The sequence below is a fragment of the Lonchura striata genome, chromosome 7 (assembly GCF_050655825.1).
Source record: "Lonchura striata isolate lonStrDom1 chromosome 7, ASM5065582v1, whole genome shotgun sequence".
Classification (NCBI taxonomy): domain Eukaryota; kingdom Metazoa; phylum Chordata; class Aves; order Passeriformes; family Estrildidae; genus Lonchura; species Lonchura striata.
Window position 1 is genome coordinate 14,705,870 of NC_140709.1, and position 70,430 is coordinate 14,776,299.

Consider the following 70,430-nt stretch of genomic DNA (forward strand, 5'->3'; position numbering starts at 1 on the left):
CTTGCAATGCCAGCTGCTGCTCCTAACCCCGGGGGCACACTCCATCCTCACTGCTGACAAGTGCCGCCACCCGTTCTCGCACACCAGCTCCACTGCCGGCTCCCCGCTCAGTCACCATTCAAAACAGCACACACCGGACTGCCAGCCCCACACACCGGGGCAGCCAGCGAGGGGGTCCGCCCGGCCGTACAGCGCTGGGTGCTGCCTGGGGCAAGGCTTCAGCCAGGGGCCGGCAGCAGAGTCCCCACACGCCGTACGGGGGGTGGCGAGGGCGGCCCCGGGGTCCCGGCTCCCTCCGCGGAACGCCGCAACACCAGCGGCCCGAGATGGCGCTGCCAGCGGAAGACTACATTTCCCAGCGCCCCGCGCCTCCCGCGCGCCGCTCTTATCTCCCGGCGTGCTGTGCACTCCCGGCCGCTCCGTGCCGTGCCGTGCCGCCGGGCGGGGGCGCAGGGCCTGCTGGGAGCTGTAGTCCCTCGACGGTGCTCCGGGCTGTGCCCGCCGGCGGTGAGCGGGCGGCGAGCGGGCGGCGGAGCCTCCGGGGCGGGCGGGGAACAAAGCCTGACCTCCGGGACACCGGGGCGGACGGGCGGGTGGCGGTGCGGGGGCCCGAGGGTCGGGGTGGGTCGGGACCTCCGTGGAGTTTGGAATGGGAGCCTGGTTTCTGGGAGAGGAGGGGGCAGAGTTTGAACGCCACCGGCCGCAGGAAGCTGAGGAACGGAGAGGGCGGGCGGGCATCCCGCAGGACGGGGGGCAGCGAGCGCATGGAGCGGGGCGGGCTGCCGGGAGAAGTCACGGGAGCCAGCGCCCCGCTTCTACTGCACTTGCGAACAGATGTGTCCCGGGAGGAGCTGGCTCTGCCCTGTGGGGTTCAGCATGTGTCTGCCACGCTCTCAGAGATACCCAGGAACCGAAGGTGAACAGGGAAAATGGGCATGGTCCCGTCTTTCATAAAAGGTGCCCGCAATAGGACACTTCCACCATAGGCTGTGCAGGGATGTAATCCTTTGCCTCCAGGTGCGTTTTCAGGGCTGGCTCTGCAGTGCAGGGTGTCCTCGTGCTTTGCTATTTTATTAGTTCTGCTGGGAATTGCAGAGAAGAGTACTCAGAACAGTAGTGGAATAGTTTTCTCTATTTCCGTATGTTTTATCCATGGAGGATTGGCATGCAAGGCCTCATCAGTGTCTGACACCATATACTTGCTGATAATGGCTCAGCACTGATGTGACAGCTTTGCTGTGCTACGAGATTCATGTAGGATTAGTTACAGTAATACTCAGCCACTAACAATACTAAGTTATCAATACAATAATAATTTGTTCTTTTTTTTTTTTCCTGTAGACTGGCCTCTCTTCCTCTAAAGAAGCAGTTGCCTCTGTGATTAATTCCCAATGTAGTTTTGGTACAGATTTGTTGTTGGAATTGTTGAAGATGTCATCGGGCCTTACAGAGGAGCAAAAGAGAAGGATTGAGGAGAACCGCCGGCTGGCTTTGGCTAGGAGAGCAGAGAGGCTGGCAGCCCAGGGAGCTGGGCACGTGGGCATCGCTGCGCCTCCGCAGAAAGGGCAGAGTCTGGGCAATCTGGGAAGCTCGAAGGAAGAAAACAATCATGTCGGGCTCACCGGCCAGCACCGACAGAATCCAAACACGCCTGTGGAGCAGAGGAGCTGTCTCCAGAAAGGCTACAACCATTACCCAGCAAACCAACAGATGGCTGGCTCACACAGAGAGCAGCAAAAGAGTTGTTCAGAGGACTCGGAACAAACAAGTGGCCTAAAGCAGTTCCCTGCTATGATCCCAAATTCTCTGAGTTATTCCCATAAACATTACTTGGATGTTGGTAGTCAGGAACATGAACAACACACTTCAATTAATCATGGAACATTCCAGCAGCCCAAATGCTGCCCAGCTTTCAAAAGCCCCACAGGACCACCTCATCCAAGAGTCACTGATAATGGGCACCCTGATGGCAGTAAAGATTTACAAACTCAGAACAAATCTGCCATTAAATATGTTTCACCACCAAGCAGTGCCACCCTGAGCAATTCAGAAATGCTGATAAACATAAACAGACCGACAGAAAGAACAGGGGGAGGTTTTGTCTCTCAGGCCAGTGGTGGCATGCAGAAGCTGACCAGCTCTGCTGGTGTGGCCTCTACCTTTGAAAGTCACAAGAAAGCAAATGTTACAAAAGGAAAATGTGTGAAATACGGGGAAGACCGATTCCAGGTTGAAATAGGCTACAATGCTGAACTTATTGCTGTGTTTAAGAAGGTACCAAGCAAAGCCTATGGTAAGAATTGTTTATTTTCTGTTATCTCTGTTTTAAATTGGGTTGAAGTTTTGGCATCTGCTGCTATTGTAGTTGCTACTTGATCTTACCAGTGCACCTATTGCTGGGGTGGAATATATGGCATTAATGGGGGATTAAAGAAGTAAATACAGATTAAATTGGAGAGACATTCTGGACATAAATAGCTTGAGCTTGGATTTAGAAAATAAGTCTGAAGCCTTGCTTTATAAGCAATGCTCTGAGAAGTTTAGTGGCAGCAGCTGGTCAGTTTGTTGGAAGTGAAGGAAACAAAGTTATTCATAAACTGGGATGTGAAAATGGGTCACTTCAGCTATAGTTCAGAGTTATGAGCTGATTGTTTCCTGGGTTACAGAGAGCAGTGGAATCTCTCCCTTTTGTCTTTCTTCTGATCTTTTGCCATTATCTTTATTTGTTATATTCTATTTTTATTTTCCATCATGTGTTGCTGATCCCTGTGAATGGCTTGTCTTAGTAGTCATAATCCTCATGGATTTTTCTGGTGTCATGTAGCTGTAAACTTGGGTATAATTGTTTTTCAGATGTGTGGCAAAAAGTTTGCCTGAGTAGATTGGATACTTTTAACTCGCATGAACATTTCACGTCACCACTTTTTTTCTGCCCCAAATGATTGATATTCTGCCCTATTACTCTTGCCCTACTTTAGATCCTGCTATGAAAAAATGGAATTTCAGCATGGAAGATTACAGCAGTGTCTGTAAGTAAATGTTGAATGATAAAAAACAAGCGGAATCTTGATACCCCCCCTCCTTCCCCTGCTTTCCTTAGTTGTTGTTGAGCTTTGTCAGTGTCTTGAGTAATAAAAGTAGTGCTACTTAAAGATAATGCCCATCTTTTAGGCATCTAGCTCATAACATTTTTCTGATACTTTGTAGTTGATTAGAAATAATTTAATTTTTCCTGTAATCTAAATACCAAGCACAGGTGGCACTTTCCCACCATTGAATTTTTCAGCAACCAACAAGATCATAGGAAAATTATCTGTTGTGCTGGTGCTTGTTTTGAATTTGTTTTGAAAACTCAGTGTGTTCCAGTGGCTAATGCTTAATTTCTGGGTCCATTCATGTATTTTCTTTTTAAATAGCTCTTCTATAAACACCTTCATTATTCATTTTGTGTGTCAGAAAAGGATAAAGGGTAGTTCTCCAGGGTTTTGAATGAGACTGAAAATGAATTTGCCTTTTTTTTTTTTTTTTTTTTTTTTTTTTGTTGGTATAACAAGGATAGGTTTATTTTTTTTTTTCGTCTCCTGTCATCTTGTTCTTGAAAGATTGAGAGATTATAGAGGCAAACACTTCAGGTAGGCTTTTCAGAAGCACACTGAACTGAAGTGAATGATAAATCACTATTGATTTCAGTGGGAACAGAATTAGGCCTGTGTTGAGCACTTTAAAAAACCACAGTTGAGTGCTGGTATTTTAGCTTCCCATGTGGGTTGCCACACATTTATAATTTAAATGCTGTTGGCTTCCTTGAAGTGTATCAAGTACAGATGAGAGCAGAGTTTCTGTACCAAGGAGCTTGCATATGAAGAGAATGGTTTTTAGGAATCAAGCATTTTTCTTTAAAGATATGAAATACCTGAATACTCTGTGGAAAGTTCTGTTTCCGAGTGAAGACAATATGTGACCAGCATTGGCCTATGAAATTGGGGAAAATAGCCTGAGAAAAGGGAACTAACTTAAAAGGGCCTTGAAAATGTAAAAGTGAAAACCAATTATTTTTAAAGTTCCCACTTGTAATTTAGTTTTTCTGAATAATGTGATCCTGTATCACATTTTTTTCTTTGTACTATAAATTAAACATTCAGTCAAGCCTAGAAACAAATGTTGAAATAAAGGAGTAAAATATGCTTCCCCCCCACAATTTCTTTCAATTTTAGTTGTAGTGGTGACCTCTAACAACACAATGCTAAACCAGTAGCATTTAAAATCTTTTGCTTGGTGCATTGGAGGAGAAGCTGTAAATTGGTGTTTTTCAAGCCCTCTAATTTAAAAATTACTTTCAGTTTACTCTTAACCTTTTTATTTTGAGTAGAAATCTCAAATGCTTGGATTTATTCAGGAAGTCACTTATTTTAAAATAAGGTTGGATGATACCCAAATAGTTTATTTATTGATTAGGAAGAAATTGTATGAGTTTTTTCCTCCATTTTCACATCCTGACCACTGAACTTAAAGTTTGTACTTTTTTGTTGCATATGATTTTTCTGGACTGCTTAAAAAGAAGCAGTGATGATCATGATGTGCAGCTCAGTGGTCAAAGTACTGGATTCATCTGGGCTTATTCTAAACATCTCCCAGAGAGGGGAAGTTGCCTTCCACAAGTACTTGAAGGCAGAGTGTGCTTAATAATCCCCTTCTTTTGAGTCTAATGGACTCTGGAGATGTTCATGAAGCTTTGTGTTACTGTAGTATCTGTGAGGTGGAGGCAGGCTTGGGCACAAACTTCACTACTTTAGTGCTGTAAAAAGTATAAGAAATAGTATTCCCATTCCTTAACCATCAGAGTTCAGTTATGATAATAAAGGCAACACATGGGTATAGGTTGGCAGAGAAACATAAGTGGATAAGTGGCATGTTTATTTCTGTGGATAGCTGTGTTCTCAGGCTAACATCTGTAAAATGCTGTGTCCCTCCTCTCTCCGTGCCCTGGCATTGTGTCAGAGGTGATGGCTGGTGATGGGTAAGACAGGAGTGCAGATGGCTGGGTAGAATTGCAAGTCTAACATTAAGACTCAGAATAAAGCGTAATGAACTTAAATTGTAACAAAAGAGATTTAGGAATTTGGACTAGATTCCTTTCTACAGCATTGTGAATACACAGCATTCCTCCTAGATGGATTGTCTACCAGCCATTGATGTGAGGCAGGAGGCAGATATTTTTAAATCCTTCTCCTTTGCTGTTTACAGAAACACCTTCCCATCTTTTCAGACACATACTATTGATCACCATGCCCCTGTCCCTGTGATTTTCTGAGTGAAAACACTGTAAGGCTGTGTGCAATTTACTGCTAAATGTGTTCCTGCAGATTGCTTGCCCTGGCCTAGGGAGCCACATTTTAGAATTGCTGACAGAGAGGGAGCTTAGTGCAATCGCAATGCTGGACAGGCCCTTGTTCATTTGCTATCACATGTTCCCTTTGCCCCTGTGGTATTCTCTGTGGAAAATCCCACCAACCTCCTCATCCAGGCCATTACTTTCTCTATTCTTTGTCCCTGTGAATGAAAGCAGGGAATCATCGTTCCTTTTAAACTTGTGTAGGTTCTTTGTTATTAATTCTTTTCTATATCTCTATTCTCCCTAGTGGAAGCAGCAAATCAACTTTCATCAGTAATTCTGGCACCACTGGAAGGAAAAAATATGGTTGGCTTGGCATCAGGCTCTCATTTTGTTGGCAGTGGGGTTGATGTGAAATCCCTCTTGAAGATGTGTAAGAACTGGAAGAAATCCTCAGCCCTTGTCAAAGGGAAGTGTGTGCTTATCTCTCGCTTGCGATTTGAGGTCGATATTGGGTATTCTGCAGAAGTGATTGGGGTTTTCAAAAAGATGGAGTCCAGAAATTATGGTGAGTCTCCTGCTGTGTCTGCTTTTTAATAATGGCCTTGCTGGGGCTATTCTTGCTTTACAGAAGAGAGGTTGTGAGAGTACATCCCTCTGAAAAGAGCATAAGAGAATGTGCTTTGGTGAAGATTTTAGAAGATCTTACAGTTCTAGTTTAGTGTTGTATCCATGTCCAGCACTTTACCCCATGGCAGAACATGTCCTTGGCCTGTTAGCTGAGGTGGTATTTCAGATCTCACTTACTGTAAATGAGGTGGGTTGCGCTGATAATTTGTGAATTTTGATAATATGGAGACCATGCGAAGTTCTTGTCTTTATTATCAAATGCAGCTGGATGTTCTCTTACTTCTGCTTTACTGTGGTGTATGGTGGCTTCAACTGCCTGAGCAGATTTAATGTACCAGGAGTTTTACCAATGTTTTCAAAGCAAGTGTAACTGTAGAATACTTTTTTTTCTGTTGTTGGCATTCAGATTTCAATGGTAAATATAATTTTTTTCCACTTGTAATTTGGGAAATGAGACACAGTGATGAGGTGACATGCACAGTGTCACAGAATGTCAGTGACAGCATGGAGAAGAAATTCTGGAGCTCTATATCTTGGGGCAGGGCTCATTGTGCCTTCACTTAACTCTGAATTCAGTCTTCTTTCCCTGGATGTTGCACACAGATGCTACCCAGGGTCTGGCATTGATGTTACATTTTGGATATTGAAGAATTTCCTCCTGTACCCTCCTGAGCACTTTGACTCTAGGGTACAGAGGCACAACTGAAAGTAATTGTTTTACTGACTGAAGTCAAGAGTTTGTTGGTTCACAAGTAGAAACTTTGCACACATTCTTCATCCCTTCTTGCAGTGAAGAGAAAGTAGTTGCCAAAATTCTTGAGCAGATGGGTTCATTAGGAGAGCTGATCTTGGCTTACTCTGGTGATACCACCATTTCTAGATGTGTGGTCATACTTTTAAATCTTCTCCAAACTACTTAACATGACAGCAAATAGAGAATTGGTTTTGATCAAGGTAATAGGTCTTCTAAAACTGTTCTGAAATGCAGAGGATATAGGTAGATAGACATGTTCTTATGGACACAGAATTCAGTCTTTTTTTTAAAAGAGACTTATGACAGTGTTTGTTGTAACTATTGCAGATATGAATACCAGAAAGTGGAATTTCCTGCTGGAGGATTACCCCAAACTAAGTGAGTAGCTGTGTTTCTCCAGTGAAGGAGAACTTCCTGTGCATCAGTTTGTCTGTTGCCTTTTGCCTTTATGTATCTGTGTAATGCTGCTGAAAATGTGACTTGACAAACTGAAATGTAGAACTGTGTTTTGATATGTTTGTTTTTTTTTTTTTTAATAGATGCAACTTTGCAGAATAATCCAGTCTCTGTAGCATGCTTCTAGCACATCTGCTTCTCAGGTTTTTGTGTTTAATTAGGTTTATGGAGTGCTTTGAGATGAATAGCATTACACAAGTCCTGTGTATTATAACTATTATTTATCATCCCAGTCAGCATGCTGTGTTTGCTTCAGTGCTCATGTCAGGGTTTGTGGCTGTGGAATTTGATTGGGGTAGGTTTCAGAAGGATAATAAGCCAGGTGCTCTGTGCACATCCTTAGGAAGTGTGAGTGTTTCAGAGCTGAAGTGCTGTTTCTCAGAGTATTTGTTCTCCAGCATGGGCTCCTGCTTCCATGGGATACCAGAGTGTGTTTAATAATTGACTAAGTGTCTGCTTCTATGATGCATGTCTTAATAACATTAGTAATGGTTGTAGGGCTGAAAGCCATGTGGTGGGGCTGTGTAGGAAGGCCAGGTCTTGAAAATAAGTGAGTGTGTCTTGGAAGAGACTGTTATGAAACTGCAGGGTTGAAATGTGGACATTCCTGATTTTGATGAGTGCAGATAATCGCTCACAATTTGGTCAAAAGGCCTTTTCTATCTGCAAAGGGCCTGATCCTGTAGCATGTGCCAGGCAGTCTGAGCAGACACATCACCTCCTAGTCTGTCATAGTCTCAGTCATGCTGGCTGGGAGTTGTACACATTACATGAGGTGTTCAGAATCCCACAGATTTGAGGAAAGGAAAATAATTCCATGAATCTTGCAGAGTGTAATTTGTGAGGGCATTTGAGGATTCCAGCACGTGCCTTTTAGAGGAACAGCATTTGCTTTGTTGCCTGTTCATTTGCCTACATCAAAATTAAAAAAAGAGAATTTAGGCTGGTTGCCATTTCCAGCAGAGAGATCTGGTAGCTGGGAACTGTTTGTAGAGGTTAATGTCTCTTTGCCTAGTTGCTCAGTCATCTTTATATAAAGGTCACTTCACTAAAAACTGTCTGTTGGATGAATCATGCTGGTGGCAGATATATCTTAATCACTCTCCCAGCTCATGTACAGAACAATAGCAACAGAATTATCAGTGAGCAAATTGTAGCAATTATACTAGCACATAGCTCAGTCTGTGAGTGTAATAACAAGCTTGTGTTGTTCTTTATATGGAGAGAGTTCCTGCTATTGAAGAAGTATAAATTAAACCAGAGAGTTTAAAAAGTTTGGTCATTACCCAACCACAAATGAAAATCTTTTCATATGTATATTTCTTGGAATTGCTTTTCCCCTTTATATGGCAGGGGTCCATCCTGCTGTTTTCCTCTTGGAGACGACTGAAACAAAAATACCTAACTGAATTCTAGAGCATTTACTGCTGGTATAGTGAGTTCTTATTTTAGTTGTTTTTCCAAGCAGGTTTTTTTTGTCTTCTGGACTTCATACACAGACTGACTACTAAAGAAAAAAATGGAAATTGCTTCCTGCAATAAAAATGTGTGCACCTGCATTTGTGTTCCTAGTGTAGAGGTGTCTTGGATTTCATAGTCACCAGACAAAAATTATTTAATAAGTTTTCTTGGTTGCAGCTCACTACGTGTTTAAAACTGGTGTTAATTTGCTTAGAAATTAACTGTTGGATTAAAAAGAAACACCTTTTGTTTTGGAGAGGATGGGATAGAGAGGCTGCTGGAGGGGACTAAAATAAGGTCATCCAGGAGGAGGACTGGCTAGATGCTCTGATTGTTATGATGTGTGGGTTGAAAAGATGAAGGCTCTGAGGTTTTGGCATAATGGATTCTGGGGATCTCTTTAGTTGAATGGGAGGGTGAAGTTGTGAGGCTTCATGGGTGAAGGAACACTAGTATTGAAGAACTGAAGTGGCTGCCTGTAAGCTGGTTCTGGCCTGTAAGCTGCTTCTGTCCAGGGGAAGAGCAGTGGCCACCAGCTGAGCAGGGAGGTGCTGTAGATCCTGAAGGATGGCTGTTGGAGTGCTGCTGCTGGCACAAGAGCTGTTTCTCTGAGTCTTGAGGTGCTTCCTGTTTTCTTACCCCATGTGGTAAATAAGCATGGTAAAGTGGAGGCAGAACCCCACTCTGTAAATTCAGGGAACAGGAGGAGAAGAGAGTTTTCAAAATTGAAGATGAATTATATTCTTGAAGTAACTGTCTTGGTAACTGTCTTCTGATGGTTTTGGTATGGTGGAAACTTCAGAGGTAGAGAATCCCAAGGTCAAGATAAAGATACCCCTGCTTTCTAGTTTTCAGGAGTTCTTTTTTTCAAATCTGTACTTCATTTCTGACTAAAGTGTGCCCTAAGCTGCCCTCCAACATGAAGAATCCAGCTCCAGCTGTATTAGTAGCAACTGTCTCTGAATGATGGCATCAGAGTTGCAGTTTTTTATAATCAAGTCTAAGTACGAGGGGAGGAGATGTGATTCATCATGTGGTTCTGAAATAGACTTCAGGGAACAGGCCAGGCTAACACCTGTGCATGATGCCATGATTCCTGTGAGCTGTTTCAGGATAGAAAATTATATTTTTGATGAGGTTGAGGGCTGTGTCCTGAGATCCATAATGGAAGTTGTGTGTATGTTGTCCCTTCAGATAATAAACTGATCTGTTCTTTGCAGTGGAAGTGTTACTGAGCCTCGTGTCTGTAGAAGTGGAGCCACTGCCTGAAGCAGTAATTAAGGCCTTTGCTCCTCAGCTGCAGAGATCTCCATCACTGACAGACATTCCTGATGCTGACCTTTCAGTAGTGGACTCCAAAATTGTGACAAGCCTCATGCCCTTTCAGCGGGAAGGTGTGAAGTATGTCGTTTTTGCATGCTGTTAAGCACTAGTCCTTATCTAGAATTGTGTAGTTTATATTGGTGCCCGGGTTGTCTTCTTGTCCATGGAGGGTTCTGCATTTCTCTAGAGTCTGGGTCTATTATACTCTGGCACTTTGGGCTTTTGATTGTTTGATATAATATGCTTTGTTTGGGATTTTTTTTAAAAAATTGTATTATTTTTTGAGTGACACATCTGTTTTATTTCTAGATAGAATTCATCATGAGTCAGGTGGAAAGTCGTATTTTGCTAGTCTAAAAAATTGATCAAATGATACACCTCTGATCTCCCTTTTGTGATTCAGTATGTACATATTTGTCATATGATTTTTTTCTTTTGTAAGGTATTTTTTTTCCTGAGTGCATCTCTTCTGTTGTTGTTTTCTCTGAATATTAAATACACATGGGAAGGGAGGAAATGAGACACAAGCCCTAAAACATTTTAAATTGCTATTTATATGTACAGATAAAACTTGAAATGTCCCTGTCCCCATCATATATGATCATTAGTTGTTGATTTCAATATGCAGTCCAGGACAGTCTGTACTTAATGGTCTTTAATTGCTACTGTTTTTAGTAATAATTTCTTAGCCAGAATGAACTCTGGAACACAATGTGAGTAATATCATGGAAAAACTGTGTTTTAAATAATTGTAAGCTCTTGAGACTACTTCTCATATGAAATCTAAATCTCTAAGAACTGAGCTGAACCACTCTGTTCAGGAGTTTCCAAGCTTTGAGAGATTTGTGAGAGTTGCTGTCTTGTATGAAGACTAAGGGAGAAAATCCAGGTTTACTGAAGAGCCCTGATCACTTCCAGGTGACCCACATTAGAGGCTCAGTCATGACTTGTGCTAGCTTGGTTGCCAGATATTAACCCATTTCTTGACTCTTCTTTCCCTCTCTGTTTTCCCCAGTTTTGCAATTTCCAGGAAGGGACGTTTGCTCCTTGCAGATGATATGGGCCTGGGCAAGACCATCCAGGCCATCTGCATTGCTGCCTATTACCAGCAGGAATGGCCCTTGCTGGTGGTCACTCCTTCTTCTGTGAGATTTACATGGGCAGAGGTACTGTGAGCTTGGCCATGTGCCCGGGGTCAGTGAAGAGCCTGTGTGATGGTCAGGCTGTATTGTGCTTTGCAAAAGTTAAACTTCTAAATGTGTTCAGGCAAAGAAACAAAAGAATGTACTGATTTAGAAACTTGATGGTGGGGGATTGCTTGGTGTTGACTATATGGTATATGCCTATTTTTTTTTTATTGGCTGATTTTCTTTTTGTAGTCCAGCTGATCTGTTGGGAAAAGGGACAGCTAGATAAAGTGTGTCCTCTGACCCTCTGTTAACTTTTTCCCTGCAAGTCAGTTGGCTCCAAGGGGGAATTTTACTCATCAGTGTCAAAGATAATAGTTTCATTCAAGCAGTTGTCTTGTATTCCAGCCCATATTTGCCAGTTCCTTGGCTGGAACAGAGGCCCAGATGCTGAGATTCTCCATTCTGTTCAAAAGGCTCCATTATCATCATCATCAAGTGTCTGTCATAATATGTCTTTTGGCCTGTCCAGTGTATGCTGCTGACTCTTCTGAGTCCTTTATTAATGTTGGGCAAAGCCCAAGAAAGCTTGTATGGTTGAGAAATGTGTCTTGAAATAAATCACTGCCATAGTTTGTACACTGAGGCTGTTGGGTTGCCATAGGCTAGTGAAATGTTCAGTGTGAGAGAAAAAGGTGAGCCAGAGCTCTTAGCTTGCTGAACAGTGAAGAGGAATGATTGTGGTAGGAGGATTTCAACAGGCAAAGCTCCTAGACACAGAGATGCCATTTCCCATCACCATTTGGGTACATTTCTATAGGGACCAGGTCCTTATGGGCCCAGACAGTTTTCTGCAGAGCAACATCAGCAGAACTCAAATGTTGCAGAGAGCTTGGTGTCACTGGGGGACAGAATTACAAGGGAAATGGTGGGAGGTCTGGCTAACAGATGGGTTTGGGGGAGGATATCTTGCTCTGGTGTGTGGAGCATTTCAAGATGTTGATTGAATGACAATTACCACATGAATTTCAGCTGCTGTCATAGAGCAGCTGGTGTGTTGTCAACTTGATCTTTTCATTTTGGTTTTGTTTTTTTGGTTTTGGGTTGGTTTTTTTTGGTGGAGTTTTTAAGAAGAGGAGGTAGTGGAAGAGTTTTGTTCATCTGGATGAGTTGTACTTCACCCTCACTGTGGAGTAAACATTGCTATATTCAATAGATGCTATTGCTATAGATCTTTACTGCTTAGAAGTAAACATCTACCAATTGCTACAGATGTTTACTGCTTAAAATTCTGTTTCAGAACTATAGGTATCCTATTGAGTGAGAAAACTAAATTTCCCTGTAAGCAGTGGTCACAGTATTCTCTGGCTCTGAGCATAGCAGGTACCTTTCTCAGGAGGTTATGTGCATTTCCGCTAAAGATCAGATTTTTGTTTGGTTTTTTGGGGTATTACTGGGGTTGGTTTGTTTTTATTTGTTTCTTGGTTTTTTTTTTTTTTGTTTGTTTGTTTGTTTTTCCCCAGTAAGAAGGAATAGGGTTTGAACTTTCCTTGCTGTATAAAATAGATATTGCCTTGTAGCCTGAGTTCTGTTCTTGATGTTCCCCTTACCAGGAGGTTGCTTACCATGGGAAGGCTGCTTACCCTTACTGTGCTCCAAAGTGATGTCTGATGGTGGATGGGGTGGGTCCATGTTCTAAGTATTTGTGAGGATGTTCTGTCTAGTGCTTTGGGATCTTGACAAAGAAGATAAGCACCTGAATGCAATTAATTTCTTTCCTCTTCCTCCAGGCATTCCACAAATGGCTTCCATCCTTGAGTCCAGGAAGCACCAATGTCATAGTGAGTGGGAAAGACAACCTAACAGGAAGCTTGATCAACATCATCAGTTTTGATCTCCTCAGCAGGATGGACAAGCAACTTAAGAGCACATTCCAAGTAGTTATTGTTGTAAGTGGTACATGAAAATTTTCGAGTCAATTGTATGCTGCAAATGGGGTAGCATTTGTACAGCAAAGAAGTGTGAAGTGAGCCTTATTTAGGACTGAAAGTATCTTGCAATTGTGGCTGTGATCACAGCTGTCTTCATAAGTACAAGCATGAGGTTTGTCTGAAACCCTTTGAAATAACTAGTAGAGTTGATTTCCTTTGTGATTCCTATGGCTGTATTTTCACTTTTACTGGGTATGGTGTCTCTCTGATTTCATTGTGCTTGGTCATGTCCTCTGCTGGAGGGAAAAGTGTTTAATGTGGTATGTCAATACAGTAGTCATGGAATTGTATCTTCTTAAGTCTTGGACTTCAGGGTGGTGTTAGTGTTTATCCAGTAAACCAGATAACGTTTCAACATCAAGTATATGGGTAAAGCATCAAAAAAATCTCCCTTAGCTTGTGCTCCACTGACAATCAGCATTAAGCCTTCTTTGATCATTTGCATCGTTTCTTTCATAAATTACTGCAAATTCCAGTTTTTATCTTTTTACAGAGCCACAGTAAATGGCATTTTTCTGGATTTCAGTTACTAAAAATTGAAAACATGTAGTGTTTCAAATCCAGCTTGGATCAATAGAGAGCAAAAGTGGTATATGTAGCTTACTATGAGTATTTGATGTTCTCAGTCTAGTTTTCAGCATACACACACCTGCCCAAAAGTCATGATAACTGGAACATATTAATCTTTCTGTTTCTCAGCATCAGATGGGAATGTGGTAATAGATGGAGTTCTTTGGAGACCATGCTACTCATAGGGGAACTGATAATTTTCATTTTTATATTTTGTCTCCTACACACACTCTGACTAAACATTCTGTCAAGGTGGAAATGCAGATTATTATATTTGTAGGCTTGAGACTACTGCCTTGGAACTTTCACCAGCCCTGAACTGGCCGATGTTTTTTCTTTGTGTTATATGTTCAAATTTGGACCCTTGGTAGGTTTTTTACAGATGAGAGTAGTCCTAGTGCTTGCTGAGCTTTCCTGGTTTTTCTTACACTCTTCTTCTGGTGACTGAAAATTAGTGTAGCTTATTTGTTATTTAGGAGGGAGAAGGCTGTGTCTGAGAGGCTAAGCAGTTACATTGTCTTTGCATGCTTGTTTCTTCACACATGGAAAGATGAGAATATACCCTTGGAGGTTGCCAACTGCTTTTTGTGCCTTAAATTCTACCTTTACTATAGCAGTAGAAGTGAAGCCCATTTGAGGGTCTGAAGTAGGAGACTGTTACCCACCTGGTGAGCCCTATCAGCAGAACAGTTGGATCTTAATTAGATTTCTTTTTTCCTAATCATTTGCATTAACCCCTTATTAAGGGAGATGGCACTGTATAGGCCTCCTATGTTTGCTGCATTTAAAAGACACATAAGGGCAAATGAGTATCAGTTATGGAAGTAATATTCCTCTTTCTCCTTCCCTCTCCAGCCCCCTCTGCTCATTTTTTTTTTTTGGTGTTCATTTATGATTCATGCCTACGATGTTTGATTTTTGTTCTGTTTGCTTGCAGCTGCAGGTTTGAGTGCAGGAAGCCTGCTACTCTGCATCCTGTCTTTTTGTTTAGAATTTGATGTGACTATCTCAATGCCTGAAATATCCTGTATCAACGGCCTATAATACTAGATAGCTGAGAATACTGGGAATTTGTTCTGTGACCTGCATTTGGACTATGGATCTGAGCTGACTTTGCTTTCATGCTTGTTTTGTTTCAGGATGAATCTCATTTCCTGAAGAACACAAAAACTGCACGCTGCCAAGCTGCCATGCCTCTACTCAAGGTGTGTAAGCTGGGTGCTAACATCAGGCTCCTGGGGCAGTGTTGCTCCACTTACCAGGTTTAGGAGCCAGCGGCTGAATTCTTTAGGTGTGTAAGGGGAAATTGAAGTAATAGTTTAGATCCAAGACTGAAATTTGGCTTTACCACTTGTTTCCTTACAAATATTAGATGGTAAAACCTAACAAAACAACTTCTAAAGCTCAGTATCATTGTGGTACTGCCACTGATGAGTTCTGTGATGACGGGGAAAAGGGAATGTCAGAACTTACTGAATGTATTCAGGGAGAGTAGACAGAATGTAGTGGTGTCAAAATAGCTTGTTAGATTAAAATAATCATTATCAGTTACTTCTTGGCACACAAATTGTTGCTGCATGTCAGAATGGCATTCCCTAGGGCCCTTCCCTGTTTTTAGGGTTCTAGATTGTTACTGCAGGTTTACAATATAGTTGTGTGGCTGGGGCTTAGGAACATTCCTGCTGGTTACATGTACAGAGCTACTGGGAAATGGCACAATGTGAGGTTAGTGGGACAAGTGGCCTACAGAAGGGAGGCAATAGTCAATGATAAGGGACCGGGAGAAATATAAATTCTAATGTTTGCCTGTTGTGCTGGGATCAAAGAATCAAATTCATCTCTAACAGATACAGATTAAAGTTATGGGTAGTTTCTAGACACTGCAGGGTCTGTACATTGGAAGAAGGTAGATGTAGTTCCTCTTCAGTTCACCAACAGTATATATAAAGAGAAGATCTGATCTGTGATGGCTTTATAGCAACCACCTTTAATACGCAAGATTCTTAATGGCTTGCTGGAGATGGTTGTCCTTGAATAACTTGGTTGTTCTCCTTAAAAGCCTGACTCGTGTCTTCTCTTGGTTTTCAAATCACTTCAGGCTTTTAATGTTCAGAAGCTTAAGTAGGAGGTCCAATTCTTTGAGCAGTTTGATATACAGTAATTGGGGTGTATGTCTGAAAATTGTGGAAAATAACAAATTCTCCCTCATTTTGAGCAAAATGCTCAAAAAACAGCCTCATCCTTTGCTACTTGAAGCTTTGTAAGGATCAGCTTGTCAAAATTATTTGCAGGCTGCAAGATAGGAGAGTGAAAGATGGTAGCTGTTAGGCAGAGGTTAATTGCCTGTATGCACTTCTTGAGAATTTACAGTTTTATGCTGTCACATCACTGGTCTTAACGAATCGAGAGCTGATGCTTCTGAAACTGAATTTCTGTCTTCTGAAAGCATTAAGAGTTTCATATTCATATTGTGCGTTATCTCACCTGCAATGAGCATGCAGTACCGGATGTTTTGTGTTAGATGTTCAGGTAAATTCTGTTTGCCTGGTTGCTGACTAAAATTTCTGAAGTATTTGCTGTAATAGCCATTTTTCTTCTCTCCTTGCTTTCCAACATAGGCATTTTGCTCTAAAACTATCCCCTTTGGCAGCTCTGTCTTCAGCTCCTAGTGAGTGATGCTCTGGTCACTCCTGGCACAACACATCACACCAATATTTTTGTATTTGAAAGAACTGCCAAAATATCAGGAGCTTTCATCACTTAAATACTATATCTAACAACTATGCTATGCGATACTTGCAGTAAGTAGCCAGTAGGGTAGAAATGGGAATATATTCATTATTTTACATGATACCCTGAAATTACTGAATAAGAGGTGTGGCTAAACATGCTGCTGAGGATAATGTTCTTGCCTTCTCTATGTTAAAAGGATTTGAGTAGCAGTGGGGCTCTTAGAAGAGAACAGAAAAAGGTCTAGCTGTAGGCAAGTCCTTGAGAGGTAAGCTGCTTCTAGTACCCCAGTCCCTACCTTAAGGTTACAGTGTGCAGCTGTGCCAGTGCTGTAACTGGAGCTAATGCATGCCTTGTTTGTCTACCTTCTGAGCAGTGCCACTTCTAACTGCTAGCATAATACTGCTTTAAACTATCTGAAATTGCCATAGATGGTGCTATTTCCTATGAGGATCTCAATGCCCTAAAGTATAAAAGCTTGAACTGAGATTTAGGGACCAAAAAAAAGAAACCTACTTAAGAAATATGATCCTTGGTCCTTTCATGCTACAAAGACTTATGAGTCCATACTGACACTGGACAGGTCTAAGTTAAGTTAAAATGTTTTGGAGACAGGAGTGTTTTTCAGTGCTATCCATACTTAATTTCTTTTATCCTGATAGAATCTGCTCTTTTGACTTCTCCATTTGAATAATAAATGAAATACATAAGTTGTTGCAAGTGTTTATACAGAACTGCACAATAATTGGATTAAATTGGTGCATTGATAATAAAGATGACATACCTTGGATTTTGGTTTCTAATTTGTCTTGTTAGATAGCCAAACTGAATCTCCACCTCTCAAATCTTTATCTCATTGTTACAGCATTTAAAGCCTTATTTTACTTTTAATGTCTGATATTGACCCGTTTTCAAAATGAAGTGGTGTTTTTAGCCACTCAGTCATAATTCATCTTTTGCTGCTCTCTTGTAGATATTGCAGAGTAAATGTGGTGTAGAATTGTCAAGCAAAGCCATGTATTAAACATGTCACCTAAGTTTGCCACTTGGGGATTTTTAGACATCTTTTTAATATTAACAAAAGCTGCAAATTTTGTGTGTGCAGCGTTCAGTATCTTTCCTGACGTACTTAGCTGCTACCCTTACAGAGATTCAGAAGAGTTTTACTTGAGACAGAGGAAGAAATTTTGAAATGGCTGCATGTATGCAGTTGTTGTGCCCGCTGCCTCATGGCTTACCCCAGGTTGTCATTAGTTTAAATATATAGACCTGTTATGCCAAATTTACTGTTAGGGGACAGAACTTTGAGAGGAGCTTATAACTGCATGAACAGAGTGAGATAGATATATGGCCTAAACATCTTGCTGCTGCTATTTCACTCTTATTCCCTTCATGTTCCAGTGGATGTGCAAACTTGTGGGTGTGCAGACTTGTAGATGGGGGAGAATGCTTTGTCTGCCTAAGTGAAAGGAGGTGGTAGAGTTTGCAAACAGTCTGTGTGCATCCCTGCAGAATTATGGAGAAGGATGGATTCAAGACTGTAGTAGAAAACAGTCCTTTGATGTTTGGTTGTGTGGCAAAGATGCTGCTTTCAAAGTCAGCCAGCTTTCACGCCAGCAGGTCTGTGCTGGCAGCTGCCTGAGATTTGTCCCCAGCTGCAGCAGCTCTCACTGTACTCAGGGGCTAGAGGTTGCTGTGTTCAAAGTGGTCTTTGTGTCTTGTTTCCATGCACATCAAAGTGAGAATAGCTTCATACTGTTGGGCTGTAGTTGAGTCACCAAAAGGCCTTGTTAGGCCTGGCATGTCTTTCCCCCTAATTCAAAGCTGTGTCAATTGGTTATAGGACCTAATTGCCATCTTGCTGTTTTCTGTAGTTTCATGTTTGGGACTAAGTTTTCCTAGGCATACTGACAATACTGGTTGTTCCCTTCACCTCTGCCCTGGATCTGCTTCCCTCAGAGGCAGAAAGTGTCAATAGTGTTACACTTCTTGTAAGCATTTTGTTTTTTTCTTCTAAGATTATACTGGCTCAGAGACACAAACATAGGAGAGGGAGTATACATACTTCCAATATCCTTAAACCAGCAAAGCCTCAAGGATGTGGATGGAGAAGAAACAAACAAACCAAAAGTTTTTCACTGATTTGTAGTGGGATCTCTTGGGTACCAAAGTAGAAAGAATTCTACTTTTTTTGACCTGCCAAGGTGCTGCATGGTCTTTATTCTGTAATTTCATGGAATACTGCAAGCCATGGAAACTAGGGAAGGTCCCAATGGAAAATGGATGAGTTATTTGGGAGCATGACAATAAGTAGTGAAGAACTGCACTGGAAACTGATAAGTAAAAGGAGCTATCTAATCAAAAATTCCAATAGCATTAAATGTTCTTATACTCTTTGTGGTCTCTATGAGCATTGCTCTCCAACGCATGGATAATTTTACTAATTTGATTGTTCTCATTGAGCTGCTGTTCCAGTTAATAGTCTGATACGTATCCTGATGTTTGCAGGGTTAAAGGTCTTTGGTTTTTTTATGGGAGTCCAAATACACTGTGGCTGGAATCTAAACCTTTTATTCTTGTTGCCATAGAGCAACTTCAGAATAGTGGAGAGAAACAGGTCCATGCTGAAGGTAGAAGGTGAGAAGGGAACACAAAAATTTCTATTTCTGTCGGGAAATAAACTGCAGCTGTCTTTAGGTGCTACAAATCTGTATAGGTTAAATAAATAAACCTTTCCTTATTGTCACCTGCTGAGAGAAGGAACTTCATCTTGAAACTGAAGAAGCTGTGGGCCCTCAGGGCTTCATCTTCAGATCTGCTCTTACCTTCCAATTTCTTTTCCTTCTTGTAATAGGAAGGCAGTTTAATTTGTTTCAGTCATAGCTTATCACTGCTGTTTGACACACATTGTCTGTCTAGATGTAGGTTAACAACAGGGAAAAGTATTTATATTTTTTTGGAATAATTTTATTTTATGAAATGTGGAACCCGATCCCTTGCCCAAATAGGGAAACAGACTCCTGAAAGCAGCTGCTACTCTTCCCCTTTACTACATCTTCTATTTCATCAGGTGATTATTTTATTATGGTCCCTCTCAGATTTTTCATTTTGCAGGATAAGCTATTCTTAAGCTAAGCAGTTTGAAATGACACAGTAAGCAAAAACTGGGGACACGAGTAAATGTACAGCCAGAACCAGCCACACTGATTTAAAAAAGTATGTCAGTCTGATAGCATATGGCAGAGCTCCTGCTGGGAAATCCATTTAACACAGAGACAGTCATTGTATGTTAATGAGGCTCTTTGTGTGGTCAATTATTTGTCTGTCACATAACCCCTCTGCCTTGCCTACTCCCCTTTGAATCGTTGGTTGCTGGGTCTTGACCTCTAGAGTAAGTGCCATCATTTCATAAATTATTCTTTGACTTTCCAAAGTGACTTTGTAAATGTTTTCACAGCTGTGGAATTAATTCTTGCTGGTGTGTTTTATAATGGTACAAAGCCACATTTGTCTTAGGCTGCTTAGTAAATGAAAGCTGCAGACCAGGTCTCCACCAGCTCTGTGAGCTTCATGCCTAGCAGCTGAGCAGCTAACGTTAGTTCAGCTGTGTGGAAATAAGTATCAATTGATTACAAGATCTGATTTTGCTGGAAAGTCCTTTCTGGCCCCTGCAATTGTATTTTCTGTGGTGTTGTTCCATATTATTGTTACAGACCTTTGAAGAAAGAGGCTACGTGCTCACTCTTGGCAGCACAGAAGGTTCAGCAGGAAACAAGAACTAAGCAGTGATCAGTAGAGATTTCTCTGCAGGAGCAAATCTTTATTGGCACCTATTCAAAATGAGTTGCCACTAGAAAAAGAAATGGGAATCAAAGCCATTTCTTTCATCCAGAATTTAAGTCAACCTTCAACACTTGGAAATTTGTCATCTTGGAGGCTTTTTTTTTCCTTCTGTTCTTTCTTGAGCTCCATCTGTCACAGGTTTTAAAACTGAAAGGGACCTTTGGGATAATGAGTTAGACCACCTATGTTCCATGAAATTTTCTGGAACTAATTTCTGAGGTTCTTCACAGCTCTTGTAGAGTTAGTGTCTTTTGGGGTTTGGTTGGTTGTGTTGTTGTTGTTTTTATTGTTTACTTTTCAGTTTGTTTTAAATGGTTAATTAGAAGACATGTCACAGCCATTGGCAAGAGCTTGCAGTGGTTGAATACCCTTTCTGTTTAGAAATAAGTTACACACAGCAAAGCAGCAGCTGGAAAAGTTTAGAATTTACATAACCTGTAACTTCATCATCCTCTCTTTTGACACCTATTTAGGAATTGGGGAAGGAGCCTGAATAATTTTGCCTACTGGGGAATTAGTTCCAACCTCATCCTGTACAGGTTCCAGGAAACACCCTGTGAGAAGAGAGAACCTTGAGAACAGCATAAACACTTCCAACACAGTTGAGTTTGTGTTGCATTTATTATGTCCCTGGTCTGTTTTGAGTGTGTTCTTGCTTTAGCTTGATCCAGAGTTTTCTTACATGAGATGTCTGTCATCCCATGCCTTCATGTTTCCTTTTTCTGTCAGTTACTTTCTGTTGGTCCACGAGGAACAAGTTTAATTTGGAGGCTTCTTGCACTTGTGGGACTTTCTTGTCTTGCTTTTTAGCAGATTTCTCAGGGTAGCATCAGTTTCTTCCTCAAAGGTTTCTGCTACGTATCGGATATTATCTGGGTTCTGTTCAGTTGTCCTCTAGTGTTACCTTAATTTGTAAACAGGAGCTAATTTCTGCTTGATCAGTTTCCTCATGGGATATGCTATCTCTTATCTCTGGTTTCTGTGACTCCTTCCTCTTTCGAGTAGCATCAGCACCTATGTGTTGTGCAAACTCGCACAGTTCTGACATGCTCAAAGGTTTGACCTCTCTTACTTAGTTCAGTAATATTCTGCTTTTTTAACTGTTCATGGGAATTGTCTGATCCTGGTGGTGATCACATTTCCCTCTGATCTGTTTAGTAGGGATTATTGGAGAAGGCAAGCCCCACCTTGATCACAGCCTATATATAAATAGCTGATAGAGTCTTGAATTAATTTCCGGAACTCTTTTTCCACAAGGTTTGGTTGGTAAGTGGATGAAACAGCTGAATAGATCTGGGTGACTTGTTGATCTCAGTGAAACGATAAAAGAATTTAATTTTCTTTTTCATTTAAATGTGAATGAGCTGTTGGTACAAATGTCACTCAACAATCTCTTTGTTATTTTAATGAACCTGCAATAAACCATGTAGGAAATTGCAAGGCACATGTAATTTAACTACAATATGTGAATTCACAGCAGTAGAAATTCATAGCTTTTGTCTAATAATAGAATTTGGTAATAGTGGCAGTATGAAGGTAGAAGTGTATCTTGGAGACTTTAATGTCTATAGTGTAATTTTTGCCCTTCTTCTTGGGAGCACCTACTTTAGATGCAGGCTTTCTGTCCTCTTCCTGTCTCCCCTACAACACATTTTACAACCTTCTTACATGATTTGTATTTATTCTCTCACATTCTAGCATCCAGCCAGATGTGCCTACATTCACCATTGGCTGTCAGATCTTCTTATCCTGCATCAGAGAGCTTCATTTTTTTCTCCTTGCTAATGTAATTTAAAAAAAAATGAACAAAGAAGTAAGAAAAAATCTTTCTTCTTTGTATCTCTTCTGCTTTTGTGAGAAAGACAGACTGCTTATGGTTTGCTGTGGCATGTTTACTATGAGAGAATTTATTTTGGAGGTGGGGGTGTACCTGTGAGGGTGTGTCATTTTCCTGTGATAGCGTATGCCATGTGAAAAGTTAACCCAAGCTAGTGGGTAAATGCTGATTCAGAAAGTAGTGTAGTAAAAATGGAAGTACCCTTCTCTTAGAGCATGTGGATGGGTATTAAGAAACTGTGTGGCTTGTCCTACTCCCTGGAAGTTTGAAGTACTGTGCTTGAATGTCTTCAGGCAGCGATAGCTGAAAGTACCTGTGAAGGTGAAGCACTCTTCTGTTTGGGGTACTTGAACAGGGGGTCTGGGATTTTCTTTCAGGACTGTGGTGACTTCCTAAGTTCTGCTCTGCTGTGAGCTGTATGGTAATGATGCCCTGCTTGTTTTTCCCAGGCTGCCAAGAGAGTGATCCTGCTTTCGGGAACGCCGGCCGTGTCGCGGCCCGCGGAGCTCTACACGCAGATCGCCGCTGTGCAGCCGACCTTCTTCCCACAGTTCCACTCCTTCGGGCTGCGCTACTGCGATGCCAGGAAGGTACTTCCCTGGGAAAGTGGCTGACTGGGACTCTGCAAACAGCACTGATTTCCTTCAAAATGGGGAGGCTTTTCCTTCCTTCTTCTTTCTGCATGATATTACATCTTTTTGGAGAAAGTTTCTCTGCAGAGTAACATTCTGAAAGTTCGTAAGCTGAGATGGAGGTACTGCAGTGGTGGGCCTAAGACATGAAGGTGGTAGTGTTTCTTGCCTTGAAAGCCATGGAAATAAAAATGGGGGGAAAAATCCCCAAACAAATGTGGCCATAACTGGTGAAAGGAGCCTGTTCTTATCAGATCTTCCCCCGCAAGTTTTTAAAAGGGTCAGAGTAACTAAGAGGCCTTTAAGCAGCTGTAGACTGGGGCTAATTGATTTTAGAAAAATAAAAAAGAGCAAGCAAAACAACCTAGTTCCCAGTCTTAGTCACTGTTTGATAAAGGACTGCAATAATTGCTTGGGATTTTGGATTTTATACCTCCAGGTAAGTAAAAAAAATTGAAAATTTACAGACTATATCTTAGTATTCCACCCTCTTCTAATTTAGGAAATGGGTGCAATCCTCAGCATATTTTGAAAATAACTCCTCTGCCAGCTGCTCAGCAGTTGTTTCCACAGAGTTACTGAGTCCAATCACTGCAAGAATTTGGCTTTGCACAAAGCCAGCATTTGTAGCCACAATAGCAAATGTCTGCCAAGGTATGGGCAACTCACCTGTACTTGGATTTGCCATCCCTAGGGCTGTTGTGTGTGTTGGAACACACACTGCGAAGAGAAGAGCTGTTGCTGCTGAAATGACCATTTCAGTCTTCAAAAATATATACTTAAGACCTGAATATTATCAGTGTATGCCATAAAAATAGTTACAGCTATTTGTAGGGCTCTTGTGTTTTCTTTTCTGTTTGGGGTAGGTAACATATTCCAAGTTTCCACCAAGAAGATTCTTACTGCAGTCTCATATAAAATTCTTGAATCCCCTTTTTCCTAGATCTGAATGCCCGTTTGGCTTTCATAGCCAGTGTAGTGCTGTTCTGTGTATGTCCAAGTGTGCAAGTCAGAGGAGCACTTAATTGGCTTTAGAAGTCAAGTACTAATGCCATTGATTAGAGAAAGGCTGTTAGCATACAGAATCACAGAGCTTCAGTCCTGGGTCTCCATCCATAGTAGGAATCATATGGAGGGAGAAGCCACATCTTCATTATCTTTAAAACTGAAAGATTCCTTTCTGAGCATTCCTTTCAGAATGGTTCCTAGAGGAAAATAGAGATACAGTTTAATCTTCTTGGTTTTCTGCAGTAAAAAGGAAAGTTCATTTGCAGCATGTGAGTCTAAGTAGGTTTGGAATTTGATAAGCCCTCTTAAGGGTAAAGTCCTGCACAATTAACTGTCATTTAAATTATGAGGCAGATGAACCTTGGATAAAAAAAATAAAATTGTTTTACAGGATCCAGGTTGTAACAGTGTAAATGACTTTTTAACCTTCAGTGAAACTCAGCATGGAGGTCACAATCCTCTATCAGCTTACCTTCAAAACCTTTCAGGATTTCTAGTACAATTTTCTTTCTATGTTTGACCTGCATCTCCTGGACAGTTGAACATTGTTGGGCTTCTCCATACTGATCTGGGACATTTTGTTACAGTTTATGTCAGTAAACGATAGCATGAACCTAGGAGGAATTTGGTTGTTTGGAGAAGTGGGGCTGCTGGAAGAGAAGAGACGTAGATAGAATAAAAGATGGGACTGCTGAATATGGGTTGCCATAGATCCACTTGGCAATGAGAAAATTTAAAAGGTGATTGTAGTTGGTTCCTTCATGACTGTAGAGTATCCCTGACTCTGTTAGGAGTTCCATCCTCTCTGAAGAACTGCTGTGGTACTTCTGCTGTCAGTACTCAAACAAGTTCTGCTGTCTGTCCTGAAATTGGAGGCATTTTGAGTGGAGGTAGAATTGCACAGAACCAAAGAGTCTTTGCAAGGCTTTTGAAGATGTCTAAGGATGAAGGGTGTTAGGTAAAAAATGTTTCAGTATTATAATAAATCCAATTGCACTATGAGATTAAAGAGAAATTGGCAAACCTGATCCATTCAATCTAAAACTAAAGTCTGACTAGTTTCTGTTTCAAGATTTTATGACACAAAATTGCAAATACCTGGCAGATCTGATTAGAAAAGTTACAGAAGTTTATAAATTTTTATTAATTCAACCTCCCAGCTTCTGTACTTTTAAAAATGCAGCAAGTGAAATGTCACCTGTTGTTTACAAGATGTCCCAAGACTGTTTCCCAAAATACATGCTGTGAATTCATTTTTCAAATTGGCTGACGTTGGCAAATATTAAGCAATTTCTATCTGAGCACATGCTCTGAATTTGTAAGAGTTTGGCAGCTTCTGCTAACACTGTAATAAGTTTACTGACTCATGTAAGATGCTGTAACACTTTGGTAAGAAAATCACAGTTGGAAACATGTGTTCTGGAATGTTATGGATCAAAGTCAGATGTGTATTTTGGCAAAATAAATGTCCCTCTCTTTTCTTTTCCACAATAGGGCATGCTAAAGTAAATTTTAATAATTCCAAAAGTAATTATTTCTTTATAACTAGCTAGGTGCAGCACAGACCTAGAAGGTTTCATTGTATGCAAATCTTTCCATCACTATAAGTAATATATAACCTAAACATGCTGTGGGGACTGTGCCTATATGTGCTTTTTAACATGACAGTAGATGGTATCTTGGCTCTGTTTGTGCCTTGTTCTTTGCCTTATGAGGATGCTGCTCTTCTGAAATCAGTTTGGCTATGTGGACACAGAGCATATGTATACTTGCTTGTTATGGAAGTGCAAAGTGGGAAAACATGGGCTTTTAAGTGGCAAGAGGTAGCCTGAGGACTATCCAGGCCCCACAGCAGGCCTTGCTGAGCAGCTTAATCATGTTGGTCCTTCCTACTCACCTATCAGTGCACTGGACAGTGTGGGCAGTGGGCACAGCACCAGGGGGTCCTTCTTGGTTCTGTCCATCTCCTCTGCTGGGCCCAGGGAGCCTGAGAAATGCAGAAGGGGAGCATAAAGACTGTGGCTCAGCAATGGCAGCTTTCATGCAGAATGCCTAAAGCTAATTAACCCAGGTAGACTTGAGCTAGCTTTCCGTGGGCCTGAGGGATGCATCTGTGTTGCACTCAGTTTCAGGGAAGCAGAGCAGTGATACTCATGCTGTTTTTTTAAGGGGTTGGCTGAGATCCAGCTGGGCTTATTAACTCTAGCCCTGCACCACTGGGCTGTTGTCAAAGTTTTAATTCTACAGAATTCAAACTGGCTGTGTGTCTAGGGTTTGGATTGTTTCCTGCTTTAATGAACCAACTGTAGCTAATCAGCTGATGCCATAATTATGTAGGAATAGATTAAGTCAGATGAGTTTAATGATAGCCATAAGTACCAGAATGTGAAGTCAGTTAATGGTTCACATCAGTACAATATGGCAATAGGATTGCAGATTGTTTTATCTCAGCCTGAAGTAGGAACATTCACTTTTGGATACCAGAGAGGTCTTACTTGCCTATAAGCTCTTTGATTCCTCCTCTTCCTGTCCCACATTGTGTTCTTATCCCTGTTCATCCAAGCACCAACCCATAATACAGTCAGTAGCCTAACTAGCCTTATGATTTATTTTTGTCTCTTGTGTTCTAGGAGAGGATGGAGGATGCAGTGAATCTTTCTCTTTTACTTCCATTTATGTGTTGTAGCAGTTTTCTCTTGGGGAAGACAAAATCAATAGAGATATTTAAGGTTAAGTCTATTTTATCAATTAATATAGCTGTCGAGGCGCTGAGGCTCCTCACATCTCCATTATATGCATTTCAGGAGGGTATATGTAGTGGTTTACTTTGGATTGTTACTCCAAGACCAGAGGTTGTATTTTTGGACACTCCCAATATTATTTAGAGCTAGAACTATGAGAAAGATTTCCCCTCTCTCCCCACCTTGGTCTTTGGTGTTCCTGTAGCTGTATTCTCTATACTTATTTGCAAAATTGCAGCAGAAAGGTTTCTTTTTTCCCTCTTACTTCAGCATTAAAACTGTATTGCTCTCTTCTCTGAAAGACAATTGTCTGAAAGATACTTCTTTTGAGGAATGTACCAATTTTGGTGCCACTGCTGTTCTTTCTCAGAGAACAAAAGATAGGCTGTGGGGTGCTGGTAGGAGAATTGATGAGCTGAGCTTAGTTGAACAGGTGTATATTGCTTGTATACAGCATCTTGAAAGATAGGCCAGGTTCAGAGGGATGTGCTTCAAGAAGGAGTAAATTAATGGCTTGTTCAGAGGAACTTTGAAGTGATGATGCTTTGAAGAGACAATGTTTGGAATAATGTCTTTTGGGCCACAGTTTATTTCTGGTTTGCTTGAGTCTGAGCCAAACACAGTAATGGCAGAAACTATGCCAGGAAGCAGAACAGGAGTCAGGTCACAGTGCAGAACAGGCAGTTCTGACCTAGCATGTTAGACAAGTGTAACAACTCTGTGAAGGCATCTGGGTTAAGGATGTTTGTCCTCATGCAGTTAGAGAATATTTTTGTGTGTCTCTCTGCTTAAAGCTGAGATAAATGTGCATACTGCAGTGAATTCTTTTGGCCTGCTCAAAGCTGCAAGTGGAGAGCAGCAACACCTTGCTGTGTGAGAGTGAATATCAGGGCACAGGGCTGGAGAAGGGATTCTTGCCACCTTTCTGCATGGTCTTCTTCCCTGCACCTCCCTGGGCTCTTGTAGATAGGAAAAAAGTGAAGCTTGTAAGTAACCTTTTTATGTTGAGTGGATTAAATTGTATGCTTCTACCTTATTGCCTTTTTTGTCAAATCTCCTGCTGACCATCCAAGTTCTTGCCTTGTCCAGATTCCCTGAAAATTTATTCTGCATTTGGATCGTACGCAGAGCAGTCTCTTACAGGTTTGACACTGATAACTGCTTTGATCTTTCCCAGATGCCATGGGGCTGGGATTACTCTGGATCATCCAACTTAACGGAACTGAAAATTTTGCTGGAAGAGTCTATCATGATCCGACGTCTGAAATCAGATGTGCTTTCCCAGCTTCCAGCAAAGCAACGCAAAATGGTCGTGGTGGCTCTTGAAGGCATTAGTGCAAAGACCAAAGCTGCCTTGGCAGCCGAAGCAAAGAAGATGGCCAAAGGATATGAAAGTGTAAGTCAGAAACTTATTTTCACAATGAGCCATTGCTGTTTCGGGTACTTTTATTTTAAAAAACTTTTTTGTGAAAAAGCAGTACCCCAAGTTCCAAAGGTCAGAGCCACACTATGTGAAGGCACAGTTTTAAATGAGTGTACAGCACAATCAAAACTAGCTCAGCTTGATTTGCTTTTGATCTAAGTGGTCTACTTTGTCCCTTTGTGTGAAATACCATTTCCTCTTTTTTTTCTCTTGTTAGTAATTTCTAATTGTCTTTCATATCTCCTGCCTCTCTATTTACTCTCCTGTCTAGCTTTGCAATCTCATCCACCCTACAAAAACAGGCTTATTTGAGTTGTGAACAGAACAGTAGCCAAAAATGCGAAGGGTTTATTTTTGCTGTTCTTATTTGTTTTCCTTGTATGGGTGGAAAATGCTTGTTCTAGGCTTCTAGGTTGTTAATACATTTCTAGAAGAACTTAGGGGTTTTTCCTTGCCATTTTAGTTGGGACACATTTTCTCAACTACAACTGCATTTGTGATACACTTGTCATCCAACTCGTAGGAGTTGAGTGGGAGGTAGGGAGGGAGGTGTCAGGGCTGTGTGAGTATCTGCTGTACCTAACGGCGAGTAGGAGACTCCCCCCGCCTCAGGCCTCTATTGTGCTTTTTTAGGCTGATTTTTTTCCTAGCAAAGTGTTTATTGGCAGCAGGAGAAATACCAGATCTGTATGCAAGAAGGAGAAAAGGCATTTTTGAGACTCAAATTTGTCTCTCTTCCATCTACAGAAACAACAGGAGAAGGAAGGCCTTCTCGTCTACTTCAGCAGAACAGCAGAAGCTAAAATCGGCTCAGTCGTGTAAGCTCCGTGTCACTGCTTCATTCTTGCCCAGTAAAATGTGGTTTTCTGCTGAGAACAGGGAGACAGTGCCTTAGAGATAACAGTGCAGGGACATGAAGCATAGCCTGAAGTTAGGCTAGAAAAACTTGATTGTAATTACAATGCACTAAACATTTTCTTCTCTTGGGATTCTTTGGCTGAATTAAGTCTTCTGGTTTCATTCCAGATACAATCTAAACTGTCATTTGAATAATTTAAAATGACTTTGTGTTTCAGACTTGGATCAAATTCCCTGATCTGGACCCTTTTTTCAATTTAAGGAGCAGGGAAATAAGGAAACTAAAAGCATCAACAGAATTTGAGAAAACAAATGCTGCAGTTCTGCTGCAGCAGGAATCCTGAACCAAAAAGCTTATGATATGGACTTAGCTTTAGTTGTAGTGTGCTTTAAGAATCTCACAGCTCCTACTGAAGTTCTTGGCTCTTCCACAGGGCTCACATGGGACATCAGTAGTAAAATTTTTGTGCCACAGGTGTGCTTTAAACTCTCTTTTCCCTAGAAGTAATTTCGTTCTGTGCCCTTTCATCCTTAGCCTTTTTGCTGGAACTGCAAAGGAGTTGCTTTAGGTCATAGCATACCTTTCTAATAAGTAATATGGTAATATGAAAATGGTTTACTTTCCACAGCTCTCTGAATGTAAGGACCTACTGATGTGCACTGTGTGATTTCACAGTCACAGACCTTGCTGCAAAACTTGCTTGTTTGGCACAGAACTGTACTTCATAGTCCCAGCATTCATTTCTGTAGTAGAGTTTCTTCCTTTTATGTTAGTGAGCAGTTACAAGACTTTCATGTTTTTATTTCAGTTACAAGTGCAAACTGAATATAAAACCATAAAGTGCTGTTTATTTGACTCTCTAGTAGGAAGTAGTCCATTTTTTCCTGGGATTTAGTAGCATTTAAAATATCAGTTACTACAAGCTGCTAAGGTACAGTACCATCTAACTAATGATACTGTCCTATGATCATCAGCACTTCCTGTCTTACCCTTAATGACCCCTTATCCTCCATTGCTTCCACTGAAATGACTTGCCATTTTTTAAACAGAATGTGGGAATGAGATAACAAAATAATTGTGATGTGTTGGTTGGCATCCCCTTACTACTCTTTGCTTTGATACTTGTTTTCAAACGCTGCAGCCCCACTTCTCTCCCAGATTTCTTTGTTAAAATAATACTGTCATGTAATAGGTATCTGAATATTATGAGCCCTGCAAAGATTTCTGCTATCTTAATACAGTGCTGGAAATCCTTCTTGGTCCTTTGTGACAGTTGCTGCTGACCTAGATGTGATGACTTTTGCAAAGGTCTTGGTATTCCTGATCTTCTCAACAACTTTGCTGTTCCAAAGAAAAAATTACTTCATCTGTATGGGCTTTTAAGTGCTCCTCAGGCTCCAGTTAACCTGATTGTAATACAAGTTACTACCTAAAAATGGGTTCTATAGTTGTGTTGCTAGTCCATGGGAAAAGCTAGGATGTTTTAATTTAAGTCACTTAAAAGGAGCCTTGTTGCCTCTCATTGACCATTAGCCTATATGCATGTGGATAACTTTTAGAAATAGCTGACAAATTTAGATATTTAAGCTGGAGTAAATTGTCAGTGGGAACCCTTGCAAGAAAAGGTATTTTTTCTGATCATTGTGTTTAGAGATGTTTCTTCTGAAATTAAAGCAATCCCAAGTAAACTCGGGAAGTTAAACTGCACACAGATTAGTGTATTGTGATTGTGCAGAAGTTAGAAATACAAGATGAGTGAGTGAGATTGTAATTAAGTATAGATGACCTTTAGTTGATTGGTGTGGGATGTCATGTTCCAAGTAGGATATAATAAACTGATTCTCTTTGACACCCAAGTATAATGTAGGCAGCTGTCTGCCTGTGGTGAAGAAAAACTGAGGGAATTTTCCTTTCTGTATTTTAATCTATAGAAGACTTGACTTGCTGCTTGCACTTTATTGCAGCTTTTTATGCCAGCCTGTTTCCTAGTGTTTGTGTATAGATGGGCAGTATCTTCAAAATTTGTTGTGAGCAAAGTCTGTATTCTCTCAGCACATAATTTTATAGTGTTTTGGTGTTTTTCCTTTTTCATGTAGAGAGTACATCCTGGAGTTACTGGAAAGTGGGAATAATAAATTCCTGGTGTTTGCACATCACAAGATAATGCTGGATGCAGTAGCTGCAGAGTTGAAGAAGAAAGTAAGTGACTGACTGATTTGTCTTAACTTTATCACTGTTCCAGCTTCAAAGCTGTTGAACAGACCCCTGGATTTATGGCTGGTCAGATAGTTTAGGACAGTTAATGACAGAGATGATTTCTACTTGCTGTGCTTCTGAGTGTGCCCTTCACCAAGGGAGCTGAGCTGTCAGGGTGAATGCCTCACAGCATGCACTTTATATTATCTGAATGGCTTTTATTGTATTTAATGGTCTTTAATTCCACTGTCTGCCCTGGAGCTTGGGAATTCTTGTGTTGCCCTGTGTGGCTGTTGTTCTCCAGGCTTTTCTCAAAGGGAGAATGAGACTACCCAAGCCCACCATCCATGCCTGCCACCATCCCTGCCTGCCTGCACCTCTGTGGTGCTCTTACATTTTTGAACTAAGACACTGTAGGGAGAGTTGATAGACCTGTCAGTCATTTCTCTTGACTTCTCTTGTTTGTCTAACTTTTCATGTGAGATTTCCATAGATGCTTCTAAAGCATGTGGGGCAGTGTGAAGAATGATTTATGATAACGTTCCGGGCTATAATCCACAGTGGCACTGGTGACTGCTCAGTGGCAGCACTGGACATGGGATCCATTAAAACATGGAAGGAGTATATAAGAAGGGGGGCACCAGGTCTCTAAACAGCACCTTCTGCCTTTTCACAGCACATCGAGCACATTCGCATTGATGGCTCCACATCTTCAGCTGAGCGGCAGTCTCTGTGCCAGAAGTTCCAGCTGGCAGAGAAGCATGCTGTGGCTGTCCTTTCCCTTACTGCTGCAAACATGGGCCTGACACTGTCTGCTGCAGATCTGGTGGTGTTTGCAGAGCTCTTCTGGAACCCAGGGGTGAGTGTCCTGGAGGGGACAGTGGTGGGATGTTCCCTGGAGAGCAGAAACATTGCTGATTAGGAGATGTAATGGGCAGGCAACTTTCTCTAGGGTTTGTCTTTTTCTGATGTCTGCTGGCTCTGCAACCACAGGTGCCTGGGCTTGAACCTGTGAGGCTGGTTTACACAGCTTGCTGGCAGAGGAAGGTGGCACAAAAAGGAAACGCGCTTCTGTCTTTATTTGACAGAGCTCTTAAGGGTTTGCTCAGCCAACACTTGAAAGGGTCCATCATCAGTGCTGACCCTCTGATTTGGAAAACTGTTGAGTTCCTTTTGGGAACCTGGTGTACCAGATCACTTCTTGGCTTACTCTGAGAATACAGGTCTTAACAGGATCCAGGTAAGAAAGAGTTGCTAAGCAGAAGAAATGAGATCCTCTGTTCTCTGGTGCTTACACTGTTTCTCAGATGTTGTAGTTTTCACTTTTTGTGATGTTTTTACGTTAAGATTTTGATCCAAGCAGAAGATCGGGTACACCGAATTGGCCAGACCAGCTCCGTTAACATTCACTACCTGGTGGCTAAAGGCACAGCAGATGACTACTTATGGTAAGAAGTGAGAAGGACACTATGGTTCACCTTACGTGTGTTTCCCGTTTGTAACATATGTGGTGTGAGGGATTAATGCTAGTGCTGATTTCCACGGCCTGTGAGGGGAGGATCAATATGTGCCAGGGCCGCTGCAAATTGGTGACATGGCCTGGCTGCAGTGGACATGACTGAGTGGCTGACAGGCAGGAGGAATAAAAGCAGTTACCTGACAAAGAAAGGGCTCTCAAGAGAAATTCTGGGAGAGTTGATGCATTTAAAACCTTCATAATCTCTGTGTAAGGAGGAATTGTCTTAGATGCCAGCCCAGAATATTCCTGTGCTAGGGTACTGTAAAGTGCTGAAACTCAAACAAAGTCAGCAGTCACTGGAGATAGTTCAGTGTATTGTAGATCAGTTCTGAGGAGCAGTCTGGCTGCTGTGTGCTTGGACTGGGAGCTGTGGAGGAGGACTATACTGTTGCCTTCCTCTTGCTCTTCAGTGAGCCCTTCAAATAGATTAAAAAGGTGCTGTTGACTCACCTCTGGATAGTTGTGGTATGAGGCTTTTTGGCTCCAGTGAGAGTTACCAGTGGACATTAGTCCTTAGGGCTGGGGAATCTGACATTTGGGGGTAGGCAGGATCTGAGGAATCTTTAGTGCTGCAAGGGAGCTGACCTGCAAATGATGACAAGAAATTACCCACCAGCTGCTTCATTTAAAGGCCAAAATTACATCTTTATTACCTTGTTTAAAGGAATGAATGCACTAAGTGAACTTGTGCAGTTCCCAGAGTATCATGATGGCAAGTAATTATAACTCTACAATGCAAGGATGTGGAAACTGATGCATCACCCAAAATTCATGGAGAGTTAATGACAGTAATTCTGCCTTTATTTGTGAAATGCTGTCTGTGTAGTCATTAGTGCTTAATGGGGAAGAAATATGGTTCTCGAAAGGACAGTGGCATCTTTTTAAAGACAAGATAAAGAACAAGAGGACGAGGCTACTTGGTAAATGCACTGATTGTGCTGTGGCCTTGGCATCTTTCAGTGTCCAGTGTGCAGGTGTGGCTGGGACTTCTCAGCCTCTTGGGCCAGTGACAGATTCTTCCTCCTGCTGTATATTGGAGGTTATCCTTGAAATGCTGCTGCATCTGTTGTTGGGGTTTACCATTGCTTGCCTTGGAGGCTGAGCACATAGGCTACTAGGAGTTCTTTTAGCTGCATTTTCTTGGTCTGACTTCATACCACTGGAGTTGCCTCAGTCATCTAGTTTCTTTATTGGATGTATGTGTTCTCCAAATGTTTATAGCCCCAAATCCTCTAATTGTTACTAATTTAATTGATTGATATCTCAAGACAGTATACAGTGACTATAACCAAGAGCAGGACAGGTCAAGGAAACAACAAAGTTGGTAGAAAAGCCATTTTGCTTCCCAGCTGTATCCTTTTTTAATCTACACATAGTAAATGAAGCAGTGTCCTTGATTTTTTTTTTCCTTTCAGTAATATCTGTTTATCATTCCTAGGCCATTGATTCAGGAGAAGATCAAAGTGCTGGGTGAAGCTGGTCTTTCAGAAGCCAATTTCTCTGAAACAGCTGAGTCAACTAATTACTGTCCTAAGGTAATTGACCTGAAAGAATATTGGTGGTCCCTGGGAGAGGCTGAATGGGCTTTGGCTTGTGTACATCTAGATTGGCACAGGTGGCCTTACACCTGTTCTGCCTTTAATGTCACAGACCAGATTGTTCAGCTCCTCCCAGGATCCACACCTCGGCTTGGACTCTCCACAGGAATTCCAAGCCTGCTATTTGCAAGACCTGTTAGCATCCATGACATATATGTATGTCTTTGAGTATATAATGTATGAGATACATATGGGTATGTGTCATGGATGAGATACGTATGGGTATGCAGCATGTAAGTTATGATCTATACACACATGTGCACTGTATAAAGGGAGTGTCCTCTGATTTTGCTCACTATGTTTTGCATAACAGTGTGGATGCAGATCATGTTCTCTTCTGTTTCTTCAGACAGACCCAAAGCAGAAGACAATCTACGACCTTTTCCAAAAGACCTTCTCTGAGAGCAGAGATGATGCTGATGATGTTTTGTTTTTGGAGGCAGCTGATGCTGGCTGTGAGTTTGACTCTGGCAGTGCCTTGCAAGACAGAGAAGCGGAGACATGTTCAGTGAGTCCAAAAAAAAAGCGGCGTATTGAGGAAGTGTAAATTGTGACAGCTAAAGATGGCAGCTAAGAGAGATTTTTTTTTTAATTAAAAAAAAAAAAAAAGCAATCACGTATTATTTTTTGATTTTTTGAAAATAAAATATTTGAAGTTTTCTGTATGTCTGGCATGTTTCATCTCAAAGGATGAGAAGGCAGTCTGACAGTGTGACAGATGTGCAGCATACACCTGGCAGCTGCAGGGTTTGCAGTCCTGGTTTTGTTGATGACTGAATGGACACAGGCAAGTATCATCCTGCTGTATTTCAGCATGTCAGCTTCCACAGTTGTTTTGTTTAAAAAGCAGATAATGGCTGTCTGTCCCCAGGGTAGAACTCTTGAGAAAACCAACTCATCAGCAGCTGCAGAGTTTTCCATTTCCAAAAGTCTGTATTTCTAGGAGTTTGTTCATTGGCAAATTGGGCTATTACTTGGATCACTCACAGACTGGCTCTTGGGTATTCTGTTTGGCCATGAAGAAAAAAGATCCAAACAGATATTGATGTTTCGTGGGGGTGGGGAAGAAGAGGGCAAAGAGGAAGTTACCACCTTGGAGCTAAGTAATGTAGCTGTGTGCCAATAAGTGTGCATTGCCTGTTTTAGGCACGTATTCCTCTGCACACTCCTCTCTGGCCTTGTGCTGAATATTAGGACCTGTTCCATGGTATGTGCTTCTGTCAGTGGGGGGTGAAGCTTGTGCTGACTGCCAGAGATTAACCTGACTTCTCAGGGAGATGGCGTGGGTGGGTGTGTGTTTTCTTCAAGATTTGACTGATTTCTACAGGTGAATGAGGAAAAGAGGACACAGGCATACTATTGCTCTTGTTTTGAAAGAAACCGATTCTGGACTGAACTGTTTAAATAGCAAGTTGTTCTAAGTTGTGATTCACAAGCTTTTGCTACTTTCTCTATTTTAGCATTCCATCTCCCACTTAACTGTGTTTTACAGCTGTAATCTGTAGAAAAGGTGGCAAACTGAAGGCTTCCATTTAGCTCCTGGAGGCCAGTAGCTAATGTGCTGTGGAGCTGAGGTGCTCGGTTCTGTGCAGATACCACAGTGACAAAAATACCTCTCTTGCAAGGCAGATGAGAAAAATGTTTGTGCTGTAAGATCAACCTAGTAACATTAGGTATTTTTTCCTGCATTGAAGGGTTTGATTGTTCCATTTTCAGCTGGTGTCGTCATGGAAATGCCCCACAGGCTCCGTGTACAATTGTGCTGGGTGGAGAGCTGCTTTTCATTAGAGACTGCAGATGGTGCTTTGGGGTGTGAGCAGTAGCAAGGGCTGTTGTGACTGGGCAGCTGGAGGAAATGCTTTATCTCTGGGTTTGAGGCTGAGAGATAACCATCACTCTCTTACTTCAACAGCTGCCCAGGTGATGAAGACACACTTTTTGACATTTTTAAATATCTGTCATCTTGGACACAGGGTATTTAATCTGTCTGTAGGATGAGTCATCTTTCTACTTGCCAAGTGGGTTGTTCTGAGTAAGGGGTGAGAAATGTTGCTGTCTGCTGACTGAAAAAAAAAAAGAAGCAAAAGGCATTATTTGTGTACCTATATTGTTGTTTCCTATAGGAGTAATTCTCTTCTTTGTAAAGCTGCAACTATTTCAAAACAGTACTTTTCTAAGATATACTGAAAGTACCCTTGAAGAATTCTGCTTCTTATTATCTTGATTCATCTTGTTGTTATGTTGATAAATCCCAGCCCTGCTAGAGGAATGCTAGGTGAAACTTCCCTTTCTTATGACCCATAAAATCTCAGCTGGTTTTCTGCCCAGATACAGAGGTTTTTCAAGAGATCCTGAGATCCACTTTATCCTTTAGTACATGAAAAAGGGGAGAAGGACCTTGCAGCAAAGTGCTGTTAGTGATTACTTCAAGGGACTGGAGGCACTGCAGGCCTTACCCAATGGCACCATTAGTCAGTCCATCATTAATATGGTGAGGAGGTGGCAGGGCAGCTGGCAGCAGGCTCAGACAGGATTTCCAAGGCTTGCTGACATCATCTCCGAGGCAGTGTGTAGGATGCCAGTGAGACCCACAGCAGGCACAGGAACACAGAGCACTCCTGGGGCCTCTTGAACCTGACAGCTGAAGATAATAGAGCTGTATCCTTTTGGCATTATCTAAAACCAGTACAGGAAAGAGAAGGACCCATCTTATAGGATCTTAGAGCACCTTACTGTGGCTGGTTGCCTGCTTGTACACCTGCATTGGAGAAAGGTGTGTTTTCAAGAAGGATGCTAAAACAGCAACAACAGATTAAAATACATCAACAATAAGCTGGAGCAGTTCCAACTAAGTATTCTGTGTGCCCCAGGCTGGCTAGCTTTATGAGCTGAAAAGGGGATGGACTATGAAGGAAGACATGGCTGTGCTGGCCTGTGTCCTTCATCTTCTCAGTCCCTTGGAAATGTGTGTGTACTCTGGCAGCACTGGGAATGGCTGTCAGCCAGGGCAGCTGGGTTTGGTTGTTGCCAGAGCTGCCTGTGACACTGGTAGGTGATGGATATGACCATGTGCTGTACTGTCACAGCAAACCTGAACTCAGTAGATACAGACCAGAGAATAAGAGTAAATTCTCTGGATATGTTAGCTGACAATTTATATATTTTTTTAACTATATCATCACTAGGTAGCCAAAGGAAATAACTTTTCTGTTTTCTAATACATTGGTATCAAAGCTGTATCCTGTGAGTCATCATGGTGACGAGGATCTGAAAAGGGCAGATATATTCGTAGGATATATCAAATGAAATTTTGATTCAGCTAAGGGAGATAAAAATACCATTGCCTAAAGTCTTGCTGAGCCCTCATCTGAGACATTGCTCTGGCCCACCAGCTCCCAGAAGAGCTTGCAGGGATGATCAGGGAATGGGGAGCCTGGCATAACAGAGAGAATTAAAAATGTCGGTGTTTAAACCCTGAGAGCAAAAGCCAAGAAGGAATGTGACATCTGGTCATGAGCATCTCTTAAAGTACAGATCCCAGCCAGGGACAGTAACAATGGCTGGATACACTCGATTCCTTGATTCGCTCTTAACTAAACAGACTGCAAGTGAAGGGTGCTGTCATTGCTTGAGGCAGCCAGGGTGGGTTCGGAGGAAAACTACCTGCAACAATGACGTGGGGACGGTTTTAGTCCGGCCCTCTCCTGGCAGGAGGGGATGAACCGTAGCTGGCTCTGCACGTGGAAAACTCTCATGGTACTGGATTACATTTCCTAATGGAGGTTAATGGGTTGCTAATCCCTTTACAAGCATTGCAGCTCGGTGGCACTGGTGTATTTTCCCCTCTGTGTTTTGGTGCTGGGAGTCACCTCTGAAGCAGAACATGCGGGCTTTCAGGGCTGATGATTTCAGCACTGGGTAACCCCACCTGACCTGATGCCAAAACTGTTGAAACCTCATAGTTTAAGGCTGGTATGTTTTATGATAGGAATTCATCCTCGCTGATTTTTATATATATTATTATTTACTTTTTCTGCAGTTGTGGACGTTTCCTGTCCCTGTTTTGATATCCACCTGCAGCTTATTCTCTTTAAAAACCAGGTGAGTGAATGAAACGCCCTTCTCTGCTGTGACTTCCTTCGGTGGAAACCCAGGAATCTGAGCTCGGAAGTGTCTCCAGGGAGGGAGCCTGCAGACGTTCCCTGAGCAGCAGCGCAGCGCCCGTGCCGGGCGGCTGTGAGCCCGTGCCGGGCGGCTGTGAGCCCGTGCCGGGCGGCTGTGAGCCCGTGCCGGGCGGCCGTCAGTGCCTGCCCGGCGGCTGTCGGTGCTTCCGGCGGGCTGCCGGCCCCTGCCCGGCGGCTGTCGGTGCTTCCGGCGGGCTGCCGGCCCCTGCCCGGCGGCTGTCGGTGCTTCCGGCGGGCTGCCGGCCCCTGCCCGGCGGCTGTCGGTGCTTCCGGCGGGCTGCCGGCCCCTGCCCGCGGCAGTGCCGGCTCCGCAGCGCGGCCCGCCCTCGGCCCGCCCTCGGCCCGCCCGGGCCGCGCCCCGTCCCCGCGTCACGTCCGCCCGCGCCGGCCCGCCCGCGCCTGCGCACTGCGGCTCCCTCTCCGCGTCGGCGCCGACGGAAGATGGTGAGTGAGGCCGGGCCCGTCCGCCGCCATCCGCAGCCATCCGCACCGGGACCGCCGCGCTGAGCCCGGGGGGCAGCGCGGAGCCGGGGCCGGGGGTGCGCCGCGTTCCCGAGCCGGCTCCGGCCCCGCGCTGCGCTGTGACAGCGGCGCGCTGGGTGCGGGCGGCCGCGGGGAGGCGGCCTGGGTTCGGGGAATGGCAGCCGGGGAATGGCAGCGCTCCGTGCCGCCGCCGGCCGGCCCCGGCACGGACGGGGCTCTGCCCGGCCCCAGGCGCCCCGGCAGGAGCTGCGGGGCTGCAGCAGCGCCAGCACGGTGGCGTTTGATCGGGAATGCTGATGGGGAGCGCAGCGACTGGAGGGCTGGAACAGCTCTCATCAGCACGGGCTGAGGGAGTTGGGCCTGGTCAGCCTCAGAAGAGGCGATTGAGAGGGGATCTCATTATATAAATATATAAATATAAAATAGCAAAAATAGCGTACGAGTATCTAAAGGTCTGTCAGGAGGCAGGAGCCAGGCTCTTCTCGGCTGTGCCAAGCAGAAGCACTTCGGTGCACCTGAGCACGGGGGAGAACTTTGTGTGCAGTGAGCGAGCCCTGGGTGGGCTGCGCAGACAGGCTGCGGCGTCTCCCTCAGTGCAGATGCTCAGGAGCCGCCTGGGTGCAGTCCTGTGCCGTGTGCTCCAGGCCGATCCTGCTTGAGCAGGGAGGTTGCACCAGGTGGCCACTGCGGTTCCTTCCAGCCCGACCCATTCCCTGACGCTGTGAATACTCAGTTTTCCCAGCAGCAGGGGAGGCTGCAGCCCGGCTGTAAGGGTGCTCAGCACCAGCTGCCGTGGTGGGAGAGGGGAGCGGTGAGGGGAAAGCGTCTCTGTAGAGCTGCAGCTCATTCTGGGTTGCCTCCCAACAGGCCAAGCGCACCAAGAAGGTCGGGATCGTGGGTAAATATGGGACCCGTTACGGTGCGTCCCTTAGGAAAATGGTGAAGAAGATTGAAATCAGCCAGCATGCCAAGTACACCTGCTCCTTCTGTGGCAAGGTGAGAGATCTCCTTCCCCTTCCAAAACTCTATAAAAATTACATTGTTATTGATGCTAGAAAGGTGATACGATGCTTCATTAATTTTTGTACTGAAGCGAAACATGCCTAATTCCAAGACAGGGACTAGTGTATAGTGAGCTTTGGGTTACTGTTGGGAGTTCTTGAAAAAGAGAGTAGACATTTCAAATATATGTTTAGTAGTAGCTAAATGAAAACAAACATTATTACATTTCATTATGCAAAAGAGTGAGTGATGTTGCCATATGATATGTTCTACATAATTAATAAAATACACCAGACAGAATTAAAGCAATTATTATCTTATGTTTTTATTGTTATCTGTAGAGTAGTAATCTTTAAACTGTCTGGAAATTTAAAAATATTTTCATCACGGGGTTTTTTTTTTTTTGCTTTGATTTGTTGTTGGGTTTTTGTTTGTTTTTAACTTACTGCTTTTCTCATATGAAGTGAGAATGTTCTTAGTCTTGTCTGCAGAGCTGCCTAAATCAGGCAGGGGTGTAGGCAAACTTACTGTCACCTCTGCAAGGTGATGGATACCTGCATGGGGGAGGGAATTCCATACCCACCACTCACTCTTTAGATGCTGCTGGAAGTGGGTCTGGGTTGGCAAGCTGGGCTTGCCCAGGTAGTCCTGGGAACAGGGGTGTTACATGAGCACCAAACCAGGTGAGAATATCAGTTGTTAGAACCAAGGTAGCTCCTTACTATTTTTCTCCTTCAAAATAAGCTGAAGTTTTGATGGTGCCTTCAGAAGTGACCCAGTTCATACCTGAATGGAAAAGTGTTTCAGAAGAGTCTGCAGAATTTGAGTAAAAGGATTTTCTGTTCCTTTCTTGTCTAAACATGGCTTATAGGAGTCATGTGAAGGCCTTGCCTGAAGTTTCTTGTTTGACTTTTTGAGCTGATAGTGACTTTTATTTTTTCTTTTTTTTCTTCTGTTCCAGACCAAAATGAAGAGGAAGGCTGTGGGTATCTGGCACTGTGGATCCTGCATGAAGACAGTTGCTGGTGGTGCCTGGACTTACAAGTAAGGAAATTAAGAAACTCCAGTCAACATTTATTCTCACATAGCTGTGTTATTACACAGCTTTTGACTTTTTATCTTCTTTTTCTTTCTTCAAATTTTGATCTACTAATCATTAAGTACATCTGTCTTGAGATAGTAATGGGGGAAGTCTCCTCTTAAAATTTGATTGCTGTGTATCAAAGTCAATTTGATTGCTGTTCTTTGCAATAGGCAAAGCCAGATTTATTCCAAGAAAATTTATTTTCATGTTTTCCTTTCATTGTAAAAGCAGATAATTCAATTATAATAGCCTTTATTGTGAGGATGCTGTTGCTTACTCTCCTTCTGAGCTCCTTCCCCCCCAGTTCTGTAGAAGACACTCATACCCCACGCGTAGCAATCGTGAGGGATCTGAGCCCACACGTTGGTGCACGTGGTCAGTGCATGACTGGGAGATTTGGGTTGGGATGTAGCCTGTGAAGTTCCATGTGCTTTGTGGATCCAGGCCTACGCTTTGTTAGGAAAATAAAAGTGGAGTTAGGCCCTGTTGGACAGCACAGTCAGATGATAACAATTTGAAATGATAAGTGCTTTCTCAAAAATAAACAACACCAGCACAGTTGTTCTGCCACATGTAAATGACTCTGCTTCTTCCTCCAGTACCACCTCTGCAGTGACAGTCAAATCTGCCATCAGAAGACTGAAGGAACTGAAAGACCAGTAGAAGCTACTTCCTGTTCTCCTTGTGAAACATCCTTTTTTCTCCACTGTCAAGATCTGTCCTTTTATTAATAAAAGGGCGATGATGGTGTGGAATAATTTTTGTCTTTTCTGCTTGAAGTCCAGTCTGTTATGTATGGTGAGTGCCAGGTGCCCACCCAAACTGCCCCATCACTGCCTTCCTCTACTGGACAAGGGAGAGAAATTATAATAAAGGTCTGTGGGTGGGATAAGGGCAGGGAGAGATCCCTCACCAGCTACTGTCATGGGAAAAACAGACCTGACTTGAGGAAACCAGTGTAATTTATTAACAATTGTTTCAGAGTAGGACAATGAGAAATAAAACCAAATATTAATTCCAATCACCCCTCCCTTCTTTCCAGGCTCAGCTTTACTCTTGATTTAGTTGCCCTCTGCAGCAGCTGCACGGGGGGATGAGGAATGGGGGCTGAGTCCATCACATGCTGACTCTGCTGCTCCATCTTCCTCAGGGGGAGGGCTCCTCTCAATTCCTCTGCTCCAGCGTGGGTCCCTCATGGTGTCACAAGTTGTGCCAGCCAACCTGCTCTAGCATGGGCTCCTGGGCTCCTCTGCAGGGCACAGGTCCTGCCATGGGCCTGCTCCACTGTAGGCTTCCTATGGTGTCACAGCCCTGCTTCAGCACGGAGCCCTCCATGGGCTGTAGGACTGGGATGGCAAATTTGTTTAAGAATAATTTGGTTGCAGTGGAATGGAGGTATGTAGCTGTTTTGGTTAGTTATAGAAATAACAACATAGAAGTATAAAAAATACATACATAAGCAAGTAATGAGAAAGGGATTAAAAAAAAAGGGAAAGGGATAAAAAAAGGGAGACAAAAAACACTACCACCCTTGGGTCCAATGACAAGACTTGATTGTGGGTGACTGCAATGCCCCTTGGTCAAGGTGATGGTCACAGTCTTGATCTGTGGGAGGTGGGGGAGCCCCTGAAACACAAAAGTTCACTGGGTTAGTATTTTCAGGTGTGCTGGGAATACCCAGGTTCCTCCCCTGAAGGGGGTGGGGTTTCCAGTTTGATGGTAACATTGTGGATCATGTGCAATCCAGGCCCAAAATGACTCTGGGGACATTTTGGGGGTCTTTGATGGTTTATGACCAAGCCATGACAGCTGCCTCACCTAGTAGCTGAGCCTGGGATGAATGTTGGTTGTCATGCCTACGAATGTCCCAATACCTTCCAGGGGAGGGGGGAAAGGGAGGAGGAGTTTTACATCTCATCCAGTTGTGTAGGGGAGGACATTTGCATGATAAAAAACATGGTCCCACTTCGAAGGATCTGCTCAAGAACAGTTTGTTGCTAAACAAAAGTTGGTTTAAAGTCGTGCACCTCACCAGCTGCTTTTGAAAAGGCTGATTGTTTGCATCATTAACCCTTAAAATTCCAGTCTCTCAAAAGCAGGCACCTGGCACATCTCCTGTTCCTGCTGCCCTGGCCTGGACACCTGCAGACCTGTCCCTTTCACATACTCCCCTCTGTGGCTGCAATTGCTTTTGTGTGGGGTTTTTTTTCGCTGATCTCTTCCCCCAGATCTGCCATCACTGCCAATGGGCTCCTCCTTGGCAAGTGGTGGGTCTGTGCTGGAGCGGGCTGACATTGGTTCTGTCAGACACAGGGGAAGCTTCTGGCAGCTTCTCCCAGGGGCTGCCCCTGCAGCACTCCCCCTGCCAAAACCTTGCCATGCAAACCCAGTGCACGGTTCTGTATTTATATGTGTGACTATGGAGACACTACTAGTGCTAGCCGGTAGTTTGAGTGGCCCTGGTTACTGGTGAAGCCATTAAAAACCACTTTTCTTTCTAGTTAATTGCACATTTTGTTGCTTGAATGCACTGAGGTAAATCTGAGGAAAGCTTAAATAACTTGAAGAAGCTTGGCTCAACTTGGTATGTCCTTGACATCTGTGCCTTGAGGAATAGCATAGAGCTCCATGAGTGAGGAATGGGCAGATGTGATGGGAAGAGAGAGCACCTCTCTCTGCCTTTTTCCATTTCCTCCAGGGACTGGGCCATGTGCTGCAAGATGGAGAGAAAAAGATCATCTTGGCTGGAATGGTGAAAGCAGCTCATGCTCTGCTGCTGGCTGGTGCTGCTAATTCTTCAGCAGCACCCACAGGTAACTGCACTACAGCCTGTGGTGTGTTCTGTTGTGTGCAGGTCTCGGGCTTGGTCCACCTGAACGCTTTGCTCCCTGTGGCTCACTCCCTTTTGGTCTGGTAGCAGGCTCTCATCGCCTAATCCACACTGAGTTGCAACAATAAATTTTCATGTTGAGCCAATCCTTTGGACATTTAATCTTGGTGAAAAAGCTGCTGTTTTAGTTAATAATTGCCTCCAAATCCATTTCAATTGTCAAGATGCTGGAACATCTATGATCTGACTTGTGAGTTTCAGTTTGGTTTTATCTGGGTTTTTTTTGGTGATGAGTCTCCCATCCCTAAACAATACAGGTCAGAAAACAAAAATCTTGTTAACTTTTGTTATTAACAAAATTTATAAACAATATTTTCTGCTGTAGGAAAAATAGGAAGGAAGTAACAGAGGGTTTTCTCATCTTTACTCCAAATTAAGCTTTACATGGATTTGGGTAGTGATAAGCCACAGCAATAATGATTCATTAATGTGCCTGCCATCTTCAAAAAATTAATTCAAAGCTGGACCTAACTAGGAACTTTTTCCCAAGTTGCAAAAAATCTGGGGCTCACAAGTTTGACTTCAGTGACCCTGAAATTTTTTTCCAAGCTTTTTTTTTTTCTTTTAATTCGGTGCTTCAAATTTCCCTTACTGAAGTCAGTTAATGTATTCAGGTATATGATGTTATTCATATCAATCTCCATATCCTCATATCCCAGCTGGCTTGGTGGTGTAACCACTTCCCTGGGAAGCCAGTTGCAGTGCCCAACCACTCTCTGGGTGAAGAACATTTTCCTAATATCCAGATTAAACCTCCCCTGACACAACTTGATTACATTCCTTTGGGTCCTATTACTGATCACCAGAGCGATCAGCTCCTGCCCTGTGGGAATATTGCTTCCTCTCACAGGCAGGACAGTGTGGTTCTGCCTATTGCTTTTTATTCTTGATTCAGTGTGCTTGGGTCACATTTCCATGTGGTGAGGCATGACTCTGTACACCTCTGCTTTCTTCATTAATGCAGAGGTCATAATTGAAGTGCAGGTTTCTGATGGAGCTTTCTTATGAATGGTTGTTCATTAACAGGTGCAGAGGATATGTTCCACTGTGTTGATATCCCAGGATGGTTGCACAGGTATTTTATCTCAGATGGCTTCTATTCCTGCTGAGGAGCTTATTAATTACCTTTTGGATTTATATTTGCAGAGGGTGGAAGCTGAGCAGGGTAGAAATACAAAGAGAAGATAAGGATGTGAGACGATCTTTTTGACCTGGATTGTGTGGTCCTACCTGCAGCCCTGTGGGATGGGCTGTGCCCGCAGATCCCTGAGCTTCTTGTCCCGGACGCTCCTCGGCAGGGGCATTTTGTGTGGGTGACTCTTGGAGGCTGCCAGCCCCGCTCTGGGCGGGGAGGAGGAAGGATGCGCTGGCAATGCTGCGAGCGGCCAGCGGGCGCCACTGCCGCTCTGCCGCGCATCCCTCGGCTCCGCTCCCGGCCCGCGGCGCCTCTGCGCGCCTGGGCTCCGGCACCGCTGCTCGGCTCCGCGCTTCCTGCTCCCCCCTAAAACAGACCTGGGCACTCTTTTCGATTGTCCGGGACAAAAGGCATCAGGAGGTTAAAATAGGAATGGGCAGGTTGGACATGAGGATTTTGCAGTCATTTGTCACCTCTAGCAAAGCTGAATTTGTGTCAGTGCTCAGTCCAAATGCCGTGTATATACTATGTATATATATAGTTGTATTGACAACTGATTGTGATTTGGCCAGGTGATCCTCCTAATCTGTTGTTTCCTCTGGGAATCTAGGATGAAAACAGGAATTCTAAACAATATTACTTACTGCTTTCAGTATACTTGCTGTTAAGCCTTAGTTCAGAACTTTGATAGAGTTGTTTTAGACACTGTGGAAGCAGAGAGCTGATACCTGTCCTGGAGGGTGTGAGTTTATGGCAATACCAGACCCATCTGGATTTCAATGGCTCTGGGAATTGGAGAGTTTGATGGAAAGTGAGACTTAAAATCTGGCTGAATGCTCTGTAGATGTGGCTGTGCAGGTTAGTTTATCTTGGTTGCTTTTGAAGAGCAGGTGAGAAGGGGACCTCCTTCTCAGAGCACTCTGTCAATCCCATGGGATTTTTCTTTCAGGATATAACCTATGGGGATGGTAGCTGTAATCAGTGTGGCATTTCAGGTACCAAAAGGTAATTCAGGAGCCCAGAAGAACTTGGAAATAAAAAGCTGAACAAACTCGGGGCAGCTTTCCTCGTTCTGATTTCTGTTAAGTATTTCTTTGTTTACAAAACAAAATAATTGCTTTGGCTTTACCCTCTTTGTGCTTCCTGCCCCTTCCTGGTCACCAACACCCTGTTTGGTCTGTAGGGGATCATGATGCTAAGCCTTGGGGGCACCACTGGTATAATGCCACATATTAAAGACTGGAGGTTTAGGGCTTACAGAAATGAGAAACCTCAGTCACAGGTGTTGGTTGCCCTTTCTTCATGTCCTGACTTAAAGGTGGTGTGAACTCAGCCTGTGTGCATGTGCTCCCTTTTGGCTTGGTGTCTTAGGAATTTGACTGTAACACAGCCTGGCAGTTATAAGCAGTGGGCACCATGTTTTAAGGAGCATATTCCAGTGTGATTTCTAACTTTCATGGCCATCAAATGTTTTGCTCTTGTATGGTTAGCTGCTTTCCTCCTTGAGCACAACCAAGGATTGCTCATGGCCTTCCTAAGCTCCTTCCTCCATGCTGCATCCCAAGGAGATTTCAATGGCACTTCAGAAGCAGGAGTGACTGGTGCAGGTGAGTCACCTTCCTCATGCAGACTAACTCTGTCTTGGGACCATCTGCGAGGTCTCTCCCTATAAAGAAAGAAGATTTAGTGATGAAATTTATTGCTGGCTTTGCATGCAACTCTGAACACTGGACAGCAAGAGAAGCAGCCAGATTTAGAGAATGATGTGAGCACCACTTTAATGGGCTGCAAGTCACCATCTGATTTTATGTATTATCCTAGTTTCCACCTGCTGCTCATCCTACCTGGATTTTCAGCAGCTCCACTTGGGGGAAGATTGCATCACAGAGCTGGCCCAGCTCCTGTGGATGAAGTGGGCAGTAACATCTCTCTGCTACCCAGCTACGCAGCAGGGCTCCCAGCTTTCCTTGGAGAAATGGTTCCTTAAAGGATGCTACAAAATGATTTGCAGTGGTGTGAGATTGCGTATTTCCAATGGCTTGAGGTGCCTGCTTGAAACTGGCCCCAATGCTCTGGAAGTGGGCAGTTGCCATCGGTAACACATCCTTCCTCCGAGCATTTGATCTCAGCGGATGTCTTTTCAGCCATGGAGTGTGGCAGAGTTGTGGATATGCCTCAGGTGCCCTTATTAGATGCCTGGATGCATTTTGAAAATGGCTGCTTAGAAAATGTCTAATTGCTATTCCACATATTCAAAAAGGTTTTTTTTTTTCTCTTGTCAAGGTTTTGGCATGCCTTGGATTGCTAAATATACTTTCCTCTTGCAAATTCTTGGCAGGAATCTGTGTAAGGAATAATGCCAAGCAGTCTCTTCAAATGTTAACAAGCTCATCGGTGTGGCTTTCCCAGTGCAGGGTTTGTGCTCTTTTTTTTTTTCCACCTTCCTTCCCAAAAAACCCCAACCCTTCTTTTTGTACACTGTTGCTCTAAGCACATGAACTATGGCAGCTGCAAGAAAGGATTTTTCTAACCAGAGCCAAAAAAAAGTGCTTGTTTCGTGTTCAACAATTTGGTGTCACAGCCCTGCTCAACCTCCCGGGCCTCCTGTTGAGTAGGAAGCATGGATTTTGGGGTGCTTGTGGAAAACTTAATCCATTTCCTCTCCTTTGCCATTCTTGCTTTTCCTCTGTTCTTAGCAAGCTGGACTGTGTCCTTGCATGGTAATTGTAGATTTGATGTCTTTCTTCCAGTAGCCTATTAGCAAGTGAATGAGGCTGTCATGCTCCCCTTTTGTTTCCTCCCCAGCGCTTATCCGGGTGCAGGCAGCCCTGGAGGCGGTGCCTGCAGCCGGGCAGGACCCATAGATTGGAGCTTCAGACTGGGCTGCTCCTGCTCCTCTGCCCCAGGCAAAGAGCAGCGCTGCTCTGGCTTCTGGAATTTACAAAGCAAAGAAAGCAGTGAGAAGCCAGTGCAGCACCCCTGAAAACCTCAATGTCTCCCTAAAGGAAACCTTATCCTAGGACGTCGGCATTCATCAGTATGAGGTTTACACACCTCCCTTTGGCTTCACTGCAGACAATCCTGCATAAGAATTTGGAGAGCTTTGCCCCTGACTTGCTCTCCTGGCCTTCAATCATCCGATGGACACACTTTGGGAGCAAGCCTTTGTGTTCAGGTTGGGATGCTGGATTCCCCTCCCTGTGCTCAGTCCTACCTCATCTCCATGGAAGGAGCTCAGTGTGGGATGCAGGGAAGGTGCTGCAGAGGAATTGAGTTGTGGGGCTAGGGAGCCTGAGTGCATCACACTGCAGCCTGGAATGAGCAGTGGGTGTTATTGAAGGGACCTCTGTTCACACTGAGGAATATTTATTTATAACTCATGAGTTTAGTTTCAGGAATTTGCTCTGTGACCCTTCTCCATTTCTTTGATTAAATTTCCCATTGTAAGGAGAACATTTTATTTGCAGTCCTTCCCCACCCTGAGACAAATGTCCTGCAAGTCACAGCTTTGCTCTGCCCTTCAGGAAGTTCTGGAACAGCTTCAGCCCTCTGCAAGTGTGGAGAGAGAACCTGATTCCTTCAAGTAAATATACTTGATGCTAAGTGATGGACCAAGAGGGCACTTGCCTTTTTCACTGAATATACTTTTTCCAAGTTGCCACGCATTACTGGACCTCACCTTTGAAGGAAGAAGTTCTGATGCAAAAAAGGATTGTCTCTAATATCCTAGCTGTGAGGGCAAGTTGATTGCTTGAAGGTAGGATTTTGGGTTCTATCAGTCATGTCTGTTTCCATTCAAGAAGTTGTATTTGAAACTGTCCCCACTATTACTATGATGGATTAGACTTGAAATTAAAAAACAAGTCTGTAAAGAGAACATTAAAAAAATCCTTAAATGAAAACTAGAGCCAAGTCATGCAAGGAAAGAAAAGGAACAAATAAATAATCTAGGCATTAAACAATTAATTTTTAACCTTAGTCAGCTGAAGATGTATTTTTCTTTTTACATAAAGAATAGAAAAGAAAGAAATGCAAGTTCCTGTAGCAAGCAAGAGATGCTTGTTCCAAAGTAGGTCCACCTCTGACAGAAATGCTGTGTATGCTCTGGTGCTTCTTGGGGCCCTCAGGTGAAGACTATACTGGTACCTGTCAAAACAAAGAACAAAACAATCCAAGAAAAAGATAGATGATGGTAAACAATCAAACAGATATGGAAGATTCACAGCCCTAAAAACAGGCTTGTTATCTGAGCCCATCGGCAGCCTGGCCATTGCTTTGGTTTGGACTATTATTATTGCACCAGTGCTTAGCTGTTGAAGATGGTGATGGTTTTACAATATATACCTTAATCACTGAGAAGTCATTTCACATTGCTCACCTGGAGAATCCCAGGCATAAGAAATGGTGGTAGATCTGCTGGTTGTGTTACTTTGCTCTCAAAGGGTAGAGAGTGATTGTAATGGTAATCAGGCTACTTCCTTTGGTCAGTGTACTGTGCTGCCCTTTCCCACTGCTTCCCTTCCTTCTTTGGTGTGTTCTCACCTTACATGGACCCTTCTCCATGTTGTGAGGCCCTTAAGGCATGGAATATCTTCTTGTTTTGCCCACTGGGGAAAGTGAGCACAGAGGATCCTGCACCTGCCTGTTACCTGTGTTCATCTGGAGCATGGAGATCACCCAAGCATTTGAGAATACATTTCAGGAGCATTCCCTGCCATCACAGGAGGAAGGTGGTACCTTTGTCCAAGGGAAAACTTACCATCACTTGCAGAAAAAGGGGTTGCATAGAAATGAGACAGACTCTGACTTGTGGTTTTGCTTTAAATCAAAAACCAATGCATTTTTAACATTCAGAAGCCAACAAAGATGAAAGACTCCTGGTCAACCTCTCTACTCCCTTGGGGTAAAAAAGTAAAAAGAGTTGATAAATATTTTGCATTAATAAATTCCATTTGTCATATAAAACAAATTTTGCCAGCTACCAAAGCAGGAAAAATATTTTACATAACTCTGAGTGCGACGTCTAAAAGGTTGCTATGAGCCTGGTTTGAACAACTCTTTCCATATCCCAGAATGTGAAGGAATGCTAATCTTCACCCAAGCTAGGACCAAGCTTGCTGTGTGTGTCTGTGTGGTGGTCCAACTCTGGCTGGCTGCCAAGTGCCCACCAAAGCTGCTTGACTCAACTTGGGGAAATTAATTTAATTTATTGCCAATCAAATCAATATGGGGTAATGAGAAAATTAAAACCAAACTCTTAAAATGCCTTCCTTCCACCCCTCACTTCTTTCCCAGGCACAACTTAACTCCTGATTTTCTCTCCCTCCTCCATGGTCTCAGGGGCACCACTGCCTCACCATGGTCTTCACCATGGGCTGCAGAGGAATCTCAGCTCCAGCACCTGGAGCACCTCCTGCTCCTTCTTCACTGACCTGTGTGTCTGTTCCTCTCACATGTTCTCATTCTTCTCTCTGACAGCAACTGCTCTGATGCAGTAGCTTCTTTTCTTTCCCTTCTTAAATCTGTTATCCCAGAGGTGCTGCCAGCACTGGAATGGGCTCAGCCTTGGCCAGCCCTGGGTCCGTCTCGGAGCCAGCGGACATTGGCTCTGTTGGACACAAGAGAAGCTTCTGGCAGCTTCTCACAGAAGCCAACCCTGCTAGCAAAACCTTGCCAGGCACACCTGTGTACTTTTCTACCAGACAGATTTATTGCAGGCTGGTTCAGCAGGTGAGAGGTAAGCCATGGAAAAAGAGATAAAGATGTGTAAATGTCCCAGAAGCTGTTTGTGAAACCAAAGCAATGTCCCTCCTTGTGCTGGGGGAATGTTACTATAAAAGGCAGGAAAAGCACAGCTGCCTACTATTATTATTTTGTTATTAATTTTTAAGTGTGATGTTGATTAATCAGTGGAGCAGATTCCCCAGGGATGTTTCTTGGTTTGGACTACCAAGTTTCTGATTCTCAGGTCAGGAATTGAGCACTGGCTGTTCCTGCTGATCCTGACAGGGTTTATGTGATGGTTTACATCACCCTGCTGTGTTTTAGTGTCAGACATCAGCCACAGCATCTCGGGGAGCTGCAGGAGGCTTCGCTTGCCTTTTGCAAGCCTACACCCTCAGTCTTGGTTAGCACTTCCTGGCATACAGAAATACAAATTGTCACGAGTGGTAGAAGAAGGAGACACCCAAGCCTGAGACAAGCAGGGTGCAGCTGAGGTCTGCCTTCAGATAACAGTCTGAAGACCACTTCAGATTTGGCAATTGGAGCATTCCAAGCCAAGGATGCCTTTTTGGCTTTGTAGGATGAGGATCACCACAGCTGACCAATCTACCTCCACCTTCCCATCAGTCTTCTCCTAGGTATCAGCCTGGCATGCAGGAGCTGGGGTTGTTGCTCTAATCAGTTTAAGTCCATCTCCTGGTCACCCCTGCCCACCTCCTTGAAGATGAACTGGCTGCAGCTTTTTATATGCTTACACTTCTCCTTGAGCCTCCCTTTGCCTTGGGCCGTCTGCCACCAGATGATCTTTTGGAAGGAAGGGGTGACCAAAGGCTCATAAGTCTCTGTCAATATCAAGGCTAGGAAATGCTGTGAGTTAAAACACAAAGAAAATTAGGGATGCAGCAGCTCTGGGGGTACAAGACTCGTCTGGATTGGCTCCTACAAGCATTGAAGGCCCCCAGCCCCACTGCCAGAGATGTGAATGCCAGGAAGATATGCCATGGTGAGCCACATGGGAAGTGACCATTCCCTCTTGGGAAGGTATTTGAAACAGTCAACTAAAGATTTATCCTGATTTGGGGTGAAAATTTATTTGTGAATCCCAAACAATGTCTCTTGTGGAGCTGTGGGAATGTTGCTATAAAAGTCACGAAAGGCCCAGCTGTCTACGATTATTGTTTTGTTGTTAATTTTTAACAATAAGGGCAATTACCCATTGGAACAGATCCCCCCTGGGATGTTTGTTGGTCTTCAGTATTTAAACTATGAGGTTCTGTGAGCAGAGACGTGTCTAGGGCAAAGTGTACATACAGCACCGAAAAGCTCAGTGCCTTCAGCCACGGCTTGTGCAAACCTACCCTCAGTTGTGTTGCAGCAGTTCAGGAGGGCACATGTGGCCAGACATGCTGTCTCAGCAGAGAGGTGTCTGTTCCTACTGGGGTGGCAGTAAGTCTTAGGAAAACTTAGAGACCTGAGTAGCCCTGAGCACCTGAAGTCGTTCCCAGTTTTATCAGATTGATATTTCACAGCCGAATGGCCTGTTCAGGCCATATATAGCCAGCCCCTAGCTGAGAACAATTAGTATTTGTTCTAACAGCAACTGAGGCTCTTTGGAAAGAGTTTCAACAGCTAAAGGATCAGTTCTTGGTCACCAAGGGCAGGGTGTTGTTTTGGTTTTATCCTCCCCCTCTCCCCATTAGCAGACCATGCAAGTGCCTTCTCTTTTAGGAATCAGCTCTGGAACAAATGGAGACTCACCACTAAATTATATCTCTGGGCAGAAAAGCAGTGCCAAGCCAGTCAGTTGATTTTGTAATGTAGGACAGAGCCCCCCCTTGCCCTGCGTGCAGTCATGCACAGACTCCTTGGCAGCTAATTAATAATTTGCAGTTAAGCAGTGGCTGCTCCCTTGCATCATTTCTATGCGGTTGCCAAGTGAAAAATTGAAAAGCAAGAGAGAGCCAGAGAGAGGATGACAATGACACAACAACAACAACAACAACAACAAAGGTTTGAAGTTCTAGGAAATTTCACTATGTGGGGTCAAAATTCCTTGTGTGTTCAGGGGCTGGGCTGTTGGCTGGCAGGCACCTCTAGTTAACATGGCAAGGCCCCTTCTTTTGAAAGTCCTGTTGTCCTCAAGCACCTCGTGTTTGAGAGGAGTTTCTTGGTTCTAAAATGCACATGTTTGGGGAGGGGGAGGATGTGGGGAGTACACAGGACTAGGGCAGGTTGAAGAGAAGTCGAGTGAGGGTTTTTATCATGGTCAGGAAAGTAACAAGTGCTCTTGTTAGGGATAGGAACGGGTAAGGAAGCATGGTGAAGCACACCTCCCAGGACAGGACTGGGAAGAGGATGGGGCTGATGCCACAAAGGAATTTTCAGAGTAGAGGGTAACCAAGAGTGGGCTTACAGCCAAGGGAAACCTAGTCCTAATTTTTCTGGATCCTGAGGAACACATCTTGCCAGGAGTGTCTCTCCTCCCAATTTGCTGGTCAGCAGTTGGCCTGTGTTCACCTGTTCATGACACAAAAGGGTTTTCCTCTGGGTGGGGGGGGTTTAGGATGGTCCAGTTAGGTAACTGCGTGGTTTTGTGAGTTAGCTTTTCCACTCTTTTGTGATGTTAGCCTGGGGGAAGAGCTGGAGCATGGAACGCTGGCACAGCAAGAAATGCAACAGCTGAACTGAGCACGTGGAATTTTTCATACATCTTCATGCTTGAGGTTGTCAGAGACATGAGGAAAAGGGAGCCAAGGGATGAGCCAAGGGTGTTCCAAGCATCTGATGAGCTGTTTCTGCTTTGCCAGCCTTTCTTCTGTTTTCTCCTCTCCATGGAGGAAGCCATGGAGGCATCTGACTCTTCCCATCTACAGTCACAGTAGTCTTCATGAGGTTGGCAGCTCCAGGATCTGTGTGGCTGGAGACTGGCAATTGTCTGTGGGAAGCAGGCATAAAAGATCATCAGTCTCAAAAACGTGATCTATGAGGAAAGGCTAAAGGATCTGAAGAAGGAAAGCCTTTTTGAAAACATTTGTTTTTAAATACACAAAATATTTTGCTGTTAGGTGAAATGGCCTCATCGGTTCTCTGTATTCATTGCAGACCTGACAAGAAGTGATGACTGAAACTCCAGCAATGGGTTAAGTGTTGGTTGGACATCTTCTGGCCAAATAGATCTGGTTGACTTGCTTTGAGTTGGGGCTGGAGCAGAGATTTCCAGAGGTCCTTTCCACCAATAAAATTCTAAAATTCTGTGATAGGAACAGTTTCTCTGCAATAAGGATGGCCACACAGTGATGAAATGAGGTGATAGTAATGTCACATCTGGAAGTACCAAGTTGGTAATCTCAATTAGGCAAGCATTTGTCAAAAGTAGCTTGGGGAGAGCTGTCAGTGTTTGAAGGAGGGAAAACAGAATGTCCTTCTGATGTCTCTTCTGTTTTTGACTTTAAAAACCATCAGCTTTTAACTCTCAAGCACTGACATCTGAGGACATCAGGCAATTCACCCTCTATTTCTGCTTGGAGGATATTGAGGCTTACAGATAACTGGCATGAGAAAAGATGGGAAAATCTGGGAAGCCAACTGGTTCCATTCAGAACTGTTCTCCCATGTTCACTCTTTTGGTTTGGGAGTCTTCTGGAGAGGGAAGGAATCAATGGTGTGGATGATTCATGGCCCTTTTCTAAGAAGCCCAGTAATGCTGTGTTGAATCACTGAGCAAACAGGCAGAGCTGCAAATACCCAGAAGTCTTGGGCTCCTTCTGCTGCTCACATTTCATGATTTCATTACTGAATCTAAACCTGGGGCTCACAGTCCCTTCCAGGGAGGTGTGTTTAGCAGCACACACGTATCGTCAGTCACATCTCTTCCTCTTTGCCCTGAGCCTTTGTACACAAAGCAGTGATGGGGAGCTTGTAGCTTCTTGCAGTTTCTTGCTTCTGTGGGATTCCTGTGGGCTGAGCATGACTGAATGGCTGTGGTCCTGTGGAGGAGAAATGCCTCACACCCTGCTGGCACTGAGGAAGGATTACTGTTCCCTGCTTAATGCGTTTGTTTAATGCCCATTCCGTGAGGCTGTTTCTCAGGCTGTTTTCCTTGCAGGATATGTCTCTGTGTGTGCAATTAGCTAAGAGACATTAGCTTAATGACTTGTGCGTGTCTGAGTTAGGCCTGGCCCAGTCTCGGATGGCTGCCTTTCTCCTGTCTGGAGACTTAATTCTCTGCAGCACAAACTGCTCTGTCATGCTCATCCCAGGGGCTGGATGCAGACAGTGTCTCTTGCTGGTCCCCAGCCAAAGGAACCCTGCTATCACACATAATTGCCTCCTTGACTCATTGTGACTTTTATTGCTCCCACCCCCCCTTTTTCGTTTTGTTTTATAAGTTTGATTTGTTCTTTCAAAGCTATTGTTCTCATCCCTGTATTCCCAGTGGCTCCAGAGGACTGCAGTGTATTCATGCAGGAATTACTGGGGCGGGCTCTGTGGTCTGTTTTGTGTAAGAGTTCAGACTGAGTGATTGTTCTAGTCTCTTCTGGCTTATGAGCTTATGGGAGAGGGAGAGAAATACCTGGACAGCAAGCTGCATTGTTCAGGAGTCTGGTGCTGAATCAGAGTCCCTCACCAAAATGTAGATGACCATTTCTTTTTAATGGACTGATTCTCTTGGTCATCTGAAGTGGTCCACTGCAGTTGGCTGAGCAGTGGCTCAGGTAAGATGAAGGAGGTACTGGTCATCCAGTCTTTTGAACAGTTCCAGAGCTAGAATTTTTCAGGACTGTAAGAGTAGATCTCATAAGGAATCTCTCCTCCCCCCTCCATCTTTTATCCTCAGTCATTTTCTTTCCAATATATTTCAGCCCCAGTTTCAAAACTCAGCCCAACAAATGTGTCTGCAGAGGGCACTGGTAAAAGACAGGTTCCTCTTTCTCTGTTCCTGGCTGCACTGAAACTTCTGCTGGCTCAACTGGATGGCTTCTCCTCTAGGCAAAAATGGATTAAGTTTCCAGAGCCACCACTGTGAAACTATTTGCTTGGACCTGCCCAACAATATTTATGGGAAGAAAGGCAAGCATATAGGGGTATCTTGTAAGCTTGCTGATAGGTAAAAGCATGTTAAGATAGTTCTTTTGAACCAGACATTGTCTGCTTAGTGCTACCATTGGTCCTTTTCTGAAAAGTGAGGGCAGGAGTGCTGTACATTTTGGATAGCTGTCAGTCAGTTTGTCTGCCTCTCTGGCTTTGTGAGAGGTTTCACTGGGCCTCCAGGCACCTCCATATCCTTTCCAGCTCCTCCCTCCTTCTGCTACTACTCACAGGTAAGGTCCTTGAAGTCATCACCTGCAGCTTACTCTCAGGAGAGACCGGTACTTGTTCCCTTGGTGGAAGCTGAGGAAAAAAGGAGTACTTGGGTGGACCATGTTGGAAGATTTCCTTCAAGGACTTCTCTATGGGTAGGATGTGTGTGCCACAGAGGCAGCTGTTTTGGAGTAAGTGGTTTGAAATACTGTCTGGAGCAACAGGAAAACAAGTGACAAGTTCATATCTTTCATTGCTTTTCCTCACCAATTTGCACTTCTATAGTAGATTTGGCAAGGCTTCAGCTTCAGACTTGGCACTGGGAGGAACAATCTGAATTAATTTACATTATCTCTGCTTTAAAAACTGCAAGATCTATCAGTTTATTGTCATCCTGGAAAGGACTGTGACATTTCTCTTATTGCTGAATGCATTGTTCATGTTAGAAAGTGTCACTCATGTTGTTTTCTGACGTAGATGGATATAATCTACATCAAATCAAATACATTCCTTTCAGTGATGTAATTAATGAGCAGAAGGCATGGGGCAATTGTTAAATTGTTGAATATTGCAAATGAAGGCCATCAAGAACAACAATGAATCCATGCCTATAATGGAAAGAGCAAAGACATGTCAATCTTGTTTAGTTACCTGTTTATAGGATTCAAAATCCTTTACTGACAGTTTCAGAAAGAGTGTGACAGGGTAAGAATATAAGAATACCAGATCCAGTATTAAGCCAAACCCATATGAATTCTCTCATCAGACATGTTTCTTATTTTCTTACATAAATTGTTTTCCTATTATGAAAAACAGTCATTTTTGTGAAACTAAGCATTTCAACAGGGTACATCTCTCTCTGAGAACTTTTCTCATAGATTTTCCATGGGAAATTGACCAAATAACCTAACTCTGAGGTTATTTTCTTTTAAATCAGATTTATGGGCCTTTGCTGTAAACCTTGTAGGTTTTATTTCTTCATCTGAAACCTGAGAAACATGTTAAAAAGAGGTCAAGGATAATGACTAGCAGCAAAAAGCAACATTTTAATAATCTTTCTTCCTGAACAGCTTTGCTAATTGTTCATTAAAATACTGTTAAAAGCCTTGAAGAAGAACAAAACCTCCATGCATCATCTCCATCTGATCTCAAAGATGGGCAGGGAAACCACCAGGAGCTCATGAAGCAGGAACTGTACTGGACAGGGAGCAGGTTCTTTGCTGCTCTGTGGATCTTCCTCCCACAGAAGGCACTAAAGATCATTGCCATGCCCCCTCCTCAAGGCTTGGTTTCTTTAAGGGCATGGGTTTGGGTTTGATATCTCTGGCTCTACACACAGGCTTTTCCTGATCTCTGGACCAAGATATTTCTGCAAAGAAAAATCCAGAAAAATACTGTTAAAAAGGACTTTCCCTTTTAAACATTGAAGAGAAAGCTTCATTTGGACCCGTGGACATCTTTAGATAGAGTTGTGTCAAAAGATGAGTCCATCCCTGCATTTATCAAACAAAACAGCCTGATCTCTCTTTCATTCAAGCCTGGCACTAAAGCTCTACAAGTACTGGGTATGGCTGGCTGAGCCAGTGTTCTGCCTGGCCTCACTGCTGCCGTGATGTTTTGGGGTTATCCGTGGAGAAGTGAGAACGCTGGATGCAGATGGATGTGCTCATGCACAATTCCCACTCCTGCTTCCACCACAATTCCTCCATTGGGCTCAGAGGGATGGAAAGGGTAAAAGGCTGCAGCGAGCCAGGCATGGAAGCCAGCTGTCCCATACACATGTCTCCAGGGCCTTAACCTCCAGACCACAGCGCTCAGCTTCTTCTGAAAAAGGGCAAGACTGCACAGCAGAACTGTGGAACTGGAAGGCTTGTGGGCTGAAATGAGTCCAAAAGACATATTAACAGGCATGAGAGGCCTGTGATGAAATAGCTAAGGTATTAATGCAGCCAGAGGCTGGTAATGAATACAAAAAATGCCCACATTTACCCAAGAGGTCCCAAAGGTCTTTTGTCCAGGACATTGTGATCCTTAGAGAAATCTCTTAAGAAAGTTAAACCACAGGGTTAGGGCTCCAGGACAAAATCTGGGCTAGTGTGGTCTCTCAGCTATTCCGAGAGACCTGTGACCTGATGAGACCTTATTTGCAATTTGGTTGAGCACGGATATCATCCTCTGGGACTTGTGCCCTGTCAGGTGAGGGTGCCCTCCTGCCTCTATGGGTGGTGTGAGTCTCCCACTGGGCCCTGTGGCTGTGCTGCAGGTAGCAAAGCTTAGTTTGCCTATTTTCAGATTCTTGACCCTGGTGAGAGGGGAAATCCTGAATGCTCAGGTACTATCCATGATATACAAAATGCTCTTCTGATACTTCACTCTCCATCTCTCAGCTGCTGAAGGAAACCTCTGAGGTGCAGAGCACAGATCAGTGCAGCATAAAGTACCACCATCACAATCTGACCTTAACCACTTCTTGTTTTCTCAGCCCATTCCTTTTTTAATGCATGGAGAACCTTGGTCTTTGGTGCTTGAACCATGGTCTCTTGGTGGTGAGCAGAGCTGGGTTGCAAGGAGAAAATGGGACCTGGAGACTGATGAAAGCAGAGAGCTGGATGGCTGAACATCCCTGGTGCTGGATAAAGTGCAGACATCACAGAAATGAGGAAGCAAAAACAGGTTGGATGGATCTTCCTCTAAATTCTAAACAAATGCTCATATCACCTGCTTTTTAGTATGGTTGAGCCCACTTTTTAGGACTCATGTACTGCAGTCAGGAACCTTTTTGACGCTTCCAAAAGTGTGGCAGGTCCTGACTGTCCCCAAGGCTGTATCCACACTGCTCACCCTATGTCTATGTGTCCTTTAGCCTCTCCATCCTTCAGAATTTTTCCTTTTGTATGTATGGTTTCCCATTCAGAGTGCCCCAATAAGGAAGGGCTGCTGAGTGGAGGTGTTACTGTATGGCACTGGCATGTCCCTTGGCATGTCCCTTGGCAGAAAAACACCACCAAGGCTGTGATTATTTTGTGCACCTGATGTGAAAGTCCGTACAGCCATTCTTTGCTTTGACCATTAACAAGGCCTGATTTTAGTCCAAAACAAGCTTTCTTGAAACAAAATAGTAATTTTCCAGTCTTCCTGTGGAAGCCAAAAGTATTTTAAGTTGGACTGGGCTGGCCTAAACACAGGGTGGGGAAGGAGTCAGTAGGTTTGGGACATTTTAATAATGAAGAGAAGAATGTGAAAGGAAGGATTAAACATGATGTTTTATGTGTAGTTATTGAGTCAATTTATAAGGTGCCTTTTGCAAAATATCTTGAGCACTGCATGGAAAACCACAATGCAAAATATTTGAAAAATCTGAACACGAAGCCAACGTGTCCCAGCATACAGCCAGGAAACAAAGGAGCTGGCACTGGGAGCAGTTCTTTAATCACCAGGGCCCAGCAAAAGGAGATCTATGTCTCAGGACAAGGTGAGCCATCATGGGAAGGATCTGTTCCCTGTGCTCTAGACAGCCTCAGGTGGGTCTCTGTGGGCAGCCTGGAGGACAAATGGCTCAGCCCATCAGATCTCCTCCAAAGAGAGACCTGGGCTGACAGACCTCAGTGGAGATAGGGTGACCCTGGCTGATCAGGAGGCCTGAAGGTGGCCCATTGCAAGCACAACTGGTGAACACATGGGAGCAGGACTGCCTGGATGGAGACACTTTGAGCAATGCAACCACTGCTCCATCTGTACTGCACAGTCCTCAGGACTGCTGCCCTTGGACTGTTTTCAGGGAGAGGCCAATTAGAAGCCCATTTCACCTGGCCAAGGCAAGAGCACAGATGTTTGTGGCACAGTTTCTGTTATGGGATTTTCTCAATTGGAACCGAAGCATGAGTTTTTGGCACTCTGCTGTGCTGATGGCTTTTTCCTGTGAGATGGCCAGAGCTGCCCCTGCAGCTGTATGACTCTCCTAAACCCTGGGGAGGGGCTGCCAAGAGCTCCCCAAAATCTTTGTGAAGTCCATGGGACACCTATGTGGTGAGGAACACTATAAAGGATGCATTTAACAAGAGCACTTTGAAGTCATGGATGCTGGAACAATATTCTGTGGAGGATTTAACTGAATTAAAGAACAGGTAAAGACCTCAAGGCCTAAATTGCTGCACCTCTGTGATACAGCTTCTTCAATAATTTTTAAAAGTGGCAAGGAATTGAAAATGCATAGAGTAGAAAAATGACCATGCTGATTGCTTTGAGCCATACAAGATGCATTTTTTAGCATCTGTAGCACAGTTAATTTCCTTGTACAGTATTTTTCCTGGAAATAATTTGCTATAATAAAAAGGAAGGAATACCATGTCCATGGGAGAGATTAATTTGCAGTACATGGGGACATATCTTCAGGGGAGAAAGCATTACTAAAAGAGGAGGTTTCATTGCAGGAAGTACTGCTCACCAAATGTCTGATTTGTCATGACATTTGAAGAGATAACTTTGGTTTGCAAATCTAATGTGCAGTTTCTGCTGTGGCAGAGGCTGGGAGAGATGAGTGAGAATCAACAAACATTGTGAGTGGAGTGGCCTTCATCACTTCCTTCCCTACAGTCAACCACTTGCCTCTTCCAACGAGAAGAATGAAATACTAAAAAAAAACCCAAAACAAAACAAGAAAACCAGCTCATAAAACTTCATCTGTTGGCAGTGAGGCCCAAGACAGGACTTCAGTCTGGTTTTAGCTCATCTGACTGAAGGTCAACCCACAAAGTAACCCTTTGGTTGGCTGGGACATTTACTAGATATATGAAGGCTTTGGGTAATCTGTGTTGGGAAAGGGGCTTTGGACAGATGTCCCTTGAGAGTGGTCCAGGGTCTTTCAGCTATGAGCTGCTTGTCCACCTGTCTGTCCCAGTGCTGGAAGAGAGGTGAGAACAAGAACTATGAGGGCCAAACCTTCCATTTAGATCTTGATTGAGAAGCATGGACTGATGCACCTGCCTGCCCTGGCATCATCACCAGGCAGCATCACCTGGCTTTCTGTCACATGGTTTTCAGGTATTATCTGGATATTGCCCTTACCTGCAGGACTTTGCCAGCTAGGAGCAGAACTGATTTACAACCTGACATTTTTCAGAAATAAGAGTGTGCCTAAAGCAGAGAGATGGTTGGATGATGTTAGAATAGGGGTTGATACTTGGAAGTGCTGTGAAGCATTGCTGGAGGAGCTGGTTTGCATGCAGGAGGATTTGACCTTGAACTTTCTCCTGCAGTTCAGGCCAACACCCTCTACCCCTAGGCCTGAAAAATGTTCCTTCCCCTTTCTTTAAAAATATATTTGTTATGTCTAATTTTTCTGGCCAGAGCACTGGTACAGACTCATACCCACAGAACTATGTGGGTCAGGGGTGGGATGTGATGTGACATGTGAGTGACTTTAGCTAAGCTTACTGGAATCCCCAGTGCAGTTACACCAGCACAACTGTTCTCTTCTGGGGACAGTTCACTGTCATTCCAGGGGATGGTGGCTTTGTTATCCCAGTGTGAATAAAGCTCTGTGAGTCTTCCTGGGCTCACACTTGGCTGTGGCAGTCACAAGCTTGCTGTGACATCCATGCTGCCAGTTCCAGAGTGGGTTTGAAAGCAGACACCTAAAGCTCTGACCTGCTCATGTTCAAGGGACCTGCCATAGGATTCTGGGTGTCTTGAAGCAGTGTCTCTAATGATCCAGAGCATGTGAGCTTGGACCTCGGCTGCTGAGCTCCAGACCTTATGTGGGACACACGTGGTGTGTGAGTAATGTGGTAGCAGAAGAGTCCCATTCTGGGGACAAGCTCAGGTAGAAGAGTCATGTCCCCTGTGATCCCATGAGTTAGGCACACAACAGGACATGGCCTGAAGCAGTGATGGAACAGGTTTGCGTGCTCCAGCCATGGACCTGCAGCCAGACTGCCTGGTCCCCAGCCAGAGCACTGCAGCACACAGGCTGAGCTCCAGAGTGGTTCTCCTTGGGATCACACACGCAGCCTCCTCCAGCCAGCTTCTGGGCAGAGTGGAGGCCACTGCCATGCTGCCAGGTGCGTGGGTGAGTCACAGAGCACACCCCCCCTGCCCCAAAGTCAGTCTAGACACAGGGAAGTCCAGCTGCCTGCAAACACCCCATCCCATCAGCTTCCCAGCCAGTGCTCTCCTGGCTGGCTCAAGTAATTTGGAAGGACTCCAGCAGAGGATTTGGCAGGCTGATCTCTCACAGTTCTTCCCAGTTCAGACCAATGTGGTGAACTGGTTTACCAAACACTTCATACTGTTCACTGTGCTTTTGCCCTTCTTTGAGTAATGACTGTGTTTATTGGCACAATGTCAACATTCATGAAGTGACACCCCTTGTCTTCATGTGAAAGGTTACTGTCATGCTGGAGTGGAAGCATCTACTTGCTTCTGTGGGAGAGAAGTGGGTATAGAGGGCAACGTGGTAATTTTACAAGCAGCAGTGTTGAGTATAGGAAGCCACATGGTTGAATCCCATCTCTGCCACACCAGAGTGGGTTTTCCAGTGAATTCTCAGTATCGGGAGATTTTCAAGTTGTCCTAAGAAAGACTCTACCTGCCTGGGAGGATGGAGGCAATATCTCAGTGGCATGTGGATCATGCTGAGCTTGTTATCAAACCTCTCCAGGTGCTTATCACTGGCATTGATTTTTTTGATGTCATTTTTTTGTGTGAGAGGCTGACATTTTCTCACAGACTGTGACTTAAACCTTGTGGGAGCTCATGTGCAGGCTGCTGGTAGTGTGGGTATACAGGAATCCTGGCTGGCTTCCATGCAGCTACCTGCCCTGACGTGTCCCATGAAATTAAGAGATGCAAAAGCTATTTCCTAGGAGATCTTTTGTGGTTTTGCTGTGCTAGGTCAGGCTGGCCCACAAAAGCCATTGGGATGGGGTTGTTTCTGTATTGGCTCCGTGGCTGGAGGAGTTTGAAAGCTGGGCATCTTTTTATAACACCAGCTGTGCCCCCATCTCCTCTCCATGGGGCAGGGTAGTCCTGCTTGGACAGGAGCATGGCAGTATCCTCCTGACAACCTCTTCTAGGCATATTGATGCAACACTAGAAAGCAGTGGTAATGTCCTTCAGGGAGACAGATGCACAAATCTTAATAACCTGAGCTAGCAAAATCTTGTTTCATTGAGACATTTGGCAATTCAAAGAAACACAAACAAGGGTTATCCTTCTGTGATAATTCTTTTTTTTTTTTTTTTTTTAATTTTTTAGCTGGCCCTCCATAATTTTTTGTATCCATTGCAGTTTCTAGCTCTCTCTTCAGCTTTTTCCTGCCCAGTCCCCTTGCATTCCCACTGCATGCAGCCCCGCAGAAAGGCAGCACTGGACTGTAAAGAGCTGACTCTGGTTGTGCTGCTTCACCCAGGAGCTCCTGCTATCCGGCAGAGGGCAAGCGAGCTAAGACAGCAATCCTGTCCCTGCAATACCCCCTGCAATGCTCACTGCTCAGGAAAGATCTTTTGGGATAGTTCTGGGCTCTCAGCAGACAAGATCACATTATCCAACCCCTTTTTTCTCCTCTTCACCTGCCTGTATCTTTCCATTTCTCCTGGCCAGTAGCACCATATTTTATTTTCTTATGCATTGGTATCCTGATTGGTACTGGCATGATCTTCTATTCAAAACTTTTAGCTATTTTTCAGTCTGACTAGATACAGGAAGTAGTTTTTAAATGTTTTTTGTTTCCTGTGTTTATTTCCTGCAGTTTCGGAAGACATCTTCCTCTTTTTTGGGTCTGTTTTGGATCACAGGTCCTGGGGTCTTGAAAGCTGATTCCCCAGAGAAGCTGTTGTTTCCTCAGCCTGCTAAAAGCAAGGAGCAGTTCTGTCCAACGTGTGCACAAACGTTACTCAAATGGCTCCTGCTGCTCCTTTACAGCTATAGTACATCCAGACATTCATGTTGTTACCTGTTATGTTCCAGCTGGCAGCCTCACAGTCCCATGTGCTGCAGGACAGAATCTTTCTAATCAAGTCCTCTCCTTTCTGGGAATGTGCACTGTTCACCCTTACACCTGGCTGAGGATAAGGTTTAAGATTTAATCAGTGAATTAAAAAATAAACAGAGCAAGTTTGAAGAGAAGCAGATATTCCCATCCTTTATTTTGGGATGCTCTCTCTTTGTTCTCAGCACAAGTTAGTGTGTGTGCATCATCAAAGGGAGTTAAAATGTGGTTCAACTCTCAAAAGACACTGCGGGAAACCAACACCAGTCGCTGTGCATTTGCTTCCTGTAAAAGGTCAGCACTGGGCTGTACTTGCTGGGAGAGTTACAAATGCTGAAGGAAATCATATACTCATTTATCTTTGAATGCTTGTAGTGCACAGGCTCCTTGTTCTCTTAGGTTCTCCTGGAAAATCCCAGTAACAAAGGTAAGTGGGCTTTACTCCAGCTCACAGCTGTGGTGGTAGGTAAAAGAGTGAGTAAGTGGTTCACTACCTTAGACAAGGGTGTGTTTGCTCCTGGCTGCTCCCTGCTCCTCTGTGCAGCCACACCAGCAGTGCCCACTGGGACAGAGTGACAGGGGGAGAGCTGGATGCTGCAGAAGGCTGGATCCAGCATGGATGCAGAAAATGGATCAGGTTCTGGTTGGGTGGACATCCCAAAAGCCAGGGTACTGCATAGGGTTTGGGGGGAGGTAGATTTGGACTCTCCATTTTAGTGCTTGTGGGTGAAGGAGGAGAACCTGTGCTTGCAGAAAACTCATTAGAAAACAGCTCTCTCTGGTGGAGTGGGTTTCATCTGGGATCAGAGAGACAATAAACAGGATGTCCCACAATGACATTTTTATAGAGCTGCTTTGCAGAGTGGGGCTGTGTTTAAAATCCAAATTTAGTTTATTTGAGTGGGAGCATCCTCAGCTTTAAGGTCTGCTTGCTTTCAAAGCAACATGATAGAGCTTGGCTCATGCAGCTCTGATGTCCAGGCAAACCCAGATCTGGATCCCTCCTGCTGTCTTCCTAAAGCCCCTACCCTTCCATTGAGCTACACTGGTGCTTGTGCATTGAGATTTTAGCTGTAGTGATCTGGTGTGAAGGGTTAATTAGCAAGCTTTATTCTGCAACAGAGATTACTTCATTTTAATGTTTAAGCATCTTTGTACATCAGGCCAGTAAAATATTCTTGGAAATAGACACAGAGCTATAAACCTAAAATTATGCTTTACTGCTAAATGAGATACAAGAATCTTTAATAAAAGGTCTGGTTAATTACTAGCATGTGATGGCAAGTGATGAAGAGAGGCTTTGGGCTGTGTTTGTTCTATGTGGAGAAGAGAGGGCAGGAGCCAATTGCTGAGGGAGGATTCAGAGAGGATGGAACAGGTCTCTTCCTCAGAGAGGCACCACAAATGGACAAGAAACAACAGGGGCAGGCTGCTGTGAGGGAAGTTCTGTCTCAATAAAAATAAAATAATTTCAGAGAGAGAGTGGTTTAGCCCAGAGTGGCTGGAGATACTCAAAACTGGATCAGAACAGATGCTGAGCAACCTTTTCCAGCTCTGAAGGGGAACTCAGTCTCTAGCTGAACAGTCTGCTCTGCACAGCATCTGTTTGCTTTAGGTGGGGGATTCCTGGTGTTATTGGTTTGTGGGGTTACTAGGGAGCTTTTTCTTGGGATGGAAGGAATATACAGCCTCAGGCAGTGGTGGCCCAACCTTCTTTAGTCATGCCTTTTCTTTGGCAGGGTGTCTACATCAGCAAGAAAGTGAAGAGTTTGTTAGTGCAGCTCCTCCTCTGTCACAGCGAGGGTCCAGAGAAGCAAGCCAGAAACCAGCAGTGATGCTTGGAGAGAATGTTACAGAAGGGGTCTTGCTTGTGGGCTGCATGTCAGTGCTTGTGTTCACAGGCTGGTACATGTAAACATACTGAAGAAATGGAAAGACTCACTGGTGTAGGAGTGTCTCGGGCTGCCTGGCTGTCTCAGCAAGGCTGCACCAGTGCAGGAGGGCTCATTGTGCTACCCTGGGATGAGATCATCCAGATCATCCCCTCCCACACCTGTCTTGACAGGTAGTGTGCTTTAAAGCACATGATTAAATACTGTGAGTTGAGGCCCCATGCTTTTCTGCTGGCCCCTGAACACTTTTCTACAGGGCTGGTTCCTCAGTGTTTCTCCTGTGAGTTGCTGAAGAGGGCAAGGGGTTCTGCCTGGAGGCAGAAGGGCAGAGCTCGTTGCCCCAAGGTCTCTGCTACTGAGCAGGGTCAAAGGTGGGATAGAGTTTATCTAGGTCCTGGAGAGCTGTAGGATGAGGACCTGTTCCTGCAAGATGCTCTGTCCCCTCAGTTCTTGCCTCCATCTTCCTCTGCCTTGCCCACATATCCAGAAATGAGTCAGGAAAGGTGTAGGGCCAGGGAAATGGGACTGGAGAAATTCTTATTTAAGAAGTTGGTAGGGGGTTAAAGGCACTGCAGCCCTTTGTGCTCCCTAGTCCTGGAGTAGCTCCTGTTCTTCAACAGCCAAGGGACTTAGAGTGCTGGGGTTTCCTTTGTGCTAGACATAAATGTCATGTACCTTCAAACACGTCTCTTGCCCTAGGAGAGCTCTGTGTTCTAAGTCAAGATCTGAATGGCCTGTCTTGCCCCAGCCAAAACACGACTGTTCCCTGTGTTTCTTCCAGTACTTGTTTTATTTGTCCCATGAGATGAATAAAGTTACTTCCCTGAGGAGGCTTTGACATAGGCAGATAGAGACCAGCAGCTGGAGTTCTTTCTTAATATGTAGTCACACTACACTTTTCTTTCCTTCATCCTGTTCCATCCAAGCACTATCTGTGGACTCATGTAAGCAATCCCTGCTCTCCCTGGGGCTGCAGCCCCTTTCCACTCCATTTCTGCATGCAATGTTGTTACTCAAAGCACTATCCCAGCGTGGTGCCTAGAAAAGAGCTGTTTTCTCTCCTGAGTAGGTTCTCCAAAGCTGTTATTACTTTTCCAACAGCAAATACAAAGCAAGTGGAAATGTTGGCTGATGCTGCTAACAAAATTCTTAAGCATCTATGTGTACTTTGAAATGCTTTCATCCTGCTGCCCTGCTCAAGGGGTACCAGGCACCGGCAGGAAGCCTGTCAATGCAAAAAGGATCTTTGGGTTCTCATATCTGTCAGGGGGGATACTGTCTATTTGCAATAGCTGAAGCAGGGGCTGGGAGGCTGTCCCAGCCCTCTCCAAGAAGCTGGGCCCTTTAGCATCTGGACTCACTGAAGCAGAGGGATTTTTAATCTAACTTTTATCTTGGGACCTAAATCCCCATGGAAACCATGGATCATTGGAAGACTCGGTAGGTGTATGGATTGTGGTGGCTCTTACACCCAGGCACGTGAGTTTTCAGGAGCATTCCTACTACTGAAGGGAAGCCATGGTGGAGTGTTCTGGAGAGGGAAGGTCTCTAAGGCCAAAAGAGGAGAGCCTCAGTAAAGAAGCACGGGTTGTTAGTCGCTGAATATGAACAATACTATTGCCCATTCCCTCTAAGTTACAGCTGGAATTTTGTGATGTCTGTAAAGCCACTGAGAATTTAGATTTTTGTAAACAAGTCAACTTCTGCTGATATCCTGAAAACTGCCACTGGGAAACTGCAATAAAAAAGCTGTGTGCAGTACTAGGTCCTTTAGCCACCCAAGGCCCACTTCAAACAGAGATTTGTTTAAAGTAGGAATATCTCTGCAAAGATGCACTGCTGCCTTGGCTCTTTCTTCCTCTCCCTCAGCTACATCTCCTTGCCAGTTCCTCTTCCAAGAGCAATTAGCCCTGGTACCTGCAGAAATCAAGGACAGTCTCCACATAAATCCTCTCTACTTTTGTTTGACCATCCCTATAAGCCAAGTCACTGTGCCTTATCTGCCTAGGTCAATACTGAACCTTTTTTCCTTACCTCCTCCAGGTCAGCTACTGGGTTTCAAAGTGTTTTAAATACCTGCAACTACTGAAGGCATCTTTGAGGGAAGCTTAGGGATGTGTGATGAGTTACTTCTGGGGTGTCCAAGTGCACAAGCCTCTGCTCTGTATGGCAACCTGTGACACCCTGCCTCTCTCCCTGCACCCCTGCAGGAGAGCAGTGGTGCCTGGGAGATGGGTAAGTACCAAGCACCTGGCCCCTCAGCATGAGAATCCCCTTTGCTTTATGCCTTCCAGCTAATGGGTGCTTTCAGCTCTGCTAATCTCTAATCAGTGCTGGAGAAACCTAAACAAACTAGCCTGGACCATTCCTAAGCATTCATAATTCCTGGATCAGACTCAAAGGTAATGCATTTAGGGCTGCTCTAAAAACATTTCAGATAGGGTGAATGTGAATAAAGTGGCCTATAATTGACCCTTCTGCTGACATTTGAACCCTGGCTGTGCTGATGCACCTGGGGAAAACAATATGAGGATGGAGAGGGGTGCCTGGGGCATCAGGCAGGTCCAGACCTACCTCTGAGTGTGACCTGTGGAGCAGCAGAGCTATGGGTGTGGATCAGAGCCCCAGGAGCTTGTGGGGCACCTGAAACCCTTGCACAGGAGCCAACCAGGCTCCAGAGAACAAGTGCTGATGGAAGTGTGAAATATGCTGATGAGTTTTGGGGGGCTGGAAGTACAAGAGACTGATGTGCAACCACAGGTGTAACTCTGGCAGTGCAGGTAAGGTATGCAGAGAACCTCTGAGCACCTAACCCTGAAGAGGAAGAAGACATGATACTGGGAACTCATTTCTGGGCCATTCGTTTCTTTCCTCGAAAGCTTGCTGTTTACTGTGTGATTGCCTTGGGGAGCAGCTGTGGGCAGGATGGAACAAGAGGGTCTTCCCAGCGCCTCCCTCCTTCCTGCAGGGCTCTGCTGAGCTCGTTCCCACCATCCCAATTCAATGAGCAAAGCTACTTCAGCAAAGTGGCTGAAGGCAGGTTAAGTTTCATGCACCAAATCAGCATGGGGCTGGGGCATTGGGACCTACAGTCCTGGGGAGTGGGGAGGGAGAGACAGCCAATTCCATGGCTGGATGCAACAGCCTGGATTTTAAGGCTTAGTGTTCCTTTTGAGGGGGAATAAAGGTCCCCCCTGCAGGGGCAGAGCTGCTTCTGCTTCTGCTACTGACTCTGGCCTTGTCATGTTCCCCTGGCACCCCCTGGAAGGAATGGGGATGAAGGAGGGAAGACCCCCTGTCATCCCAGTCTGATGAGCTTCACTGTGCGCCAGAGGCAATTCCTACCTCCCAGTACCTTTTGCCATGGCTGAGCTTCACTGAATCTCCAGGGAGAAAGCAACATTCTTTTATGGCTCTGTCGTTTGTCAAGGATGAACTAGGAAAAATAAACTCACAAACTGAAAGTGGAGGCACAAATACATCAATCCCAACCTTCCTCCTCACAGCCTCCCTTTGTCATCACCTGCCCCTCACCATGCCAGCTCTGGGACTCGGGAGACTTTCTCCAGCACCCACTATAAAATACTTTGCGTCAGTCTGCTGAAAAGGAGGACTTCAAAAATAATTAAAACACTGTTTTAATCTTCTTGACTTTTTTTTTTTTCCTTTCCCCCCTCCCCCATGTCCCATTACCCATGAAGAAAAAATGAGGGAAAGAAAAAGGCAGAAGGGCACTTTGTTTTCTCCCCCCACACACTCAGAGCTGTAAAATACTTCTTAATCATTGGTAGCAAGAGAATCTCCATGCTGGGCCTCCACTTTTTGTTTGTGAGTTTATTTTTCCTAATTCATCCTTGACAAAGGACAGAGCCATAAAAGAATCAACCAGCACGTCTGTGGGAAAAAACTGCCCTGAAAAGGGTCGGAGGAATACTGTAGCATTTCCAAACAATTCCAAGGGCTAAAGCCTGTGTGAGATGCAGCTTCAGCTATAACTTGCCTTTCTAGGAACAAGCCTACATCTGTTTGGCAGTGCCATATTTTGTAGGGTAAAATAAACCCTTGAGAACAAACAGGCCAGCTTATCCAGAGGGGTAAATGCTTGGGAACAGAGCTCACTTGTTAATCCTAGAACTGTCAGCAAAGACCCACTGGAGAAATTATAGCTGGCCACGGGCAATCAAGCTGTTTCCCTCTGCCTCCCCGCCTCCCCCATCCCCATAACAGCTGTAAAATCTTCTTTATTGTTCTGCTGGAGTTGGAGAGCAGCACAGAGAGGTCTCCCAGCCCAGGGTTGCAGCAGCAAGGGGCAGGGGGAACATCTGATCCATTGTATCTGCACCGGCATTATTGCTTTAGTGGCAGACAAAGAAAATGACGGTGATAAAAGGAGAACAGCCCGAGCACCTACTAAAGAGGCATATGAACAGGAAATCCTGGCTCGTTCCCACATCTGAGCTAAGTACGGTTTCTTTCCCTACAGGATCATTTTGTTTAATGTCCTTCTGCAATTCAGGCAGCTGAGCCAGCGGAGCCCCTTCCCTCCCCCTCCTCTCTACCTTTCCTTCTCTCACCAGATTTCGAGCCCTCCCTGTGGAAAAATGATTTGTGCACAAGCAGCCTACACAACGGCGCTTAGAAGGAATTTGCCCCTGCCAGGAGTTATTAATGGCACCCCAGTAAATGCCCCCAGCAAAATGGGCCGCTGCAAGCATCAA

General features: G+C 44.1%; 2 protein-coding genes across 5 annotated transcripts; both read left to right on the forward strand.

Annotated features, from left to right (window-relative positions):
- The first annotated feature begins 387 nt into the window (after positions 1-387).
- SMARCAL1 (SNF2 related chromatin remodeling annealing helicase 1) lies at positions 388-35,570 on the forward strand. Of its 4 annotated transcripts, XM_077784957.2 has the most exons (18): positions 587-916; positions 1,342-2,293; positions 2,979-3,029; positions 5,640-5,900; positions 7,044-7,094; positions 9,854-10,034; positions 10,972-11,122; positions 12,874-13,032; positions 14,784-14,849; positions 22,504-22,644; positions 27,613-27,831; positions 28,606-28,676; positions 30,814-30,916; positions 31,590-31,772; positions 32,261-32,361; positions 33,871-33,967; positions 34,380-34,538; positions 35,358-35,570. In XM_077784957.2, exons 1-18 carry the CDS (start codon positions 650-652, stop codon positions 35,436-35,438), a joined length of 3,294 nt encoding a protein of 1,097 aa, XP_077641083.2. In that variant the 5' UTR covers positions 587-649; the 3' UTR covers positions 35,439-35,570. The 4 variants fall into 4 exon arrangements, with proteins under 4 accessions (XP_021381859.3, XP_085440337.1, XP_077641083.2 ...); XM_021526184.3 differs by lacking the exons at positions 587-916; positions 35,358-35,570 and adding an exon at positions 388-507 and having other exon boundaries at positions 34,380-34,695; XM_085584211.1 differs by lacking the exons at positions 587-916; positions 35,358-35,570 and adding an exon at positions 419-518 and having other exon boundaries at positions 34,380-34,695.
- Positions 35,571-36,407: 837 nt separating this feature from the next.
- On the forward strand, positions 36,408-41,804 carry RPL37A (ribosomal protein L37a). The gene is made up of 6 exons (XM_085584009.1): positions 36,408-36,521; positions 38,111-38,131; positions 38,185-38,658; positions 39,565-39,693; positions 40,661-40,743; positions 41,383-41,804. The coding sequence occupies exons 1-6, from the start codon at positions 36,408-36,410 to the stop codon at positions 41,444-41,446; spliced, it is 885 nt and encodes a 294-aa protein (XP_085440135.1). The 3' UTR covers positions 41,447-41,804.
- The last annotated feature ends 28,626 nt before the right edge of the window (positions 41,805-70,430 follow it).

Excerpts from the sequence above, each read along its gene's own strand:
- SMARCAL1 (XM_077784957.2), top strand. The coding sequence starts at position 650 with ATGGGAGCCTGGTTTCTGGGAGAGGAGGGGGCAGAGTTTGAACGCCAC. Across the intron at positions 10,035-10,971 it reads TTTCAGCGGGAAGGTGTGAA|TTTTGCAATTTCCAGGAAGG; the intron begins GTATGTCGTTTT and ends TGTTTTCCCCAG. Across the intron at positions 28,677-30,813 it reads GCTAAAATCGGCTCAGTCGT|AGAGTACATCCTGGAGTTAC; the intron begins GTAAGCTCCGTG and ends TTTTTCATGTAG.
- RPL37A (XM_085584009.1), top strand. The coding sequence starts at position 36,408 with ATGAAAAAGGGGAGAAGGACCTTGCAGCAAAGTGCTGTTAGTGATTAC. Across the intron at positions 38,132-38,184 it reads TTATTCTCTTTAAAAACCAG|GAATCTGAGCTCGGAAGTGT; the intron begins GTGAGTGAATGA and ends GTGGAAACCCAG. Across the intron at positions 39,694-40,660 it reads CCTGCTCCTTCTGTGGCAAG|ACCAAAATGAAGAGGAAGGC; the intron begins GTGAGAGATCTC and ends CTTCTGTTCCAG.